Here is a 72,089-nt window from a genome sequence, read left to right as displayed (position 1 = left end):
CCTATGAACTCATGTTCGGCTTGGTCAGTTGCCACCATTACATGCTTTCTTAATACCCAAATACTTCAGAGTGCACACGCACTATCTCGACGAAACGAGCGGCCGAACGCGAGCCACTCGATCAGCCTAGATCGTGCGGTCCTCGGCGTCAGCTTGTACCTGGTCGGGAGGCGACCGAACGCGCATGTGGCTGGGGCCGCCCGCAAGCGCCGGTCTGTGTAGACAGAATGAAGGGTGAGCCACACCTCTTTCTCCTTCCCTGATCCACTTCCCTCTCTTCTCGCCATGTTCGTTCCCCAAATCCGGCAGCGAGAGGCAGTCGTTGCCAGGCCGTTGCTGCGATGCAGCCGAAGACGGGGAGGGGGGGGGGGCAGGGAAGGGGAAGGGCTGGAGGGCGGCGGGGATCCGCTTCTCGTCGCCGGTGTAGGTACGGTCGCCCGCCAATTTTGCCTCGCATCTCCTGCTTCCCCATTTTTCCATCGGTCGTGGTCGGGGTCCCCGTCATGGGCTCGCCGGAGAGGGGTTCTAGGGTTTTCGGTGGATATCCGGCGAGTATGAGGTAGCTTTTGCGGAAGGTCGTGCCCACGACTAACTAGTCACATCCGGCCTTGTTGTGTAGTAGAAGGGCGTGGCGGTCGGATCCATGGTGGCTGGGGCCGGAGTACAGGGATGCAGCGTGCAGGCTTCGCTATGGTGGCGGATTGGTCGTGAAGGAGTCGGTTGGATAGATATGTCCTTCCATGGATTAACATCCATGGATCTGTAGTTGATCTGCTAGGGGAAGGTAGAGCACTAGCCCCAGCGGCTTTTCACATGATTTTTGCTGATTTTGAGAGGGGGAATTGCTATGTGTAGTCAGTCTGTTTTTTCTATGCAACTAGGGCCCCGTTTCTGAGGAGCGACTTTCTGGTGGACGCCGGCTCGTGTGGTCTGTATCCTAGCCATAGAACGATTCCTCGAGATGCTCAAACATCACTTCCCTGTCCCCCGTACTAGTTTCCTAGGAGCAGGGTGTAGGTGGCATAGGCGTATAAGCTTGGCACAAGTGTATCCTCGTGTGGATCTGTACATGCACATGCGCAGGGAAGGAGTTGGTGACCTACCGATGTACTGCTAGCTTGATGGGTGGTGTGGGCCACAATGCAGAAACTTTTTGCCTAACGTGACAAAAGGGGACCCTGCTAATGTTTCATCATGCACAGTGCGCATCTCTTGCGTCTAGTGGATCTAAAAAGAAATTGGTCAGGGTCACTAATCAAATCTACTTGATTAGTTTAATGTGCTGGATAAAAAAGAGATTGATAAAATCTAAAAACAGTATGGTGGACGGTGCGTTTGATCCTTTTTTTTCAAATGATTCAAAAATCATATTTGTCCAGTTTGGAAAAAAACTTTGAAAACTTATACATATTCACGATGGAACCTGTGAAAATTTGTTCAAGAAATATTATGACTTGCAAGCTGTACAAAAAAGAAAATCTTGGTCCAACAATAAAAAAATTGACCCACTTTTATTGACATATTTGTTTACGTCCCATATGAAACCACATTGTTATTAAATTCTGTTGAATGTGTTCTATATGCATTTGTGTATGTACAAGATATTTTTGATTTTTTTTGCACTGTGGAAATATTGTTTTTCTCAAAAGTCCATCAAAAGACATTTTAACCTTCTCACAGACTAGGCTCAAAGATGGTTTGTTGCAAAAGAACAAAGTTTGGTAATACAAAAAATTATACAACAGGTGGCACAATAATACATTAATTTTTTTCCCGGGAGAGTAATACATTAACCTAACAAACTGTGCGAGACCAATTCTTGTTCAGAGCCCCAATTGTGCAGAAACTTCTAACGGTCATATAAAAACAGTTTAATCCTAGTTTAGGTAAATGGCCCTGACAAGCAGATGGTGCTAACAGACAATATACTAGTATTATTTTATGGATAAAATCTAAGAACACATATAAGTCTACCTAATGAAATTATAAGGTGACAGTATAGAGTTTAAGATAATTGGTGACCAGAAAAACATTTGATAATATTGAGAGTTATAAAAATATCTGGACGAGGGTCACAATAATAAATTACTCTAAAGCAGTTTGTACGAGATTAATAGGTGTTTAGTGGACTTAATAGACTGTTAATAGTATCATACTCTCTGTGCATTATACTGACTAACAAATTGGTCTTAATGGCGGATTATTATTCTATGTGCTCTCGTGAGGGGTCAATTGGGCACAAGGTCACGTCACATCAAACTGTTCTGGGTGGCAGAGGGTAAATTGAAATGGTGCACGATGTGTTCCAGCAGCTAGATTCTTTGTCAATAAAGTTAGCTACCTATAGCTGCCGGGATACAGGCTTTGACGAGGCTCTTGGGGGGACAGAACGCGTAAATACCGGGAGGGATCTGATCAGTTAGGATAACGGACGGGCAGGATATGGTCCGCAGAGTGTTCGTCCACCGTAAGGCATTTTCGCCCGTTTCTGTACAATTTATCATAGCCACTAGCCAAATTTGTAAGTCAGTTTTTGGTGTTAGTTCTGTGCAACTAGGGGCGCCTCCATGTGCAATCTATTACATTTGGTAGCCAAATTTTGTAAGCAAACTAGGCAAAATAAATCGTGTTCTCTGTATATCAATTTTTTGGTGTTAGTTATGTGCAACTAGGGGTTCCTTAGCAATCTATCATATCTTTGTAGCCCAATTTGTAAGCAAACTAGGCAAATAATTTTCGTTCTCTGTATATCAGTTTTTGGTGTCAGTTCTGTGCAAATTGGGGAGCCTTCCTGTGCAATCTATCATATCTTCTAGCCAAATTTGTAAGCAAACTAGGCAAATAATTTTATTTTAGTTCTGTGCAACTAGGGTCTGGGATCCTGCGCAACTAGGGATACATTACTGTGCAACCAGAGGAAATGTGCCTGGTAGTGAAACATAGGTTCATATTTTCCTTTTCTTTTATCCTATGGCCATTTATTTATGCTATTTTCTTTTACCATCTCCGTAGTTTAATATTTTTTGTTCATTGTAGGGTTTTCCAAATAGGACCTCTTGGCGGAACTCAAAACGGGCGGCTAAGCAGCAACCACGTGCTGCTGATAATGATGGGGATGGAGAGGATGATGATATGTCCTAAAGAGTATATAAATGAGCTGGCATCCTCAGGCTTTTCTAGTTGCACAAGAGTACCTGATTGTTGACATCCTTAGCATTTCTAGTTGCACAATACCATCCAACTAGTTGACATCCTCAGTCTTTTTGTAGCTGTGTTGAAACCCTCAGCATTTTCTTCTAGAATCCTAAAACCTGAACGTGCAATTATTTGATTGGTCATGCAAGTGTTGAATATTTCTTTTCCCAAGTGTATCTAATTAATTGTCATCCTCAAGATTTATAGTTGCACAAGAGTATACAATTAGTTGGTATCCGCAGCATTTCTACTTGCACAAACAGTATCCAACTAATTGAATTCCTCAGCCACGAGAGTAACTATTTTTTAGTCTCATCTTCACATTTTTGAGGGTTGCCCAAGAGTATCTGATGATTTGGCACCCTCAGCCTTTCTAGTTGCACAAGAGTATTTAATTAGTTGGCATCCTGAGCATTTCTAGTTACACAATAGCATCTAACTAGTTGACATCCTCATCCTTTCTAGTTGCACAAGAGTAACTATTTTAGTTGGCATCCTCTGCATTTTGTAGTTGCACAACTAACATAATATCAAGTTGGCATCGTCAACCTTTTTTATCCAGTTTTTCTGAAGAACAACAAATATTTTGTATGCAGTGTTAACTAATCATCTTTGTCACCTTTTGTTTGCAAAACCTCAGGTGATCACGTTGGAATGTGATCACCTTTGGCACCGTTTTCTGATGACAGGAAATAAAATTTCATCTTCTTTTCTGTTTCACTTTTAGTATATAGAACATCCTATAGAACATATTCCCCCTATTGCAATTTGTGTGAGACAAGACTATTTGTACACTCGTTTTTAATACTGTTCTTGTGCTTTTTCTAGTCTGGTTTCTTTGCTGCACACTTTTGCAGCAAAAGTTGGCTTTTCATATAAGTTTAGCTGCACAATTATATGTTTATATTTGCACAGACAACAAATTCAGTCTTTTTTAGTTTCATCTAGTCCGTGTGTTGGTTGCACACATTTTTTGCAGGAAAAGATAAACTGAATGTAGTGTTTGTGCAAATAAAAGTCCATATTTGTGCCAACTAAACATGGATCCAATACCATCTTTTCCTGCAATGTGTGCAACCAACAGCCAAAAGACTAGAATAGATGGACTCCAGTCTGGGCTGTTTTGTTGCACACATTTGCATAAAAAGGTTGGCTTGGACCCATGCTTAGTTGCACACATTTGTTCTTCTTTTTGCATAAACAATAAACCCAGTCCATCTTTCTAGTCTGGGATTTTTTTTTGCACACATGCTGTAGGAAAATTGGTTTTGAACCAATGTTTTTAGTTACATAAATATGTGCTTCTTTTTGCACAAACAGTACACCTAGTCCATCTTTCTAGTCTCGGCTGTTTCTTGCACACATTTTGCAGAAAGTTGTCCTTGGATTAGTGCTTAATGTGCACATATATTTACTTTTTTTATAGTTTTGGCTGTTGGTTGCACACATTGCAGGAAAAGATGGCTTGGATCCATGATTTAGTTGCACAAATATGTACTCCTTTTGCACAAAAAGTACATCCACTCCATGTTTCTAGTCTGGGCTGCTTGTTGCAAAAAAAATTGCAGAACTACTCCCTTGTGTCTATTTGCACACATCCAGACAAAAGTTGGTTTTGCTACTAGGTTTAGTTGCACAGAGTGGTGTTTAATTACACAGACATCAGATTACTGTTGCTACTCCCTCCAAGTGAAAACCACACGTCCATGAGTAGGAAGAAAGTTGCACATCGACTATCATTTAGTTGCATATCGACTACTAGACAGTTGCACAAAATGGGGCATAAGTTGCACACACAAAAATTCGTCAAAACATACTCATGCGGGATCTAGTTTCGAAGAGCACGCCGCGAGGATTCTGACGGTAAAAACCGATCTGAATTTTGATGTTTGGTTCAAAAGTTATGGCTTTTTAAAAATTCTAAAACCCAAATTAAATACGTTCACACTTGTTCACATGGCACATATTATCGACTGGGAGGGCATTGGACGTATCTTTTGCTGTGCACGTGATCGGGGCTCACACGCTGGAAGTGGGCGGGGATCGGCTGGGAATCGAGATGCCTTACGTGACGTGGGTGAGCTGGTGTTTCCTTTTCTGGAGTGGGGGACCAAAAGTTTCCTTTTCGGTCGACTACTCGGGAAGACTAACCAGCCAACAGCCGCTCCCTAGACACGTCCTTCTTAATACTATTAACAATGGATGCGTCTAGGGAGCGGCTGGCTGCTCCCTAGCGTTCCCGAGCGGCCGCCAGAAAAGGAAAAGATTCGGTCCTCACCGTTCCAGAAAAGGAAAGTGCTCCACGAGTAGCAACAGATGCGTTCTAACCCAATAAACCACGCGTCGTACGTGGTCTCCAAGCCATCACGTGCCCTCCCATGCACTCCTGGCCACCAACTTCTTCTTCCCATGCCCTACCTGCTCCCACCTTCTTCCCCATTAAGCTAAGGGTTTTCAGGTCTGGATCTCCATCGCCAGAGCTGCCATGGCAGATGAATTAATGTGCAATAACAATTGCTACAAAAAAGAAAGAAAGAGCGAGCACAAACATATCAGAAAGTATCCGGCAGAACCAAAATAGGGTGAAAAAAAGAAGTGATCACTTCTGCCTCCTGTTCAGATCCTCCCCCTCCTTAACTTTCCCTTTCCCCTCTCACCAAATTTCTCCTTGCAAAAATAACTTCTTCATAGTTGAAGAGTGCATAAACAGAGATAAAAAAATAGGGAGATCTGGTACATGTGCAACTGATTTTCATGCAACTTCATCATGGGACTAGCCAACTTTTACAACAATGTGTGCAACAAAACACAGAAAATGTGCCAACATATAGGAGAGAGGACATAGAGAGTCTTAGTTCACACATAATTCAGAAGAACCAATGTAAATGTAGCAAAAAAGAAAAGAAAAGTATATTGTAGGTACTATGAAAACATAGCCACCAACTAGACAAGAATCTGGTTTGCATGTGTTTTTTCCTTTGATCTTTCCACACACTAGTATACATGATTTTATAGCTTAGAATTGTGAGAAAAAATCTACAGCAGATCATCCACCCCCATACCCTGTAAAACCTGCATATGATACAAAAAAGAAGCCTGAGAAGAAATGAACCAACTCTCGCTTGTGTTTGTGCAACTTAAAGTACAAGTGTGCAAATTGACAACACTCCCATATACATCTACTTGTGGTGTTTGGATTTCAGTAGTTGGCATCTTCAACTCATATAGAAGTAGAAGATGCCAACTCATATAATTTCATATTCATTTTGGTTTTAGCTAAACTTCTGTATGCATAATTCCAAAAACACTTTATGCTGGTTATTGTACAACTTCATCATCTATTTTGCGCAATTGTAAGTACTCCTGGATGCAATTCATGTTGCAGGTTTCTACAACTATGCAATGAATTTTGAACTGATGAACATGAATTTTGAACTGATGAACATGAATTTTAAAAGATTATAATCTACCAAATAAGTAGTGCAACTACATTCAAGTGCATCTGGAAACCTAGAAAATCATATTCATGTGAACACATGAGGATGCCAACTACAAAATGGTTCTTGTGCAACTAAAGAAGTTGAAGATGCCAACTCATGTGTCATTGTCGTGCAACTATTAAAAAAGGTTGGGGATGCCAACTACCGATTGGTTCTAGTGCAACTAAAATTGTTGTGGATGCCAACTCATGTGATATTGTTGTGGGACTATTTAAAAAGTTGAGACTGCCAACTCCCAAATGGTTCCGGTGCATCTATGAAAGTCTAGGGTGCCAACTCGTACGATATTGTGGTGCAACTATTTGAAAAGTTGAGGATACCAACTCCTAATTCATTCTTGTGCAACTATAAAAGTTCAGGATGCCAACCCACACCTAGCGGGTTCTTGTGCAACTGTGTAAAATACCACATCCTAGGTTTCTTTGTGTAGAAAAAAATAAAAGAAAAAAGCCTAATGCCATTTCATGTTACCTCAGCAGCTACTTCGGGCAATGTGCCGGCTCCATCTACAACTCGAACCTGCGTGGTCGCCTTTCGTTTACACCATTTCACAAAGCGGAATTAGTAAGCAACCTAAAGGATGCATGGAAAAAGTTACTTATCTCTCTCTGTGTGTGTATGTGTGTGTGTGTGTGTGCGCGCGCACGCAAAAAAAAGTGACATGCACCCACACTGGTTGCTCGATACTTGCCTCATGATCCTCTGCCACCCCGTCGATATCAACACGACGCTTCTGCCGCTCTGTGGGTCGTTTCGAGTTCTACCTAGAAGAATGGTTTGCAGATCCCTGCATAGAACAAACAAAACCCAGAACATGCTCAGGAAAACCCTCCAAAATAGTTATTATAATTGCAAAACAAAACTTCTACAAGGATAAACGAAAAACGATGAAAAAGCAAACATACCTCTCCTTCACTAGGAGCCACATCTCCTTCTACAACCATTTTTGGTCTGTTAAAAAAAGCAAACGAACAAATTAGTCAAAGGAACCATATGTATAAAAGAGAAAAATGAGGGGAAAATTGATATCAAAGTAATGCCATAATTTAAACAAGTAATGTTGATTTTTCAAAGCACACCTACAAAACAAAACAAAATGTGTGCAACTTGATGCACTGTATGGCCAACAGGCACACATGAGTGTGCAACCAAAAAATCTGCATACACACTAACTAATCATGATTTAGGCATCTCAGCCATAACTAAACTAGCCTCCAGCCATGCAACTACATAGCCCTTTCATGTACAACTGCATAAGTATGACTAAGCCAACTAGGATATGTACTGCTTTGATTTTGCAAACTCCTATATGAACGCATACCCTTAACAATATAGCACCCATGAGTGTGCAACCAAAAAACACACATACTGTTTGAACATGGTTTACACAGTGTATCCATCTGAGGCAATTGGTTAGCCATCACTGTGCAACTCCATAAGTTGGCTAGACAACTGAGATATGTATATGTGTGATCCAACTACATTTGCGTTTCTGTGCAACTACGAGAACAAACTAGCCAACTGGTTACATATATGCATGCACTTATGAGAAAACAAAGAAACCACACGGATATATTTTGAGAGGGTTGAGCAAAAACATCAGAACTATCCTCTTAGTACTCTTATGTACTCCCTTTCTTCTATTCCAACTCAAATCGCCGCTAAAAAAACAAAAAATCGCCATGCCAGATCAAACGGTTTGGCCGGAGGCAACATGCCGGAATACCTCGCTGAATCTGCGTGATATGGAGGTGAATCGCCATGAAACCCGTATCCCCTAGAACACGCACCCTCGACTCCCCCTGACAAAACAGGAACTCCCCAAATCACCGGAGTTGACCAGGTAGTCACGGGCGACGCCTCTCGCGAAAGCTACCTCGTACTCACTGGACATCCACTGGAAATCTTAGAACCCCTCTTCGGCGAGCCAATTACGGAGGATCCCGACCACGGCAGGGGAAAAATGGGGAAGCAGGAGATGCGAGGCAAAAAAGGCGGGCGTATTGTACCTGCGCCGGTGACAAGATGCGGATCCCGCGCTCCCGCCCTTCGCCTTCGGCTGCAATCGCGGCAACGGTGGCCTATCCCTACTAGATTTGGGGAAGAAATGACACGAACATCGCTAGAAGAAAGCAAAATGGATAAGGGAAGGAGAAAGAGGCGTGGCTCACCCTTCATGCTATCCTGTGCGATGGGAACTGGCTGGACCTGGAAAGCGGTGCTTGCGGACGGGCCCAGCCACGTGCACGTTCGGTCACCTCCTAACCGGGTACCACCTGAGGCCGATGACCACACGATCTGGGCTGATCGAGCGGCTCGTGCTGGGCCGCTCGTTTCACCAAGATAGTGCGCGTGCGCTCTGAAGTATTTAGGATTAACAATTAGGTCCAATAAAAGCTTCCTTCTTTGAAAATTAAACATGTCCTTTAGTACATGAGTTGTCCTAAGTAAATTGTCACATTTACTTGTACAATCATACCTATGAACTCGTGTTTGTTTTACAAAGAATTAAGTTATGTTTTTTTGAAGAAAATGCCAGGCCACCACCATGTCATTCGCTTTCAGCTACCCATATAAGGAAGGGTCCATCTCAGTTTCGTTCTCCGGAGTTGTTTGTCTCGTCAACTTTGCACTTTGTTTGTCTGTTTTGTTTCGATTCTTTTCGAGGAACATGAACTATTTTAGATTTACTATGACGATCAACTATTGTTCATCACTTCAGAATGAGCGGCACCAACCGATGCCAAATGACAACTTGGTCCATTTATCCGCGAGGCCAACAGGCGATCATTGCGTTGGCTCAACAACCGGAACCTTCCATGAGCACGGTCGCCTCCATCCAGTTCAGGCGAGGGGTTTAGCTCGCCGCCTGTCTCCCCTTTTCCATTGTTAGATAGATAGTTGTTTAACTTTGCAATCTCAACTCTATCTCTATCTCTCTCTCCCTCTCGTTGTTGGAAATATGCCCTAGAGGCAATAATAAAAGTATTATTATATTTCCTTGTTCATGATAATTGTCTTTTATTCATGCTATAACTGTATTATCCGGAAATCGTAATACACGTGTGAATACATAGACCACAATATGTCCCTAGTAAGCCTCTAGTTGACTAGCTCGTTGATCAATAGATGGTCACGGTTTCCTGGCTATGGACATTGGATGTCGTTGATAACGGGATCACATCATTAGGAGAATGATGTGATGGACAAGACCCAATCCTAAGACTAGCACAAAGATCGTGTAGTTCGTTTGCTAGAACTTTGCCAATGTCAAGTATCTTTTCCTTTGACCATGAGATCGTGTAACTCCTGGATACCGTAGGAGTGCTTTGGGTGTATCAAACGTCACAACGTAACTGGGTGACTATAAAGGTGCACTACAGGTATCTCCGAAAGTATCTATTGTTTTATGCGGATCGAGACTGGGATTTGTCACTCCGTGAAAAACGGAGAGGTATCTCTAGGCCCACTCGGTAGGACATCATCATATCCGCAATGTGACCAAGGATTTGATCACGGGATGATGTGTTACGGAACGAGTAAAGTGACTTGCCGATAACGAGATTGAACAAGGTATTTGATACCGACGATCGAATCTCGGGCAAGTAAAATACCGCTAGACAAAGGGAATTGAATACGGGATCGATTGAGTCCTTGACATCGTGGTTCATCCGATGAGATCATCGTGGAACATGTGGGAGCCAACATGGGTATCCAGATCCCGCTGTTGGTTATTGACCGGAGAACGTCTCGGTCATGTCTGCATGTCTCCCGAACCCGTAGGGTCTACACACTTAAGGTTCGATGACGCTAGGGTTATAAAGGAAGCTTGTATGTGGTTACCGAATGTTGTTCGGAGTCCCGGATGAGATCCCGGACGTCACGAGGAGTTCCGGAATGGTCCGGAGGTAAAGATTTATATATAGGAAGTCCTGTTTCGGCCATCGGGACAAGTTTCGGGGTCATCGGTATTGTACCGGGACCACCGGAAGGGTCCCGGGGGCCCACCGGGTGGGGCCACCTGCCCCGGGGGGCCACATGGGCTGTAGGGGGTGCGCCTTGGCCTACATGGGCCAAGGGCACCAGCCCCAAGAGGCCCATGCGCAAGGAAACTTGGGGAGGGAAGAGTCCTCAAAGGGGAAGGCACCTCCGAGGTGCCTTGGGGAGGATGGACTCCTCCCCATCCTTAGCCGCACCCCTTCCTTGGAGGAGGGGGCAAGGCTGCGCCTCCCCACTCTCCCTTGGCCCTATATATAGTGGGGAAAAGGAGGAGCAATGATACCTAAGGCCTTTGGTTGCCTCCCTCTCCCTCCCGTGACACATCTCCTCTCCCGTAGGTGCTCGGCGAAGCCCTGCGGGATTGCCACGCTCCTCCACCACCACCACGCCGTTGTGCTGCTGTTGGATGGAGTCTTCCTCAACCTCTCCCTCTCTCCTTGCTGGATCAAGGCGTGGGAGACGTCACCGGGCTGTACGTGTGTTGAACGCGGAGGTGCCGTCCGTTCGGCACTTGATCATCGGTGATCTGAATCACGACGAGTACGACTCCATCAACCCCGTTCACTTGAACGCTTCCGCTTATCGATCTACAAGGGTATGTAGATGCAAACTCTCCTCTCCTTTCTACTCGTTGCTGGTCTCTCCATAGATAGATCTTGGTGATTCGTAGGAAAATTTTTGAATTTCCGCTACGTTCCCCAACAGTGACATCATGAGCTAGGTCTATTGCGTAGATTCTTTGTACGAGTAGAACACAAAGTAGTTGTGGGCGTTGATGTTGTTCAATATGCTTACCGTTACTAGTCCAATCTTGTTTCGACGGTATTGTGGGATGAAGCGGCCCGGACCGACCTTACACGTACTCTTACGTGAGACAGGTTCCACCGATTGACATGCACTTGGTGCATAAGGTGGCTAGCGGGTGCCAGTCTCTCCCACTTTAGTCGGAACGGATTCGATGAAAAGGGTCCTTATGAAGGGTAAATAGCAATTGGCATATCACGTTGTGGTCTTGCGTAGGTAAGAAACGTTCTTGCTAGAAACCCATAGCAGCCACGTAAAACATGCAACAACAATTAGATGACGTCTAACTTGTTTTTGCAGGGTATGCTATGTGATGTGATATGGCCAAAAGGATGTGATGAATGATATATGTAATGTATGAGATTGATCATGTTCTTGTAATAGGATTCACGACTTGCATGTCGATGAGTATGACAACCGGCAGGAGCCATAGGAGTTGTCTTTATTTTTTGTATGACCTGCGTGTCATTGAAGAACGCCATGTAAATTACTTTACTTTATTGCTAAACGCGTTAGCCATAGAAGTAGAAGTAGTCGTTGGTGTGACAACTTCATGAAGACACGATGATGGAGATCATGATGATGGAGATCATGGTGTCATGCCGGTGACAAGATGATCATGGAGCCCCGAAGATGAAGATCAAAGGAGCTATATGATATTGGCCATATCATGTCACTACTCTTATTTGATTGCATGTGATGTTTATCATGTTTATGCATCTTGTTTACTTAGAACGACGGTAGTAAATAAGATGATCCCTCATTAAAATTTCAAGAAGTGTTCTCCCCTAACTGTGCACCGTTGCTACAGTTCGTCGTTTCGAAGCACCACGTGATGATCGGGTGTGATAGATTCTTACGTTCACATACAACGGGTGTAAGACAGTTTTACACAGCAAAAACACTTAGGGTTAACTTGACGAGCCTAGCATGTACAGACATGGCCTCGGAACACGGAGACCGAAAGGTCGAGCATGAGTCGTATAGAAGATACGATCAACATGAAGATGTTCACCGATGATGACTAGTCCGTCTCACGTGATGATCGGACACGGTCTAGTTTGACTCGGATCATGTAATCACTTAGATGACCAGAGGGATGTCTATCTGAGTGGGAGTTCATAAGATGAACTTAATTATCTTGAACATAGTCAAAAGACCCTTTGCAAATTATGTCGTAGCTCGCGCTATAGTTCTACTGTTTAGATATGTTCCTAGAGAAAATTATAGTTGAAAGTTGAAAGTAGCGATTATGCGGACAGTAGAAAGCTTATGTCCTTAATGCGCTGCTCAATGTGCTGAACCCCAAACGTCGTTTGTGGATGTTTCGAACATCGAACATACACGTTTTGATAACTACGTGATAGTTCAGTTAAACGGTTTAGAATTGAGGCACCAAAGATGTTTTTGAAACATCGCGAAACATATGAGATGTTTTGAGGGCTGAAATTGGGATTTCAGGCTCGTGCCCACGTCAAGAGGTATAAGACCTCCGATGATTTTCTTAGCCTACAGACTAAGGGAGAAAAGCTCAATTTTTGAGCTTGTGCTCAGATTGTCTGAGTACAACAATCACTTAAATCGAGTGGGAGTTGATCTTCCAGATGAAATAGTGATGGTTCTCCGAAGTCATTACCACCAAGCTGCTAGAGCTTCGTGATGAACTATGATATATCAGGGACATATATGATGATCCTTGAGATATTCGCGATGTCTGACACCGCGAAAGTAGAAATCAAGAAGGAGCATCAATTGTTGATGGTTGGTGAAACCACTAGTTTCAGGAAGGGCAAGGGAACAAAGGGATACTTCATGAAACGGCAATTCAGCTGCTTCTCTAGTGAAGAAACCCAAGGTAGAACCCAAACCCGAGACTAAGTACTTCTGCAATAAGAGGAACAGCCACTGGAGCAGCATTACCCTAGATACTTGGTAGATGAGAAGGCTGGCAAGGTCGATAGAAGTATACTGGATATACATTATGTTAATGTGTACTTTACTAGTACTCCTAGTAGCACCAGGGTATTAGATACCGGTTCGGTTGCTAAGTGTTAGTAACTCGAAATAAAAGCTACGGAATAAACGGAGACTAGCTAAAGGTGAGCTGACGATATATGTTGGAAGTGTTTCCAAGTTTGATATGATCAAGCATCGCACGCTCCCTCTACCACCGAGATTGGTGTTTGCGTTGAGCATAGACATGATTGGATTACGTCTATCGAAATACGGTTATTCAGTTAAGGAGAATAATGGTTACTCTGTTTATTTGAATAATACCTTCAATGGTCTTACACCTGAAACGAATGGTTTATTGAATCTCGATCGTAGTGATACACATGTTCATGCCAAAAGATAGTAATGATAGTACCACCTACTTGTGGCACTGCTGTGTAAGTCATATTGGTATAAAACGCATGAAGAAGCTCCATGTTGATGGATCTTTGGACTCACTCGTTTTGAAAAGTTTGAGACATGCGAACCATGTCTATTGGTATATATGCATGAAGAAACTCCATGCAAATGGACCGTTTGAACTCACTTGATTTTGAATCACTTGAGATATGCAAATCATACCACATAGGCAAGATGACTGAAAAGCCTCGTTTTCAGTAAGACGGAACAAGATAGCAACTCGTTGGAAGTAACACATTTTGATGTGTGCAGTCCAATAAGTGCTGAGGCATGCAGTGAATATCGTTATGTTCTTACTTCACAGATGATTTGAGTAGATGTTGAGTATATTTACTTGATGAAACACCAGTCTGAATTATTGAATGGTTCAAGTAATTTCAGAGTGAAGTAGCAGATCATTGTGACAAGAGGATAAAATGTCTATGATATGATCATGGAGATGAATATCTGAGTTACGAGTTTTGGCACACAATTAAGACATTGTGGAAATTGTTTCGCAATTAATACCGCCTGGAACACCATAGTGTGATGGTGTGTCCGAACATCATAGTTGCACCCTATTGGATATGATGCGTACCATGATTTCTCTTATCGAATTACCACTATCGTTCATGGGTTAGGCATTAGAGACAACCACACTCATTTTAATAGGGCACCACATAATTCCGATGAGATGACACCGTATGAATTATGGTTTAGAGAAACCTAAGTTGTCGTTTCTTAAAAGTTTGGGGCTGCGACGCTTATATGAAAAAGTTTCAGGATTAAGCTCGAACCCAAAGCGGATAAAATGCATCTTCATAGGACACCCAAAACAGTTGGGTATACCTCCTAATTCAGATCCGAAAGCAATATGGATTGTTTCTTGAATCGGGTCCTTTCTCGAGGAAAAGTTTCTCTCGAAAGAATTGAGTGGGAGGATGGTGGAAACTTGATGAGGTTATTGAACCATCACTTCAACCAGTGTGTAGCACGGCACAGGAAGTTGTTCCCGTGGCACCTACACCAATTGAAGTGGAAGCTTATGATATTGATCATGAGACTTCGGATCAAGTCACTACTGAACCTTGTAGGACGACAAGGACGCGTACTACTTCAGAGTGGTACGGTGATCCTGTCTTAAAAGTCATGTTGCTAGACAACAATGAACCTACGAGCTATGGAGAAGCGATGGTGGGCCCAAATTCCGACAAATGGTTAGAAACCATGAAATCCGAGATAGTATCCATATATCAGAACAAAGCATGGACTTTGGTGGACTTGCCCGATGATCGGCAAGCCATTGAGATAAATGGATCTTTTAAGAAGACGGACGTGGATGGTAATGTCACCATCTATGAAGCTCGACTTGTGGGGAAGTGTTTTCCGACAAGTTCAAGGAGTTGACTACGATGAGATTTTCTCACTCGTAGTGATGCTTAAAGTTCGTCGGAATCATGTTAGCATTAGCTGCATTTATGAAATCTGGCAGATGGATGTCAAGACAAGTTTCCTTACTAGTTTTCGTAAGGAAAGGTTGTATGCAATACAATCAGAAAAGTTTTGTCGATCCTAAGGATGCTAAAAGGTATGCTAGCTCCAGCGATCCTTCTAAGGACTGGAGTGAGCATCTCGGAGTTGGAATGTATGCTTTGATGATGATCAAAGATTTTGGGTTTGTACAAAGTTTATGAGAAACTTGTATTTCCAAAGAAGTGAGTGGGAGCACTATAGAATTTCTGATGAGTATATGTTGTTGACATATTGTCGATCAGAAACGACGTAGAATTTCTGGAAAGCATATAGGGTTATTTTGAAAGTGTTTTTCAATGGAAAGCCTGGATTAAGCTACTTGAACATTGAGCATCAAGATCTATAAGGATAGATCAAAATGCTTAATAATACTTTCAAATGAGCACATACCTTGACATGATCTTGAAGGTGTTCAAGATGGACCAGTCAAAGAAAGAGTTCTTGCCTGAGTTGTAAGGTACGAAGTTAAGACTTAAAGCTCGACCACGGCAGAATAGAGAGAAAGGACGAAGGTCGTCCCCTATGCTTAAGACGTAGGCTCTTCAGTATGCTATGCTGTGTACCGCACCTGAAGTGTGCCTTGCCATGAGTCAGTCAAGGGGTACAAGAGTGATCCAAGAATGGCTCACAGGACAGCGGTCAAAGTTATCCTTAGTAACTAGTGGACTAAGGAATTTTCTCGATTATGGAGGTGGTAAAAGAGTTCGTCGTAAAGGTTACGTCGATGCAAGCTTAACACCTATCCGGATAGCTCTGAGTAGAGATACCGGATACGTACAATGGGGCAACAATTTAGAATAGCTCCAAGTAGAACAGTTATTTGGAACAGCTCCAAATAGAGCGTGGTAGCTGCATCTAGGAGATGACATAGAAATTTGTAAAGCACACACGGATCTGAAAGGTTCAGACCCGTTGACTAAAACCTCTCTCACAAGCAACATGATCAAACGTAAAACTCATTGAGTGTTAATCACATAGTGATGTGAACTAGACTACTGACTCTAGTAAACTCTTGGGTATTAGTCACATGGCGATGTGACCTGTGAGTGTTAATCACATGACAATGTGAACTAGATTATTGACTCTAGTGCAAGTGGGAGACTGTTGGAAATATGCCCTAGAGGCAATAATAAAAGTATTATTATATTTCCTTGTTCATGATAATTGTCTTTTATTCATGCTATAACTGTATTATCCGGAAATCGTAATACACGTGTGAATACATAGACCACAATATGTCCCTAGTAAGCCTCTAGTTGACTAGCTCGTTGATCAATAGATGGTCACGGTTTCCTGGCTATGGACATTGGATGTCGTTGATAACGGGATCACATCATTAGGAGAATGATGTGATGGACAAGACCCAATCCTAAGACTAGCACAAAGATCGTGTAGTTCGTTTGCTAGAACTTTGCCAATGTCAAGTATCTTTTCCTTTGACCATGAGATCGTGTAACTCCTGGATACCGTAGGAGTGCTTTGGGTGTATCAAACGTCACAACGTAACTGGGTGACTATAAAGGTGCACTACAGGTATCTCCGAAAGTATCTATTGTTTTATGCGGATCGAGACTGGGATTTGTCACTCCGTGAAAAACGGAGAGGTATCTCTGGGCCCACTCGGTAGGACATCATCATATGCGCAATGTGACCAAGGATTTGATCACGGGATGATGTGTTACGGAACGAGTAAAGTGACTTGCCGATAACGAGATTGAACAAGGTATTTGATACCGACGATCGAATCTCGGGCAAGTAAAATACCGCTAGACAAAGGGAATTGAATACGGGATCGATTGAGTCCTTGACATCGTGGTTCATCCGATGAGATCATCGTGGAACATGTGGGAGCCAACATGGGTATCCAGATCCCGCTGTTGGTTATTGACCGGAGAACGTCTCGGTCATGTCTGCATGTCTCCCGAACCCGTAGGGTCTACACACTTAAGGTTCGATGACGCTAGGGTTATAAAGGAAGCTTGTATGTGGTTACCGAATGTTGTTCGGAGTCCCGGATGAGATCCCGGACGTCACGAGGAGTTCCGGAATGGTCCGGAGGTAAAGATTTATATATAGGAAGTCCTGTTTCGGCCATCGGGACAAGTTTCGGGGTCATCGGTATTGTACCGGGACCACCGGAAGGGTCCCGGGGGCCCACCGGGTGGGGCCACCTGCCCCGGGGGGCCACATGGGCTGTAGGGGGTGCGCCTTGGCCTACATGGGCCAAGGGCACCAGCCCCAAGAGGCCCATGCGCAAGGAAACTTGGGGAGGGAAGAGTCCTCAAAGGGGAAGGCACCTCCGAGGTGCCTTGGGGAGGATGGACTCCTCCCCATCCTTAGCCGCACCCCTTCCTTGGAGGAGGGGGCAAGGCTGCGCCTCCCCCTCTCCCTTGGCCCTATATATAGTGGGGAAAAGGAGGAGCAATGATACCTAAGGCCTTTGGTTGCCTCCCTCTCCCTCCCGTGACACATCTCCTCTCCCGTAGGTGCTCGGCGAAGCCCTGCGGGATTGCCACGCTCCTCCACCACCACCACGCCGTTGTGCTGCTGTTGGATGGAGTCTTCCTCAACCTCTCCCTCTCTCCTTGCTGGATCAAGGCGTGGGAGACGTCACCGGGCTGTACGTGTGTTGAACGCGGAGGTGCCGTCCGTTCGGCACTTGATCATCGGTGATCTGAATCACGACGAGTACGACTCCATCAACCCCGTTCACTTGAACGCTTCCGCTTATTGATCTACAAGGGTATGTAGATGCAAACTCTCCTCTCCTTTCTACTCGTTGCTGGTCTCTCCATAGATAGATCTTGGTGATTCGTAGGAAAATTTTTGAATTTCTGCTACGTTCCCCAACACTCGTATCAATCTCGTACTCCTGTAACCAACGTATCCTAGCGATCATTGGATTCTTGTAAACCATGACAGGGTTTCTGTCTCAATCAATATAAACCCAACGCGGCTCCCTCACGAGGGAGTAGGAACGCTTCTTTTCTGATATGGTATACAGAGCCATCCTCTTCCCCATCGATAGCTAGAACTCCATCGATCGCCAGAAACAGATCGCCAGAAACAAATCGCCAGAAACAAGATCGCTATGTCGTCCTCGGCTCCTCTCTCCCTCAACCTCGGAGCCCCACCTGCTGAAAAGCTTACCAAGGGGAACTTCCTCCTCTGGAAGGCGCAGGTGATGCCAGGCCTGCGAGGAGCGCAGGTCACAGGCCTCGTGGACGGATCCGATGCAGCGCCCCCGAAGATGGTGGAGCAGCAGCAGACGGACAAAACGACGGCTATGGTGCCCAACCCCTTGTATGCGCCATGGTTGTCCAGGGACCAGCAGGTCCTTAGCCATCTTCTGAATTCTCTATCAAAAGAGATTCTCGCCCAAGTTTTGAGTAAAGAAAACACTTTTGATCTATGGACTGCCATTATCACCATGTTTGCTTCGCAGTCCCAATCCCGAATCACGAATTTGAGAATTGCTATCACCAACACCGAGAAGGGCTCCATGTCGAGCACCTCATACATCGCCCGGATGAAAAGTCTGGGGGATGAACTTGCTGCAGCAGGCCGGCCTGTCTCTGATCCAGAGATGGTGGACTATGTTCTTGCTGGCCTTGATCGAGATTATGATCCGGTCGTGGCGGCCATTGGCGCCGTCAAAACATCCATCACCGTCGACGAACTCTTCGCCCAGATCGATGCCTTTGATCAGCGGATGGAGATGCTAGGCGACAGCTCCGGCACTGGCTTCAACACCTCTGCAAACTTGGCATACACGGGGCGCGTCCAGTCCCGTGGCAGAGGTCACGGGCGTGGCAACAGAGGTTGCGGTCGAGGAAGGTACACGTCCTCATCTCCGAGCGGCGGCAACAGGAGAGGTGGTCGTCCCCAACAACAACAACAACAACAACAACGTCCGCAGCACCGGGACTATCTCGAGTGCCAAATCTGCCTCAAGCATCACCGCGGAGGTGCCCGTGAGTGTTGGGATCGCTATGAGGAAGATGAGTACGAGGAGAAGGAGGCCAATGCCATCACCGATTCCTACGGCGTCGGCACAAACTGTTATGCGGATACCGGTGCTACAAATCATATCACAGGAGAACTTGACAAGCTGACGATCAGAGACAAATATCGTGGACATGACCAAGTGCACACTGCAAGTGGCTCCGGTATGGAAATAACTCATGTTGGTAGTTCAATTGTCAAAACCTGCATGAAAGGTTTGCATCTTAAAAAAGTTCTATATGTGCCCACAACATCAAAGAATCTTCTTTCGGTTCATAGATTTACTCGTGATAATCGTGTTCTTATTGAGTTTTATCCTTATTTCTTTGTGGTAAAGGACTTGGAGACGAGGAGAGTGCTTCTTAGGGGCAAGTGCGTGGGAGGTCTCTATCCTCTCATATCTGCATCATCATCATCAAAAAAACTGGCTTTTGTTGCTGTCAAGCCTTCTTCAGCAAAGTGGCATAGTAGATTAGGTCATCCTTCATCAGTTATTGTTAGATTAGTTCTTAGCAAGAATAAACTTCCCCACTCTCATGAGTCTAGCATTGAGTCTATTTGTGATCCATGTCAACAAGCTAAAAGTCATCAGTTGCCATATCCTATTTCTATCAGTATTTCCACTGCACCCTTGCAACTTGTATTTTCGGATGTTTGGGGGCCATCTCCTACCTCTGTTGGTAGACACTCATACTATGTAAGATTCATTGATGATTATAGTAAATTTACTTGAATCTATCTTCTTAAGAAATGATCTGAAGTGTTTCAAGTTTTCAAGAATTTTCAAAATCTTGTTGAACGAAAACTGAACACTAAGATCATTGCTATGCAAACAGACTGGGCAGATGAATACAAGAAACTTAAACTTTTCTTTCAAGAACTTGGCATCTCACATCATGTATCATGTCCTCATGCACATCAACAGAACGGTTCTGCTGAAAGAAAACATCGCCATGTTGTTGAAGTAGGGCTAGCTCTACTCGCAAATGCATCCATGACACTAAAGTTCTGGGATGAAGCATTCCTGACTGCTTCCTATCTCATTAATTTGCTTCCCAGTAAAGTCCTCAAGTTTGAGACTCCCATCACACGTCTTTTTGGTACTACTCCTGACTATAACTCACTTCGTGTATTTGGTTGTGCTTGCTGGCCCAACCTTCGTCCATATAATACACGTAAGCTTGCATTCCGATCAAAGAAATGTGTATTCCTTGGATATAGTCCTATTCACAAAGGGGTTAACTGCATAACGTGTCCACTGGCAGGGTCTATATTTCTCGTGATGTAGTATTTGATGAATCAGTATATCCTTTTGAATCTCTTCACCCTAATGCCGGAGCACTTCTCAAGAGAGAAATTCTTCTCCTTCCACCACATTTGGAAAACTTTGATCATGGGGGCGATAATTGTACTAATCCAACTGATGATCCTACTGGCAGTATTGTGTCTTCTCCTGTGCAGGATCATGCAGCAGAAATCGGTGCAGAAATCGGTGCAGAAAATGATCACAATTTTGCAGCCAATGATCTGATATTGCATATACCAGAAGAAGACGAAGCAGGCGCAGAGCACGATGCAGATCCTATGTCACCTGGAACTCCTGTGTGTCAGGCTGCCTTGAATCAAGTGCGCAGATACGCACCGGATCGCGACCCGAGCAGGAGCCCACAGCGCCAACTACCGGGCGACGCGTCACTGCATGCGGACCGGACGCCGCGTCCCGCATCGCGTCCCACGCACAGGCCCGCGCCATCGACGGCGGTGGGAGATTTCGTGTCCGCCTCGGGATTTCCTTCCCATACGCATGTGCCGACCAACAGTGCCGGATCTTCTGCGGTCGCTGAGTCTGATGGATCGCCCACACTGCAGGCCACAGGGTCCACTTCGGGATCTTTTGTGCAAAGTGATTCTGCTGTCTCTTCACGATCCATTGCGGCTGAGTCTTCTGTGCCACGTTCTGTGTCGCGGTCTATACGAGCGCGTCAAACTCAACCTCCACCAACAACGGTTTCGCGTGTTACGACTCGGTTACAAAAAGGTATAAGAAATCCAAAGGTTTGGGCTGACGGCACTATACCATATGGCATGTTGTGTATTACAGGAGAACCAGCAAAACTGGAGGATGCATTAGGAGATTCAAGATGGAAAAATGCAATGGATGAAGAGTACTCGGCACTTATGAGGAACAAGACTTGACATCTTGTACCTGAGGAAAGAGGTAAAAACATTATTGACTGTAAATGGGTCTACCGAATCAAGAAAAAGGCAGATGGTTCGATTGACAGATATAAAGCACGTCTAGTTGCAAAAGGTTTTAAACAACGTTATGGCCTAGATTATGAAGATACTTTTAGTCCTGTTGTTAAAGCTACAACCATTAGCCTTGTGTTAGCTATTGCTGTGTCCAAGGGATGGAGTTTGAGACAGCTAGATGTTCAAAACGCGTTTTTACATGGTGTTTTGGAAGAGGAGGTTTACATGAGACAACCACCTGGGTATGAAAATAAGAAAACACCACATTATGTGTGTAAAATGGACAAGGCGTTGTATGGCTTGAAACAAGCACCAAGAGCATGGTATTCAAGGTTGAGCTCTCAGTTAAGGTACCTTGGTTTTGTTGCATCTAAAGCTGACACATCACTGTTTATTTATAACAAGGCCAACACAGCTATATTTGTGCTCATATATGTTGACGACATTATAGTTGCGAGCTCTTCACAAAGTGCTACTAATGCTCTTCTGCATGATCTAAGTTCAGAGTTTGCTTTGAAAGATCTCGGTGATCTACACTTCTTTCTAGGTATTGAAGTCAAGAAGATTCAAGATGGCATTGTACTGAATCAAGAGAAATATGCTACTGAACTTCTGACTCATATGGTGATGAAGGACTGTAAGCCTTCACCTACACCATTGTCTTCTTCAGAAAAACTGTCAGCCTTTGAAGGAGAGCCGCTTAAGGAGGAAGAGAGCACAAAATATAGGAGTGTTGTGGGAGCCTTGCAGTACTTGACACTGACAAGACCAAATATATCCTTTGCTGTTAACAAGGTTTGCCAGTATCTGCATGCACCCACTACTGTACATTGGACAGCCGTTAAGAGAATTATACGATATATTAAACACACTGTGAGTCTAGGTCTTCAGTTCAGACGATCTAACTCTACTCTTGTCAGTGCTTTCTCTGATGCCGACTGGGCAGGATGTTCTGATGACAGAAAGTCAACTGGTGGATTTGCAGTGTTCTTTGGCTCTAATCTTATTTCTTGGAGTGCCAGAAAGCAGGCCACAGTATCAAGGTCAAGTACTGAAGCTGAGTACAAATCACTAGCAAATGCCACTGCTGAAATTATTTGGTTGGAATCACTGCTTAATGAATTGGGAATCAAGCAACATCGTGTCTCATGTTTATGGTGTGATAATTTGGGAGCCACATATCTCTCTCCTAATCCTGTTTTCCATGGTAGAACCAAACATATATATTGAAATTGATTTTCATTTTGTACGGGAAAGAGTTGAAGAGAAGAAGTTGGACATCCGGTTTATTCCATCCAAGGATCAAGTAGCAGATGGAGCCTTATCAGTCAAGCCATTTGAGGAGTTTAAGAGAAATCTCAATGTAGGATAGTTGAGATAAAGGGAGGGTGTTAGATAGATAGTTGTTTAACTTTGTAATCTCAACTCTATCTCTATCTCTCTCTCCCTCTCGTATCAATCTCGTACTCCTGTAACCAACCTATCCGAGCGATCGTTGGATTCTTGTAAACCACGACAAGGTTTCTGTCTCAATCAATATAAACCCAACGCGGCTCCCTCACGAGGGAGTAGAAACGCTTCTTTTCTGATATCCATGTCACTCATGCTTGTGCTCACCGGTGACGTCCGCATCATGGGGCGCTTCTCTCGGGCACCATCAGTTTCTATGGAGAATCGCTTTTCCTTTGCTTGTAAATAATCGCTACAAATTGATACTGATCCAAAGATCCACGAACTAAATCCCGACGTACTTGAAAAACGAGTACGTGAATACGTACACTTTGGATAGATGAAAACTTTAGTCTGGAACTATTGTGTATAAACTGGGTGTATCCCGTGAAAAAAAGTATAAACTGGGTGCACCAATTAATGGACAGGTTAGTTTAATTAACCATCATTCCCTCCTAGATGAAGTCAGCCCTTAATTTAGGTATAAGGAGGTGTACCGAAGCGGACCTCGCTGAAATATGGTTAGATAACAATTGATAGAAAATACATTCAGTCTGAGCTAGCAACGATGCCGTCTCTGCCAGTAAGTTGAAGTTGAACATCAGAATTTATAACTATCTGTGATTTTCCTTAGTACCACTTCAATACTCTAGTGTACACGAGTCTGACACCTGGTGTTTCCACTTTCCTGCATTAAAATGGGCTGCCAATTGCCCGTCTTTTTACCTACCAACTCAAACGCATCTCTACATATTGATCTCTCTCTCGGCCCAAAAGTCATTGTCTTAGGGCCTGTTTGGTTTCAATAAGTCACCCGCCTTATAAGTCAGGTGACTTAAAACTAGTGACTTATAAATCACGCCTGTTTGGTTATCACCTGACTTATAAGTCACCTGGCACACCTTTTCACATCAATCAACATCATGCAGGTGGTGGGACCCACGCAAAAGGGGGTGACTTATAAGTTTTAAGTTGGGGTGGAGCAACTTATGACTTATAAGTTGGGGTGACTTATAAGTCAGGTCTATTTGGCAAAATAAGTCACTTTTTTCACTTTTCGACTTATAAGTTGGTGACTTTTTTCACTACGCCCTTGCTCCTTCTTTCCCGTGTCTTGCATTCTTAAGTTTGGTTGGGTTAACTTGTTCGCAACAAAATTAAGCTATTCATCTCACAACTCTCCACGTTTTGATTTGTGTGGATGAGAAAGCCAGGCAGGCGCCCACTGCCTCGAAATGAGCGGCATCAGGAAAATGCCAACACGCTGGTTTCTGATACCCCGGATGCCACCTTTCCAGAGTCCAGCGTTCAACATTCACTGGATTGGTTCTGGTCTCACTCACCGTAACACCATGCACCGATGTTCAGATGTGTGGCGCTCGCATTTGCTCATCTGCATATGTTTCGATAGCAACTTCATGTGCAGCCGTACACCAAAAGAAGCACCATATATATGTCAATATATATAGCGTCAGTAATAGTGTGGCGGCGCGGGACACCTCTATTACAATGGAACTGAAGTATCAGATGGGGAAAAATAACCACAAACAATGCTTTCTTTTGCTGCTCATGTGCAAACTTGTGTGTTGCCTGTATGTTTTCTGCACGCTATTTTGCTTTGCGGGGCTGGCTAAATCATGAAATCGTGTCTCATTCACCATGATCACCTACTTACCTCTTTTTTTGCGGGTAAATATCTGCTTTATACCTTTAAAATAGTGTTACAGTCCGTTAGTACAAAAGTAGAGACATTGTCTGGAACACGGTCCAGCCAACAGGCGGTGCTACCTTCAGAACGATCAAAAGACACTGAGCAACACTATTTTGATGACGATCTATTTTCTGCGGAATAAACCTATCCAGGATCCTCTTAATTTCCAGAATCAAATGTCCATGAGCAGATTTGTTCAATGACTCGTCAGTTAATGCAGCAACCACCCCGCAAAACAAAAAAAAGTTAATGCAGCAACCAGGACAGAACATTCGGATTGAATAATAACTGAAAGGTCCGTCAACTTAGGCGAACTTTCCTAAGTGTCTTTTCTCACATGGAATTTTCTTTTTTTGAAGTGGCCAGCATAGCTGGTTTTCATTTCATTTAGCAGAGAGAGAGGTTACAAAAATTGATCAAGCGATCGTGGAATGGAGAGACAATACATCTTACTTCGGGCCCCAAAGATCCGACCATCTGGAAAACTAAACTAACCACGCACAGGGAGATATCTCACGTCACGTCCCCAAAGGGCTGCTGGATGCATGTTGCACCGGCGAGCCGCCATTGCTCCATGTCGCTATGGCATGCTTTGATGATGTGCCTAGCATCTGCCTGTTTGCCCCTGAAGATGCAAGCATTTCTTTCCAGCCAGATGTGCCAGAAAATGAGGTAAAGAAAACTTTGTTATCAACTTATTTTTGCAACTATCACTCACTTAGAAGCTAACGGTGGTGGATTCTATGCCCAAATGGGGATTTGGTGTTGAACTATTGATGGATCGGAACATGACGAATGGAGGCCAAAATGCATGGTGACTGTTTCAATTTGCCTTTTTTTTGGTTAAGTCGGCAATGAGGTTGAGTGGTCAGGGACACCTGAGATCGTAGCGTATAATCTTATTTAAAGTATAGCAGTATGATAAAAAATTGGACTGTTGAGTAATATTGAGTTTGTTTTAGACCTATTAACATTTTTTAGGTGCAAGGCAGGTGCGCTGCCAAATTCATTAAGAGAGAAAAAACAAAACATAGTGACCCAATTTATATGAAAAAACAGGCCGAAAAACCATACACACATGATTGATTAACGGACAATCGTGCAAAAAAACCAACAATCCCGACGTCGGTCAAACTCAACTCCACCACCAACATGCCCATAACCCAAAGATGTGTGGGCGAACTCTTTGAAGACGCCTTCAAGCAGCATCGTCGCCTGTATCCTTTAATATTTTACCGAACCAAGGCTTTCGCCCAGAGCCAGCACACCAGCTCCGCCATACCTAAGGAAAAGGCTGTCCACATCAACAACACCCATGGCAACAATCGAACCAACAAGCAGCAGCCTAATGGAGAGAGGCAATCTTCCGCGATAAACTCCAAGAAACATCGTCGCCGGTACCCTTCGATCCCTAATGCCGCCATCAATACCACATTTTCCAGAATGACGACGTCAGTGCAGGATGGGTTGTTGGAAATATGCCCTAGAGGCAATAATAAAAACATTATTATTATATTTCCTTGTTCATGATAATTGTCTTTATTCATGCTATAATTGTGTTATCCGGAAATCGTAATACATGTGTGAATAATAGACACCAACATGTCCCTAGTAAGCCTCTAGTTGACTAGCTCGTTGATCAACAGATAGTCATGGTTTCCTGACTATGGACATTGGATGTCATTGATAACGAGATCACATCATTAGGAGAATGATGTGATGGACAAGACCCAATCCTAAACATAGCACAAGATCGTATAGTTCGTTTGCTAGAGTTTTCCAATGTCAAGTATCTTTTCCTTAGACCATGAGATCGTGTAACTCCCGGATACCGTAGGAGTGCTTTGGGTATACCAAACGTCACAACGTAACTGGGTGACTATAAAGGTAGACTACGGGTATCTCCGAAAGTGTCTGTTGGGTGACATGGATCAAGACTAGGATTTGTCACTCCGTATGACAGAGAGGTATCACCGGGCCCACTCGGTAATGCATCATCATAATGAGCTCAAAGTGACCAAGTGTCTGGTCACGGGATCATGCATTACGGTACGAGTAAAGTGACTTGCCGGTAACGAGATTGAACGAGGTATTGGGATACCGACGATCGAATCTCGGGCAAGTGACATATCGATTGACAAAGGGAATTGCATACGGGGTTGATTGAATCCTCGACATCGTGGTTCATCCGATAAGATCATCATGGATCATGTGGGAGCCAACATGGGTATCCAGATCCCGCTGTTGGTTATTGATCGGAGAGTCGTCTCGGTCATGTCTGCTTGTCTCCCAAACCCGTAGGGTCTACACACTTAAGGTTCGGTGACGCTAGGGTTGTGAAGATATGTATATGCAGTAACCCGAATGTTGTTCGGAGTCCCGGATGAGATCCCGGACGTCACGAGGAGTTCCGGAATGGTCCGGAGGTAAAGAATTATATATAGGAAGTGCTGTTTCGGCCATCGGGACAAGTTTCGGGGTTATCGGTATTGTACCGGGACCACCGGAGGGGTCCCGGGGGCCCACCGGGTGGGGCCACCTGTCCCGGGGGGCCACATGGGCTGTAGGGGGTGCGCCTTGGCCTAGATGGGCCAAGGGCACCAGCCCCACTAGGCCCATGCGCCTAGGGTTTCCATGGGGGAGGAGTCCCACTAGTGGAAGGCACCCCTAGGTGCCTTGGGGGGAAGGAAAACCCACCCTTGGCCGCCACCCCCCTAGTAGATTCCATCTACTAGGGCCGGCGCCCCCCTGGCACCCCTATATATAGTGGGGGAGAGGAGGGACTTGACACACCAGCCCCTGGCGCCTCCCTCTCTCCCCGTTACGTCTCTCTCTCGTAGTATAGGCGAAGCCCTGCTACTGTGACGCCCTGCATCCACCACCACGCCGTCGTGCTGCTGGATCTTCTTCAACCTCTCCTTCCCCCTTGCTGGATCAAGAAGGAGGAGACGTCTCCCGTCCCGTACGTGTGTTGAACGCGGAGGTGCCGTCCGTTCGGCGCTTGGTCATCGGTGATTTGGATCACGTCGTGTTCGACTACATCATTACCGTTCTTTGAACGCTTCCGCACGCGATCTACTAAGGTATGTAGATGCATCCGATGACTCGTTGCTAGATGAACTCCTAGATGGATCTTGGTGAAACGAGTAGGAAAATTTTTGTTTTCTGCAACGTTCCCCAACAGTGGCATCATGAGCTAGGTCTATGCGTAGTTCTTCTTGCGCGAGTAGAACACAATTTGTTGTGGGCGTAGATTTGTCAACTTTCTTGCCGCTACTAGTCTTATCTTGCTTCAGCGGTATTGTGGGATGAAGCGGCCCGGACCAACCTTACACGTACGCTTACGTGAGACCGGTTCCACCGACTAACATGCACTAGTTGCATAAGGTGGCTGGCGGGTGTCTGTCTCTCCCACTTTAGTTGGAGCGGATTCGATGAATAGGGTCCTTATGAAGGGTAAATAGAAGTTGACAAATCACGTTGTGGCTTTAACGTAGGTAAGAAGACGTTCTTGCTAGAACCCTAATTCAGCCACGTAAAACTTGCAACAACAATTAGAGGACGTCTAACTTGTTTTTGCAGCAAGTGGTTTGTGATATGATATGGCCAAAGTTGTGATGAATGATGAATGATCTATATGTGATGTATGAGATGTTCATGCTATTGTAATAGGATTCACGACTTGCATGTCGATGAGTATGACAACCGGCAGGAGCCATAGGAGTTGTCTTTATTCTTTTATATGACCTGCGTGTCATTGAGAAACGCCATGTAAATTACTTTACTTTATTGCTAAACGCGTTAGCCATGGTAGTAGAAGTAATAGTTGGCGAGCAACTTCATGGAGACACGATGATGGAGATCATGATGATGGAGATCATGGTGTCAAGCCGGTGACAAGATGATCATGGAGCCCCAAGATGGAGATCAAAGGAGCTGTGTGATATTGGCCATATCATGTCACTATTATTATTTGATTGCATGTGATGTTTATCATGTTTTTGCATCTTGTTTACTTAGAATGACGGTAGTAAATAAGATGATCCCTCATAACAATTTCAAGAAGTGTTCTCCCCTAACTGTGCACCGTTGCTAAAGTTCGTCGTTTCGAAGCACGCCGTGATGATCGGGTGTGATAGATCCTTATGTTCACATACAACGGGTGTAAGACAGTTTTACACATGCAAAATACTTAGGGTTAACTTGACGAGCCTAGCATGTACAGACATGGCCTCGGAACACAGAAGACCGAAAGGTCGAGCATGAGTCGTATAGAAGATACGATCAACATGAAGATGTTCACCGACGTTGACTAGTCCGTCTCACGTGATGATCGGACACGGTCTAGTTAACTCGGATCATGTAGTACTTAGATGACTAGAGGGATGTCTAATCTAAGTGGGAGTTCATTAATAATTTGATTAGATGAACTTAATTATCATGAACTTAGTCTAAAATCTTTACAATATGTCTTGTAGATCAAATGGCCAACGTAGTCCTCCACTTCAACGCGTTCCTAGAGAAAACCAAGCTGAAAGATGATGGCAGCAACTATACGGACTGGGTCCGGAACCTGAGGATCATCCTCATAGCTGCGAAGAAAGATTATGTCCTACAAGCACCGCTTGGTGACGCACCCTTTCTCCCTGCAGAACAAGATGTTATGAACGCTTGGCAGGCACGTACCGATGACTACTCCCTTGTTCAGTGCGGCATGCTTTACAGTTTAGAGCTGGGGCTCCAAAAGCGTTTTGAGAGACACGGAGCATATGAGATGTTCGAAGAGCTGAAAATGGTTTTCCAAGCTCATGCCCGGGTCGAGAGATATCAAGTCTCCGACAAGTTCTTCAGCTGTAAGATGGAGGAAAACAGTTCTGTCAGTGAGCACATACTCACTATGTCTGGGTTGCATAACCGCTTGACTCAGCTGGGAGTTAATCTCCCGGATGATGCGGTCATTGACAGAATCCTCCAGCCGCTTCCACCAAGCTACAAGAGCTTTGTGATGAACTTCAATATGCAGGGGATGGAAAAGACCATTCCTGAAGTATTTGCTATGCTGAAATCAGCAGAGGTAGAAGTCAAGAAGGAACATCAAGTGTTGATGGTCAATAAGACCACTAAGTTCAAGAAGGGCAAGGGTAAAAAGAACTTCAAGAAAGACGGCAAGGAAGTTGCCGCGCCCGGCAAGCAAGTTGCCGGGAAGAAGTCAAAGAATGGACCCAAGCCTGAGACAGAGTGCTTTTATTGCAAAGGGAAGGGTCACTGGAAGCGGAACTGCCCCAAATACTTAGCGGATAAGAAGGCCGGCAACACCAAAGGTATATTTGATATATACGTAATTGATGTGTACCTTACAGTACTCGTAGTAACTCCTGGGTATTTGATACCGGTGCCGTTGCTCATATTTGTAACACACAGCAGGAGCTGCGGAATAAACGGAGACTGGCGAAGGACGAGGTGACGATCCGCGTCGGGAATGGTTCCAAGGTCGATGTGATCGCCGTCGGCACGCTACCACTGCATTTACCTACGGGATTAGTTATAAACCTCAATAATTGTTATTTAGTGCCAAGTTTGAGCATGAACATTGTATCAGGATCTCGTTTAATTCGAGATGGCTACTCATTTAAATCTGAGAATAATGGTTGTTCTATTTACATGAGAGATATGTTTTATGGTCATGCTCCGATGGTGAATGGTTTATTCTTTATGGATCTCGAACGTAAAGCTACACATATTCATAGTGTAAGTACCAAAAGATGTAAGATTGATAACGATAGTCCCACATACTTGTGGCACTGCCGCCTTGGTCACATAGGTGTCAAACGCATGAAGAAGCTCCATGCTGATGGACTTTTAGAGTCTCTTGATTATGGATCATTTGACACGTGCGAACCATGCCTCATGGGTAAAATGACCAAGACTCCGTTCTCAGGAACAATGGAGCGAGCAACCAACTTATTGGAAATCATACATACTGATGTGTGCGGTCCAATGAGTGTTGAGGCTCGCGGTGGCTATCGTTATGTTCTCACCCTCACTGATGACTTGAGTAGATATGGGTATGTCTATTTAATGAAACACAAGACTGAAACCTTTGAAAAGTTTAAGGAATTTCAGAGTGAGGTTGAAAATCAACGTGACAGGAAAATCAAGTTTCTGCGATCAGATCGTGGAGGAGAATACTTGAGTCACGAATTTGGCACACACTTAAGAAAATGTGGAATCGTTTCACAACTCACGCCGCCTGGAACACCTCAGCGTAATGGTGTGTTCGAACATCGTAATCGCACTCTATTAGATATGGTGCGATCTATGATGTCTCTTACCGATTTACCGCTATCTTTTTGGGGCTATGCTTTAGAGACTGCCGCGTTCACTTTAAATAGGGCTCCGTCGAAATCTGTTGAGACGACACCGTATGAATTATGATTTGGGAAGAAACCTAAGCTGTCATTTCTAAAAGTTTGGGGATGCGATGCTTATGTCAAGAAACTTCAACCTGAAAAGCTCGAACCCAAGTCGGAAAAATGCGTCTTCATAGGATACCCAAAAGAAACTATTGGGTATACCTTCTACCTCAGATCCGAAGGCAAGATCTTTGTTGCCAAGAATGGGTCCTTTCTAGAGAAAGAGTTTCTCTCGAAAGAAGTAAGTGGGAGGAAAGTAGATCTTGATGAAGTATTACCTCTTGAACCGGAAAATGGCGCAACTCAAGAAAATGTTCCTGAGGTGCCAGCACCGACTAGAGAGGAAGTTAATGATAATGATCAAGATACTTCTGATCAAGCTCCTACTGAAATTCGAAGGTCCACAAGGACACGTTCCGCACCAGAGTGGTACGGCAACCCTGTCTTGGAAATCATGTTGTTAGACAACAGTGAACCTTCGAACTATGAAGAAGCGATGGCGGGCCCGGATTCCGACAAATGGCTAGAAGCCATGAAATCCGAGATAGGATCCATGTATGAAAATGAAGTATGGACTTTGACTGACTTGCCCGTTGAGCGGCGAGCCATAGAAAATAAATGGATCTTTAAGAAGAAGACAGACGCGGATGGTAATGTGACCATCTATAAAGCTCGGCTTGTCGCTAAGGGTTATCGACAAGTTCAAGGGGTTGACTACGATGAGACTTTCTCACCGGTAGCGAAGCTAAAGTCCGTCCGAATCATGTTAGCAATTGCCGCGTTTTACGATTATGGGATATGGCAAATGGACGTCAAAACAGCATTCCTTAATGGTTTCCTTAAGGAAGAATTGTATATGATGCAGCCGGAAGGTTTTGTCGATCCTAAGAATGCTGACGAGGTGTGCAAGCTCCAACGCTCGATTTATGGGCTGGTGCAAGCATCTCGGAGTTGGAACATTCGCTTTGATGAGATGATCAAAGCGTTTGGGTTTACGTAGACTTATGGAGAAGCCTGCGTTTACAAGAAAGTGAGTGGGAGCTCTGTAGCATTTCTCATATTATATGTAGATGACATACTTTTGATGGGAAATGATATATAACTCTTGGACAGCATCAAGGCCTACTTGAATAAGAGTTTTTCAATGAAGGACCTTGGAGAAGCTGCTTATATATTAGTCATCAAAATCTATAGGGATAGATCGAGACGCCTCATAGGTCTTTCACAAAGCACATACCTTGATAAGATATTGAAGAAGTTCAATATGGATCAATCCAAGAAAGGGTTCTTGCCTGTTTTGCAAGGTGTGAGATTGAGCTCGGCTCAATGCCCGACCACGGCAGAAGATATAGAAGAGATGAGCGTCATCCCCTATGCATCAGCCATAGGTTCTATTATGTATGCCATGCTGTGTACCAGACCTGATGTAAACCTTGCCGTAAGTTTGGTAGGTAGGTACCAAAGTAATCCCGGCAAGGAACACTGGACAGCGGTCAAGAATATCCTGAAGTACCTGAAAAGGACTAAGGAAATGTTTCTCGTTTATGGAGGTGACGAAGAGCTCGTCGTAAAGGGTTACGTCGACGCTAGCTTCGACACAGATCTGGATGACTCTAAGTCACAAACCGGATACGTGTATATTTTTAATGGTGGGGCAGTAAGCTGGTGCAGTTGCAAGCAAAGCGTCGTGGCAGGATCTACATGTGAAGCGGAGTATATGGCAGCCTCGGAGGCAGCACATGAAGCAATTTGGGTGAAGGAGTTCATCACCGACCTAGGAGTCATACCCAATGCGTCGGGGCCGATCAAGCTCTTCTGTGACAACACTGGAGCTATTGCTCTTGCCAAGGAGCCCAGGTTTCACAAGAAGACAAGGCACATCAAGCGTCGCTTAACCTCCATTCGTGAAAATGTTCAAGATGGAGACATAGAGATTTGTAAAGTACATACGGACCTGAATGTAGCGGATCCGTTGACTAAACCTCTCCCTAGAGCAAAACATGATCAACACCAGAATTCCATGGGTGTTCGATTCATCACAATGTAACTAGATTATTGACTCTAGTGCAAGTGGGAGACTGTTGGAAATATGCCCTAGAGGCAATAATAAAAGCATTATTATTATATTTCCTTGTTCATGATAATTGTCTTTATTCATGCTATAATTGTGTTATCCGGAAATTGTAATACATGTGTGAATAATAGACACCAACATGTCCCTAGTAAGCCTCTAGTTGACTAGCTCGTTGATCAACAGATAGTCATGGTTTCCTGACTATGGACATTGGATGTCATTGATAACGAGATCACATCATTAGGAGAATGATGTGATGGACAAGACCCAATCCTAAACATAGCACAAGATCGTATAGTTCGTTTGCTAGAGTTTTCCAATGTCAAGTATCTTTTCCTTAGACCATGAGATCGTGTAACTCCCGGATACCGTAGGAGTGCTTTGGGTATACCAAACGTCACAACGTAACTGGGTGACTATAAAGGTAGACTACGGGTATCTCCGAAAGTGTCTGTTGGGTGACATGGATCAAGACTGGGATTTGTCACTCCGTATGACGGAGAGGTATCACCGGGCCCACTCGGTAATGCATCATCATAATGAGCTCAAAGTGACCAAGTGTCTGGTCACGGGATCATGCATTACGGTACGAGTAAAGTGACTTGCCGGTAACGAGATTGAACGAGGTATTGGGATACCGACGATCGAATCTCGGGCAAGTGACATATCGATTGACAAAGGGAATTGCATACGGGGTTGATTGAATCCTCGACATCGTGGTTCATCCGATGAGATCATCGTGGAGCATGTGGGAGCCAACATGGGTATCCAGATCCCGCTGTTGGTTATTGACCGGAGAGTCGTCTCGGTCATGTCTGCTTGTCTCCCGAACCCGTAGGGTCTACACACTTAAGGTTCGGTGACGCTAGGGTTGTGAAGATATGTATATGCAGTAACCCGAATGTTGTTCGGAGTCCCGGATGAGATCCCGGACGTCACGAGGAGTTCCGGAATGGTCCGGAGGTAAAGAATTATATATAGGAAGTGCTGTTTCGGCCATCGGGACAAGTTTCGGGGTTATCGGTATTGTACCGGGACCACTGGAGGGGTCCCGGGGGCCCACCGGGTGGGGCCACCTGTCCCGGGGGGCCACATGGGCTGTAGGGGGTGCGCCTTGGCCTAGATGGGCCAAGGGCACCAGCCCCACTAGGCCCATGCGCCTAGGGTTTCCATGGGGGAGGAGTCCCACTAGTGGAAGGCACCCCTAGGTGCCTTGGGGGGGAGGGAAACCCACCCTTGGCCGCCGCCCCCCCTAGTAGATTCCATCTACTAGGGCCGGCGCCCCCCCTGGCACCCCTATATATAGTGGGGGAGAGGAGGGACTTGACACACCAGCCCCTGGCGCCTCCCTCTCTCCCCGTTACGTCTCTCTTTCGTAGTATAGGCGAAGCCCTGCTACTGTGACGCCCTGCATCCACCACCACGCCGTCGTGCTGCTGGATCTTCTTCAACCTCTCCTTCCCCCTTGCTGGATCAAGAAGGAGGAGACGTCTCCCGTCCCGTACGTGTGTTGAACGCGGAGGTGCCGTCCGTTCGGCGCTTGGTCAGCGGTGATTTGGACCACGTCGTGTTCGACTACATCATCACCGTTCTTTGAACGCTTCTGCACGCGATCTACTAAGGTATGTAGATGCATCCGATGACTCGTTGCTAGATGAACTCCTAGATGGATCTTGGTGAAACGAGTAGGAAAATTTTTGTTTTCTGCAACGTTCCCCAACATGGGCCATCACCCAAACTAAACACATGTGTAGCAGGGTTCAAATTGCCCATGCCACGACCTAGGGAGGGAACAAATGTCTACCCTACATTTTAGAGCATCTCTAGCAGAGCCGCTAAATGGCCAACTCGCAAAATCGATTTACTATTTGCCCTAAATCGTTTTTGCGGGCAGATTTTGCGCGACGTAGAAAAGATACCGTAAATGGACTTGCAAATTTAAAAGACTTAGGGTAAAACATGTTCCCACTACATAGATAGTTCGAACCTCGCTGGAATTCATCACTAGACGATGGAGTGTGGCGGCGGCTCATGGCTTCACAACGGAGGGTGGCGGCGGCTCACGGCTTCACGCCGAGGTAATACTTGCACGTCGACTGGTAGAAAGTGTAGGCCAGGTCATACTCCACCTTCATCGCATCGTAGTGTTTGGCGGCTCCCTCTTTGCCGGCCTCCAGCGCCTCCTTCGCGGCGAGCGCTCATCCTCCGCCTCGCGAAGCTTCTTCGTGGAAGGCTAGAGAGCCTCATAGAGCTAGTTGAAGCGCCGCCACTCACAGCTCTTGCCGCTGCGGGAGAGGGCATCACGGTTGCGTACCTGTGCTGAGCGCCACCGCTCGACGGCGGGACGACTGAGCTGCCGGCCGCGCTTGCACGGCGGGACCCCTAGGTCTGCGGCCTTCTCCCGACATGGTTGCGCTCGATTTGGCCGGATGAGCTCGTCGGAACTGTGGCAGAGGGGAAGAGGAACACGGCGGATCCATTGGCAGAGGCAGGGGGCTGGCAGGGACCTTAGCCCCTCCTATGCTCTGACAAATACAACTATATGTGCTCCTAATCCTCCATTTGTCAAACAAAATTAGCAAGATTTAGATGATTTGGCTCCTTCTAACATTATATAACATGTTTGCCCCTTGCTATATTGAGTTTTTACCTCCGCCACTGGGCGGATCTGATGCGAGACAGGAACCCTAAATTGCCCTATCCACGTACATATAGCGGTTGGAGAGGTGGTTTGCGGGCCGCCCGTATAATTTTTACGGGCCGGTGAAAGTTTGACGGACCAGTTCTGGCCCGAAAAAGGCCGGAAATGCTATCCCGACCACAAATATATGGGCCAGCGGTGAGGTAGCGCACCTGCTAGAGATGCACTTAATGGGTATCACATTTGGTACTGGGCGCAACCCATTACATTAGCCCTTTGCTAGGCCTCAAGCAATCGCGTAAAATGCAGCGAGCCACTAACAACCGCTATCAAGAATTTGTTTTGAAGAGATTTCATTATATTTTTTAGGCATAGAAGTTACTTTGTATTTTTTTAATCTTAAGTTCAAATCAGTGTATCTGTTATAACTGTGATTGTTATGAGTATCAATAAAGTTATAGGTGTTTAAAAAAACTGCTACCTCCCCTTAAAAAAAATCAGTTAACCTACATTGCTCTATATCATGCATGTATTTATCCAATCATAGTTATGCGTTGAAGAACAGTGATGACTCAATGGCGCTACGTGCAGTGTTGGACCACCATATTGCGGCCTGCCATCATCCCTGTGGCAACCACCCCCGTGTGCGCATCCCAGCAGTTGCGCCCGCGAATCGTTTTTCGGCTATTGCAAGTAGTGAGGCATGTGACTGCGTGATGTGAGTTCTTTCCAATCATGCAGTCGCGTGTGGCGGCGGCCGGCTGCCCGTTGCGTCGGGTGCGCATAGGCGACACAGGCCGGGGTTAGGCCAACTCCACCGCGCGACCCCAAACGGATGTCCGTTCCTATTCGTTTGGGGTGCGATTTAGCGGACGTCCAGGGGCGGACAGATGGACAAAAGTATCTGCGCCCAGCACGTAGGAGGCATCCTGACCGCAAATGGACGTGGCCCGCCCGCACCGAGCTCCTCCGCCTTGCCACCGCACCCTGCCTCGCCGGAGGGCGCCCGCCCCGAGCTCCTGGGCCATCCCGCGCTTGTCGGAGTGCACCCACCGTGCAGCCCCGCTCCGAGCTTCCCGGCAGCACCACGCCGCGTGCCGCCCCGAGCTCCCCAGCTGCCCGAAGCCCCACGCTCGCCGGAGCGCGCCCACCCCGAGCACCCGGGCCGCCCCGTGCTCGCCGGAGCGCGCCCACCCTGAGCTCCAAGGCCGCCCCGCGCTCGCTGGAGCGCGCCTGCCCCGCCTCGAGCTCCCCACACGCCGCAACGCCGCCAGAGCGCGCAACCCCGTCTCGGAAGCGCGCGCTCGCTCGCGCCCGGCCCCGACTTGGTGCGGCATGGGTGCGGCTAGCTAGCACACACGGGCTAGCTGGCTAGCTAGCTAGCAGCGATGCATGCACGGGCACGCTTACTAGCTTGCTAGAGCCCAGTTGTTGCTGCTACACCCCCGCACGATGGAGCCGCGTCGGCATAGCGAGGCGATGGACGCATGGAACAGGCCGGAGAAGCGAATCCCGGCAACCTGCGCAGCGAGGGGGAGGCGGAGGAACGGCGCGGCGAGCGGGGAGGCGAAGGGACGGTGGCGGCCTGCGCGGGGAACATGGAGGCGGAGGGACGGCGGCGTGCGGCGGCGGCTAGTGGGGCGAGCGGGATGTGCGGTCACTGATTTGTGGGCTATAGAGAGGACGGAGCGGACGAGAGCAACCAGCGACAACGTCCATTTCGTGTCCGTCCAACCGCATTTGTCGCGCAAATTTGGTCTGGGTTTGGGGTCAAAACGGACACTAGCGGGCAACTCTGTCCGCTTGGATATTACCGATGAGTCGTATTTTATCTCAAACGGACAAATTCGGACCGGATGGGTTACGCGGTGGAGTTGGCCTTAGCGGCGGCGCGGCTGGATCTCCCAGAGGGCGGCGATTGAGAGTGGCACGACGGCTGCGTGCATGGAGCTACTACTGCTGTTGTATGCACCACGTTCATGATGTATTTTCTGCTATTGTATTTTTGTCCACCGATGAAACAGAACGTGTGTGATGCTCTATTTCTTGCTGTTGTATGCACGAGTGTGTGCGTGCTGTTGAGTTGAGGCGTGCTTGATGTGTGTTGCATGATGTGGATGGGTGCTTAGGTGTGTTCACTCATGTGTTGCTGAGCTATGTTCATGAATATTTTTTCTCATGTGTGTTCACAACTTGCAGCACATCACTCAAATCAAACCAAACATTACGATAGCTATCCTCAATTCATCCTTCGAACCAAACAAAAGGACTAACCTCACCCACCCAACCAAACAAAAATAAGGGCTATCCCTAGCCATGTGGTTGAGGATACCCACAAGTGGCCACAACCACACTAGCCGTTGAGTACAAATGTACAATGAACAATGCTCGGTCGACATGATTCCTCCTTCCTGCCCTATCGAGCACCACTACAGAGCTCGCGTGACTCTTCTCTTGTCCAGACTTCTTCCTGTTCGTCCCTTTACCCCGACCCCTCACTCTGACCTAGTAGCGAGTGTCGAGGAGTGGAGATGGCCCCCATCCGCCACTCCAGGGCACGAAAGCAGGAGGCCGCCGCTCCAGGGCACGAAAGCAGGAGGCCGCCGCCCAGGCCTATACGTGCCTGGACGCGCTGCGTCTGCTCACGCTCTCCAGAGTTGCGCCGGCGGACGAGCTTACCCTCGACGGGACCGGGCCAGCTGACGACGCCACCATGCCGCCTCCGCCTCCGTCTCCATCTCCACCACCATTGCTGCCACAGCCCCAAACGAGGCAGGAGCGGGAACATGAATCGCAGCTGCAAGAAGCTGAGGCGGAGGCGGAGCCGGGCACCTCCAAGCTATTAAATTCATGCACCAGCCAACTCATCCAAAAGTCCGAACTGATGGAGGGAGGTGGGCAATATATTTTAACACCCCCCTCACGTCTAGACTATTTTAGTCCTTAGACGTGGGATCGATGTAGGCCGCAGAATCGTTTTATTTAATACTGGGTTGGCAGGGTCTTGAACTCAAGACCTTTTGGTTCGGATACCATATTAAATTCATGCACCAGCCAACTCATCCAAAAGTCCGAACTGATGGAGGAAGGTGGGCAATATATTTTAATACTGATGGAGGGAGGTGGGCAAAATGTGTTAGAATAGTTGTATAGGGATTGGACTTGTTGTTTAAACTTGTACTTCATCTCTATCTCTTCTTCTCTCTCCCGCAGCTTTCCTCTCACGTCTTCTGTAACGATCGTCCCGATCAATCTCAACTTCTTGTACGCCAAGGCTTATGCCACACACACACACACACACACACACACACACACACACACACACACATATATATATATATATATATATATATATATATATATATATATATATATATATATATATATGCGGCCTGACACAAAGGGTTCAACGCTTTCCAGCCTATTTTACATGGTAGTCAGAGCCTCTTCCTCATAGATCAAAGATCGCATCTAGCTACCTCCCGAAAAGCGCATCAAGCCTCCTCTCTCGATCGAGAACATGGCCACCACCACCGCCGCATCGTTGTCCGACACCTCGGGCGCGCTCACCACCACCTCGCCTTCCGCCTTCGCATCATCCTCATCCAGCACCACCGCGGGGTCTCTCGGATCGCCACCACAGGAGAAGCTCATGAGGGGAAACTTCCTCTTATGGAAGGCCATTGTGCTGCCCCAGATCAAAGACGCTCAAATGGAACACCACCTCGACGGGATGAGCCCGCCACCGCCGGCCACCCTCACCGTTACCAAGGACGGCAAGGAGGAACAGATCTTCAACTATGCCCGACCCCTCTGGTACGCACAACAGCAGCAGCTACAAGGGTATCTGATGGGATCTCTCTCCCGCGTTATCCTCGCACAGGTCGCGACGTTGCAGACGCGGGCCGAAGTCTAGAGCGCCATCCGCGCGTCGAGCCACCCGCCAGCCCATGTGCGGGAAGGGGTGAATCCCCTGTCGCCACGTCACTGCGGGCCTCTTCACCAGCAGACCACGGGCGCGTGCCTGGCCCCACAGTGGCCAGCCGCGGCTGCGCGCCTGGGTCCCCGACCGGCAGGGCGTCAGATTCCACCTCGGATCAAGAGCCGACGGATTTGCTCTCTGTCTTGGATAGAGAACCGGCCGGATCTTCTGTGGCCAATACAGCTACACCAGGATCGCATGTACCACAGTCCACAGCGGCTGTTCCTGTGTCTTCTACAACTTCCCTTCGGCAAACAAGGTCCCGGTCAGGTATTGTCAAAGAAAAACAGTACAATGATGGTACTATAAGGTATGATAAAGTTAAACGAGCTTTTCTTACCATTACCGGTGAACCAATTCATTTGCATGATGCTCTTGCTAATAAGGATTGGAAGGAAGCTATGGATAAAGAATATGATGCTCTTATGAAAAATAAAACCTGGCACTTGGTACCACCAAAACATGGAGACAATATTATTGATTGCAAGTGGGTATACAAGATAAAAAGAAAATCTGATGGAAGCATAGACAGGTATAAAGCTTGATTAATTGCCAAAGGTTTTAAACAAAGGTTTGGAATTGATTATGAAGATACCTTTAGCCCTGTTGTTAAGTCTGCCACTATTCGACTTGTTCTGTCTATTGCTATTTCCAGAGGTTGGAGCTTAAGACAGCTAGATGTTCAGAACGCGTTTCTTCATGGTGTTCTTGAGGAAGAAGTGTTCATGAGGCAACCACTAGGCTATGAGGATCACAGCACACCACAGTATGTCTGTAAGTTGGATAAGGCATTATATGGCTTGAAACAAGCACGAAGAGCCTGGTATTCCAGATTGAGCATGCAGTTGCAACACCTTGGGTTCATATCATCCAAGGCAGATACTTCATTGTTCTTCTTTAGAAAAGGCAATGTTACTATCTTTGCGCTTGTTTATGTTGATGATATAATTGTTGCTAGTTCAAGTGCAGAAGCTACATCTTGCTTGCTTAAGGATTTGAAATTGGAGTTTTCCCTCAAAGACTTGGGCGATCTTCATTATTTTCTTGGAATAGAAGTGAAGAAAATTAAAGATGGCATACTTCTCTCACAGGAAAAATATACCACTGATATTCTCAGAAGAGTGGGTTTGGAAAATTGCAAGCCGGTTAGTACGCCAATTTCTACCTCAGAGATGCTTACAACAGAAAGTGGAGAAGCTCTTGCACCAGTTGATGCAACAAATTATAGGAGTGTTGTAGGTGCTTTGCAATATTTAACCCTTACTCGTCCTGATATTTCCTACTCAGTAAACAAGGTATCTCAATATTTGCATGCACCTAGAACCACTCATTGGATTGCAGTTAAGAGGATTCTAAGGTATCTTAAGTACTCAGAAGGTCTTGGACTTCAGATTACCAAGTCTTCCTCTCTTCTTGTAACTGCTTATTCAGATGCAGACTGGGCAGGATGTGCTGATGATAGAAGATCTACAGGTGGTTTTGCTGTTTTTCTAGGAACAAATCTTGTGTCATGGAGCGCAAGAAAACATGCCACTGTCTCAAGATCAAGTACAGAGGCTGAGTATAAAGCCTTGGCTAATGCTACAGCTGAAGTAATGTGGATTCAGACACTACTTTGTGAGCTTGGCATTAAAGCACCTCAGGCTGCGAGACTATGGTGTGATAACATTGGTGCAACCTATCTCTCAGCCAATCCAGTTTTTCATGCAAGAACAAAACACATTGAGGTTGACTTTCATTTTGTCAGAGAAAGAGTGGCTCGGAAGTTGCTTGAGATCAAGTTCATTCCTACAGGAGATCAGCTTGCAGATGGGTTTACAAAACCACTTACTTTGAGAGGACTGGAAAAGTTTACATACAATCTCAACCTTGGCAAAGCTCATTGAGGTTCAGATTGAGGGGGAGTGTTAGAATAGTTGTATAGGGATAGGACTTGTTGTTTAAACTTGTACTTCATCTCTATCTCTTCTTCTCTCTCCCGCAGCTTTCCTCTCACGTCTTCTGTAACAATCGTCCCGATCGATCTCAACTTCTTGTACGCCAAGGCTTATGCCATATATATATATATATATATATATATATATATATATATATATATATATATATATATATAGATGCGGCCCGAGACAAAGGGTTCAAGGCTTTCCAACCTATTTTACACAAGCAGCACCCCACGCCGCCGCAGCCGGAGGAGCCTTCGTGCGTGGAGCACAACATCAGGGGCGTCCTGAAGGCCATGCTGGACATGGGGGCGTTCGCTAACGAGCGCTACGCCCTCTACCTCGGGGACTTCTTCAAGGCGTACCTCCAGGCGCCCAGGCCCATCGACCCGCCGCCGATGCCGGACGCCGCGGGGACGGCGGGGCTGGGGCCGATCCAGAAACGCTATCCATACCTCGCCGACGAGGTGGCCAGGATGGAGAAGGCGGCGGAGCAGCGTGAGGTGCTGAGCCGAGGTCTGATGCAGGCGGATGCTGCCACGCTGACCGTCCTGGAAGCAGAGTTCAGTGAGGCGACGTTGGCCGGCAAGGAGGCGATGCAGGCCAAGCTTGAGGCGGAGGTGCAGTACGCAAAGGCCAGGGTCGACACGGAGGCCATGATTGAGATGGTCAGTGGTGGCAAAGTTGATTGATCTTTCTGTCATGTGCAGATGCAATGCAAATGGCAGCCATTTGCTATAGTGGCTGCTAGTATCAGGCTTGGATGGAACTATGGAAGAAATGTTGATCAGGAGGTGACCTTCACTTTGTTTCGTGGACATGTGTAATGTATCTAGCAATATTTAGGGCTATTTGCATCAATATAGACTTGAATCTACTCTGACCTGAATGGCCGATTTCTCAATCTACTCTGTTCATAAGTCTTACATATCCTATGTTCTGTTCTCAGTGAACCTACAAGTTTCTGCATGTAAAGAGGGCTCAAAGATCTGTCAAGAATCAGCAAAATGGATCACACACGGTCTTTACCATGCCTCTTAATTACTCAGCATTCCATCTTGGCCTGACCAATACTACGTACTAAGCTTAAATCATGAACGCCGATAACTGCCACACGTGTGGTATATTCGACATGCGCCCACACACCGTGTGTAGTGTAAGCAGGAGGCAGCCCACATGGATTGTGTGTGGGCAGTCATTAGAATTGCCTACACGTGTGGGCGCGGCTACTTCATGCCACACGCCAATAAGTACTACTCATCTCCACCTCGCATGTATGGCACGAAGTAAAAATGCCCACACGTTCTGGCGCGGCTACGTTAGGTACCTCGTGGGATGACAATTTAGTTGCCATCCTGGTTGGCAGATTTAATTATTCGGGATGGAAAGTGTAGTTGTAAAAGCATGACAACTCTATCTGTTTTGGTTAACTATAGTTGCCATGTCTAATTTCGGGTAGTTGCCGCGTGTAATCAAACCGTAGTTGTCGTGTGTAATTAACTACTTGCCACATATAGTCAAACAGTAGTTGTCATGTGTGTTTACCTAGTTACCACGTGTGATTCAACCATAGTTATCATGTATCGTTAATCACAGTTGCATGTGTGTTTATCTGGTTGCCACGTGTGCGCAACTGCAGTTGCCGTCTCAGTGGGCGTTAGTGTTTCCGTAAATCATTTCTGGTTGGGAGCGGGAGCGGCAGCCTTATGGTCTCAACCATGGCCTCCGCCTGAACCCTGGCCCTGGCGTAGCGCAGCTCCGACTGCAGCTTGGCCACCATGGCCTCCTTCCTGGCCCACGTGGCTTCCGTGAGCCGATCTTCCAGCGAGCCCAGCGCGGCAGCGTCCATCTATAGCAACCTCCTGCCCAGCGCCTCACGCCGCTCCGCCGTCTTGGACCTCGCCAGCCTCGCCACCTCGTCCATGAGGTAAGGGTAGCGGGCCTCGATCGCCGCGCCCAGCTGCGCCACGTGGAGAGGCACCGCGCTTGTCGCCGACGGCGGGTCGATGGGCCTGGGCGACCGGAGGTAGGCTTGTAGAACTCCCAGGAGTAGAGTTCGTACAGCACGTCGGGGAACGCGCTCATCTCGTGGATCGCCTTCGAGAGGGTCATGGTGTGGAGCTCCATGCGCGACGGCGGGGAGGGATGGCGGTTGGTGGTGCGCCGCTCTGGCTCCGGCTCGCGGAGGCCTAGCTGGGCGAGCATCTCCTGGATCGCGTCTTCGAGGCCCCTGGCACGCGACGGCGGTGGCCTGCGGAGCTGGAGCTGGGCGAGCTGCTTGTCTTCGATCGCCTGCATGGCTACGAGTTTCTCCTCGTGGAACGGGGTGTGCCCCTCTCCCTCGCCGTGCGCATCATGCGCCGGCGAGGACGGCCCGGCCCTGGCGAGCTCCAAAACCACCATCCCGTCTTCCAGCCGGATGTCGAACCCAGCTCCATCGGGGTTTTCTTCCCCCCGGCGATCGCCATCAGATGCAGCGCGTCGGCGCGCATCTGGGCCTGGGCGGCCTCCTCCCCCTCGCCGCGTGCCCTGGCGCGGGTGACGGGGGCCATCTCGGAGCAGAGCTGAAGTGGAGGGTCTCCTCTGCTCCTCTGTGTGAGCTTTCGCGTACGTGTGAGCGCTCGAGATGGAGGCGTGAGTCACTCCTCCTCACTGAACGCGTCTGCACCACTCCACTCCTTTGCTGACACGATAGAGCTACAGTAGTTTTAAAGAAAATGGGTGCGTTGCATCTTTTGAGGTCTATAGTTTGATCACTCCAATAAAGAATATAACTGTGTAGGTAGGTAGGTGCGTCCGCAGGTGGTCATTGCACACTGTACAGTAGGCGGTAAACTTGAAGAGGAGCCATTACCAGATCCGTGCCCAACCATCACCATCCTAGCCAGCCAAGCCAGAAACCACAAGGACAAGGCCAAACCTACAGCTAAATCTGGAGAGTGGCGTTTCGGTACATGGAACACGTGCTCCTAGTTTTTAAAATGTGTTTTAAATATATTTTGATGTCAAATAAAAACTTGGCGCGTATATCTTGAAATTGTACATGCTCAGAAAATCATTTGGCGAATAACCAACAACTTATGTGTCGCGTGTGAAAAAGACAAAATTTGATGTTAAAAAATACTTTTCACAAGACATCCTTTTGTCTATTTTACCCAAGACATAAAAAATGCCGGTTTTCTCCGGAACTTGACGTTCACACATATAGGGGTTGTTTGAATCGTCACTATGTTTGTCATATATTGCCATATTATTTTTTACCACACTTGCCTAACTTGAATTGCTGAAATTGTGGGGTTGCTTGGTTCTCAGCCACACCTCGCCACACTTTGCCACACCTAACCTTAGGCAAATTTGACCGAGTTAAGTAAGTGTTTGGTTCTAACCACACCTAAGGCAATGATTTTTTTATGAGCAGTGAACCCCACATGTTATAGACACAAAAAGTGTGGCAAGATTTTTTTAGGCAAGCCAAAGCGTGGTTAACAATTTGAACAACTCAACTAAGACAAGTGTGGTAAGTTTGGCAAAAATCATGTGACAATATATGACAAAGATAGTCACAATCCAAACAGCCCTTGTTAGTCATACTTTAGCTTGCCTAAGTGAATCTTACCACACTTTTTGTGTCTATAACATGTGAGGTTCACTTCTCATAAAAAACATTTTTGCCTTAGGTGTGGCTAGAACCAAAATCCATTAACTTGGTCAAACTTGCCTAAGGTGAGATATGGCAAAGTTGGCAAGATGTGGCTAAAAACCAAACAGCCCTATAATGTCGAGATGTATGCACTAAATTTTTATTTGAAAATTTTCCACACTTTGAAATATATTTTTTACGTACAGGAGCGCGCGCTTCGAGCACCAACAGATTTTCGCTAAATGGGCCACTACTATGTACAGAGAGGAGCCTACCACCAAATCCCTCTTCCCGCCGGGCAGCAGAGCCCACCGAAGAGAAGGAAAGGGGCGGAGTCGGAGTGGTGGAGACGACTCTCTACAGGGGCAAGAGGATAGGCCGTTCTCTCAATTACCGGTAATGGTTTACTGTTTAAATTAACAGGAACAAGCACCTTCAACACGAACCCATAAAATGGATACACTGTCAACCGTGGACTGGTCCTGACCAGTCCGGGGAAATTGATGGTGGAGCCGGCCATCTAAGGGTTTTTAAAACTCGCGGATATTTTTTTTAGAATTTTTGAACTTTTTTAGAAAAATGCATGACATCTTTTGAATTAGCAAACAATTGTTCAAATTCACGAATATTTTTTAAATATGCGAATATTTTTTCAAATCTGGAATGTTTTTTTATTTCCTGAACATTTTGTACAAAATCATGAACATTTTTTGAATATGCAAACATTTGTTTTTCAAAATCATGCAATTTTGTTGAATTCACGAACATTTTATGATTTCTCAATTTTTTTAAAAAAAATCTCAATTTGTTTGGAATCCAGAATTATTTTAAAGAAGAAAAAAATAGAAAAGGAAAGAAAAACAAAAAATGAAATGAAAAACGGAGCTTTCCGCCCTGCACATGTATCGGCCGAAAAGGGGAGTGGTGGGTACCCGTTGGCTTGTTTCCCTGCGCGCACCGTGCCAAATAGGAGCTCCCCCTGCCAAGCACTCGTCGTGAACCTGGCCAGATATGCCGATGCATTGGGCTGGGCTGCCACGGCCTCACCGTTGGATAGTTGCAGCACCCTACAATGCTTTGTTGTGTCCACAACACCGCCCGCTTAAGAAAGGAGAAGCTCCGGCATAGGAACTGTGGCGCCATCTTTGCTAGTTACCTCGGTATGGAAGGTGAAGAATGGAGGAGGAAGGGCGAGTGGGGTGAGGGAGAGGTGCCACTCCGAGTCATTTAACTGGTAATGGAGATGACATAGTGGCGATCCATTTCTTTGCCCGACTTAGCTTTTCGGTTAGCATTACCTGATTCTTAACTGGCAAGCACACTCTAAAATGCTTGCAATGCAGTAGATATAATAGTTGCAGTTGCGACGCACAATGTGCTGGAGATACAGAATGCATTAGAGACACACAATAATGCTTCTCCCTTTCGGGTTCCAAATATACACCAAGTTGTAGGTATTGTGGCGTATAGAGATGCTGCTTACAATCCGGTGATTGCAAAAGAAGAAGCGGGTCTTGGAGTTTATCTCAAAGATAAAGCTAATAACCATACTATATTTGTTCAAGCAGCTGCGAGAAATGTTTCTTCTGTTTTGCAGACTGAAGCTCTTGGATTAACTCTATCAGCTTTGGTGGTTAAAAGCTTTAGGATGGGACTGTTCTGTCTTCTTTTCGGATTGCAGGAATCTTGTTCAAGTGGCAACAACAAGGAATCTTTTGGAAAGTCCAGGAGATTGGCGGATTTTTTTTTTTGAAAAGGAGATTGGCAGATAAGAACAATAGTTGCTAAATTTCTCAATCAATCTTCTCATTTTACTACTTGTGAAATTAGGTCTATCCCAAGGACTTGCAATGTCATTGACTCATTGCCCATTCTCTAGCTAAGAAAGCTTTTATGCAAAGATCTTCTTCTAGTCCTTCAATCTTATGCAGTAAATCTTCTAAATGTAAAACCAAGCAGGCTTTAGACTCTATATCTTTTCCTTTTGGAAAGTTAATCTCTGTACACTGTTTGGGATGCAAATAAACATAATTTAAAACCCTCTTTGAGGGCTTGTGTTGTAAAAAAAACAGGATTAAAAAATGTTGCAGAAAAATGTAGAGAAAACCATTTTCAAGGGAACAATATGATATGCACTGTTTTTAAATGCTTCAGTAATAAAAAAAAACACTCACACCTTCATACTAAGAAAAAAAATGAATCTTGGACCGAAGAAAAATTCAAGGGCTCAAATTCACAACGGTATAATAACACGACGGTCTCGCTGGGTCAGATATGTAGTAGAAACCTTGTCGATGGAGTAGGAGCCTAGAGCACGAGCATGGCCACGGCGAGCGCGGTGACCACGGCAGCTGCCTCCCCCAAGCACGCCCCCAGCTTGCCTGCGGGGCTGGACGGCGGTGGAGCAACCAACGGGGGCTTGGGTTGGGGAGCCGGTGGGGCGGTCTCGAGGACGGTGATCTTGAGCTTCATCCCCCTCTCGCAGTGCTGGTCCGTGCTGCAGAAGAACCACCGCGGTCCGGCCTTGTGGAGCGCGACCCGGTCCTCACCGGAGGACCAGACGACGGCGTTCTCCGGCTGGTTGCAAGCGAGGAAATCCGGCCCGCCCACCTCCACCACGTCGTGGCCGGCGATCCCGTACTCGAACACTGCGCTCGACATAATTAGCATGAGGGATAGGCAGGCAATTTAATTCGTTTCTCGTCGCAGAGAAGAAGGAGCGATCCAGCGTACGCGCGGACGGAATGGTTCAGTGGTTATGCAGTTACCTAGCGTGTCGCCGATCACAAACTGATTGGCCTCAGCCCAGGCCGTGTAGTTGAAATCGAGGGCCCAGCCCTTGTCGTCGCCGACCACGTGTTCCATGGCGACGGCGAGCCCCGGAAGGAAGGCGATGGTGAGGGCGGCCACGGCGATCGCGACGACGAGCGTCTGCTTGGAAGTCATCACCGAGTAAGCAGCTAAACCTAGCGAAATGATTACAATAGCTTTCCTGACTTGTGTACTATGCTTTTAGCTCTGGCTTTGCATGTAATATTCGGAGGGACAGAGCTCGACAATCACTATGCATGGCACGTAAGTATACGTAGTTATCACCGTTGCCATTCGACGATTCTTATCTCTGGCCTGAGGTAGAGACAGCAGCTGGCGAGTGGTGGCAATTGTATGGGAGTTGAATGCGTCCGTGTGGCGCCAAATGTGATGTATTTAGTATGCATATTGGTGTCATCGGTGCAGATGAATGGGCAGAACAATATGCGAGAGCATCTACCGCCGGATTTGACAAGTCCGACCCCTCAAACATCCGTGGACACGTCCGGACGCGTCCGCTAACATTGACCGGTCACGTCTTAAATAATGCATTCCACATCTGAATACCTGCAAATCTCAAATCCATATTATTACATACAGTGGTGTAGCGAAGCCGGGCAACAAGGGCCTTGGCCCAGGGCGTGGCAACAACTTTCTTCGTTCATTGTACATATAATATGACGGTTTGGTACTGTTTGGCCCTGTAGCACTGAAGCTGGCCCTGGGCGTGGCGTTGTGTTGGCTACGCCATTGATTACATGCAACGTACAATGATCTTTAAGCGGAGCTTGTCCGGCAGTTGGCTGCGCTACCCGGAGTGTTAGTCTGGTCGCCGGCAAAGTAGAGTAGGGCATGGGTTATGAGCCGGCTCATGAGACTTAAGGCGCCGCCTTCTCACATGCCCTACTCAAAGCGCAGATGATGATCTCTTTGTTCTGAGGTGACAGCCTTGGGCTTCCTCAGCGTTCAGCAGCGAGAACCCTTTCATGCCGGGGCTGTAGCCCTGGGCAATTTTACGTTATTGGCTTTGTTCACCGAAGAAAAATTGCATGATATGAGGTGGCACATCACATCATTAGCAGTATGCATATGTTTTGTAATATCGGAAATAAATATACACTCCATGGGAAATGGGATTCCTTAGTTTGGTCTCAAATGAGCCCGAATGAATACTAAAATCGAAAAAATGAAAATGTTCAATTTTTTTTACCTTTTTTGTGGCAAACATTAAGAAATGTTTTGTCTGCTTGCAAATTTTCATCTTGGAATCACTTTCAAGGAAGCCGTGGTAAAAAAGACAAAATTGATGCTCCAAAGGTGCTACTTTCGAAAGCATTTTGGAGCGCTGATTTTATCTTTTTTCCACAACTTCCAAAAATGTGATATGATGATGAAAACAAGCAATGGAAAAATTTCTTGATGTTTCTACAAATAAAATTCAGATTTTTTTGAATTTTATAAAATTTTCTTTGATTTTACTGTTCATGCCAAGAGCATTTGAGCTCAAGCTCCGGTTAGGACTTCCACACGCCATTCACCAATTTCTATAGTACTATTGTTTCTTCTTTTATCACACTACTACTCTGCCCACCACACGTCGCAACTACTGAAGTGAGACAGAGTACAATAAGGTGATGTAAGCAAGTTGTAAGGATTAAAGTATTATATTTTCACTGAGTTGAATGAGAGAAGGGAGAAAGAAGATAAGCAGACTATGCTTTAACATCCAGCTGCACATACATACTCCAAGAAATATTATGAGAGTGTAAAGTGGACCATATATTAATAAAGTAGTACTTTTGATTAATAAGCAACTATACATGCTGACTATTAGGTTGGCTGTAAATGATGTGGTAACTGGTTGTTGGCTATACTATTAACCATGCTATTGTAGGAGATATAGGAGCATTAATGCGGCAATAGGCAGTAGCTAGCTCTAGACTCCAACACCAATCTACTCTCTCCTCTACCAACATATATACGTAGTTTCATTGCATTGTATGGTTTGAAGTTGTGTAAACACAAAACTCCTAGTGATGATTAGGAATGTGAGGCTTCAGAAATACCAAGGGAGGCACCTTACTCAAAGTTCGGTCATAGGACACTGAAATGCAATTATTTCTTTTCCATGTCACTCTGCATAGCTACGACCAGGCCAGCAGAGGGCGTGCCCCCCAACCTTATTAGAAACTTGAGGATTTTTTTTGGCGGTGTTTAGATTAGAAACAAAAACTTGAGGACTCACTACTAACCTACTAAAACTACAAGGCTTGAATGAAATTATGGAAGAAATGCTGATCAAGGTTCTTCATTTCCTTTCATGGATAGGTCTAAGGACATTTCCAACGCTGACCCGCAAATTTTCTCCGGCATCCGTCTACGGACAGAGGACCAGTCAGCGAACACCGATACCGAAAGCTGCCATCCAACACTACCAGCATACATTTAACAACAATTGGAACCAACCAGACAAAATTTATGCAAACATGTTGGAATTCATTCAAGTCTGGTTATAATTTACATAAAAAGGTAGATAATTTCACCGTTTAACAAAAAAAATACTAGAAAAAACCTAAGCCCTATACTGGACGACCACCTCATACGTGTAGCCGCCTGCCCTGCCGCACCGCCATATTGATGTATTAATTTGTAAGATCTTGATGAATAATTAATAAAATGGTTGCATGCTTCACCATCATGCAAAGGTCGAGGGTCATCTTTTTTTAAATAATAATAATAAGTTCATTAACTCTTATATCCTATGTTCTCATCCTCGGCTAACCTACCCGTTTTGGCATGTTAGGAGGGTTCAAAGTTTTGTCAGGAATCAACACAACTAGCACATACATTTAGATTCAAAGTTTCACATTAACTTGAGTTCAATCCATAAATTTTGGCTTCACGCACGATGATCAGCGGGGTTCGATGAAAACACTGCGAACGGCGTTCGTGAAATGTGCAGTATTGACCGTTTCGTCCTAACAACTGGCATGCCACATAGGTGCCAAACGGCGCATTATGATTGGCCAGCGATTTTTTTCACCACATCGTGCCAAGTTTGCTCACCCGAGCATGATATTTTGCAAGTTTGTGACCAACCGGTCACATGCCAGGAGAAGCAGGCGGTGAGGCAATAGGCGCATTTAAAGATAAGGATTCATTTTGAACGAGCTCTACAAACTCAAGGTTTAAATTAGACTTCACTCGAGGCCGGCCAAATTGGCCAAATTGAAAATGGAGGAAGTTAACCACATGGAAGGCTAGTTATATGCATGCATGCATGCATAAATCACATGCAGGGACAGGCACTCGTTTGCATGACGCTGGTCTCCATCCATTCTCCTGTCCTCGTCCAGTGCACGGGCCGGCACACCGTAGCAGGAACAGAGGCTGCCGCTTGAGGGCGTGCGTCGCGGCTTGGGCGCGGCCGACGAATCCGGTAATGCGTAGCTTGCGGCAAATTTGAAAATTTTGACATATGGACAAAATCAAATTATAAAATAAACTGTCTGTAAAATTATTTTACGCGGCTGACCTTTTTGTGTGGCGCCTGACATGCAGGCGCCATACCCTACAGTTTAGGGCCTAGCTCTGGGGCGTTGCACCTCTGTCCATCGTGGCAGACTCTGAACCCGCACCCAGCAATGTAGCGCCTCAGAGCTAGGCGTCACACATATAATATGCAGCGCCTAGCCCTTAGGCACTGCATTGTCTGTTACTAGTTGGCTGCCCCCACTCTCCCCACCACACACACCCCTACCCCCATAGCATCCGACTCGAGATTTGCCCCCTCTTCCTCTCTCTCCCCCTCTCAAATCCTCTCCCAAATCTTGCAAATTTGAAGATTTTGTCCGTGAATTTCGTACTCAAACCCTCCCTCAAGGTAATCTTGTCCGATCTCCTTGTTTTGATCCAAGTAATGTTAACAAATTGCTCATTTGTTGCTAGTTTGGGGAAACCCTAGTCTTGTATGGATCTAGAGATTTGCATGGAGATGTGAGGTGTTTGTTTGCCAATTTTCTATGATTAGGCTTGTTAGTATGTTAGAGTTATTCTTATGGGTGTTCTTTTGTTGGTGCTAGGGTTAGGGTTGTTGTTTCATATGTATTTTAGGGTTTGTATTCCGTGTTAATCATTGGATTATAACTCATGGAAGCAATGTTACATTCTGTTGTTTGAATGCTTATAGGGATGGGAAGAACATGTGTCTTTGTTCATCATGGGGACAAAGACGCCTTCTTAAAAGGAAATATTGAACCGGACCCGGATGAGTTCGACATGGTGTTTGATAGTAGTCATAGCTATGCGGAGCTCTTGGAACAAGTGAGGAAAGAGTTGAATTGGATGGACCCTAGTGATATCATTGAGTTGGAGGGAAGGCAAAGTGTTGGTTTTGGAATGCACATCCGTTGGAAGACAATGTGTGTCAACTCGGAGCAACGTTGGGTTGCATACAAGGAGACGGTAGCCGAATCACTAGACAAGGCTCTTGAGTTATTTGCAACAAAGAAGGTTGATTCAAGTTTGCATTTGGACTTGAAACGGAACCCCTCCCCTTTGGTTGCTAGTAGCCCCCCACCCTTGAAGCGAGATGAAATTGTTGAACCTCTTTTGACCCAAGAAGTGAGGCCAACATTGAGCATGTTTCCAAACAACCAAAATGAAGCTTTGCAAGAGGAGAATGATGAGTATGCGGACGATGACAATAAAGTTGATCTCCATGACAACAATGTGGGTGATCTCGACAAATATCATTTGCAAAAGACAATGGACCATTCCATCCCTTATTCCCGTGGCTATGCATCAGATTCGGATGACGAAGGTCCCGATGAACAAGTTGATGAGGAGGGGTTCACGGTGAAGGAGGCCGAAGCTTTTGAGAAGGTATTCGGTCGTGATCATCGCACTACATTGTTCAAGGATGTTAGTCTCGCGGATGAAGCCGTGGTAGATGGTGGCCAAGGTATATCTCTTGGGGTTAGGCCAAGATCTCACCGTGATTTGGATGACGGCAAGAACGGGATTGCTAAAGGGTCTAAGTTCGATACCTTCTTGGAATTGAAGATGTGGCTCGACAACTACTCGGTTACGCATTATCGTCCACACAAGGTGGTGAACTCGGATGTCAATGTGCGCTACACGGTTGCATGTGCATGTGAAGATGAAATATGTCCATGGATTGTGCGTGCAAGACCATGGAAAGGAGGTCCCACTTGGCACGTAGTGAGTTGTGTGCCAACTCACATGTGCCGAGGCAAAAGGGTGGATGGCAAGATTGTGTCCCAAGACCACAAACAACTCACGCCTGAGTTCATCGCTTACAGGCTCTCCAACTCAATATCCACACTTCCAACAATGAGCGTCCAACATGTCATTGACCTTGTGAAAGCCATCTTTCTTTACAAGGTGAAGTACGGCAAGGCATGGAAGACGAAGCAAGCCGGATTTAAAATGTTGTATGGTACTTGGGAGGAAGCATTCAACCGAATCCCTAGGTTGTTGTTAGCCATGGCCGCCACAAGCCCGGGCATGGTTCATGTGGTCGAGCCTCATGGGGAAAAAACAATGGTTCATGAAGGAAGGGAAGTCCGAGTATTTGGCCGTGCTTTTTGGGCGTTCGAGCAATGCGTGAGGGCTTTCGAACACTGTAGGCCGGTCATCGCCATTGATGGCACTTCTTGACTGGACAATACAAGGGCACCTTGTTGGTTGCGATAGCAAGTGATGCCAATAACCGGGTGTTGCCATTGACATTTGCTTTGGTTGAGGTGGAGAACAATGACAACTAGGAGTGGTTTTTGCGTCTTTTGAGGACGAATGTGTTACCTGCTCAGAGGGAAATTTGTGTCATATCAGATCGACATCAATGAATTCTTAACGCGGTGGAGATTGACATTCCCGGACATGCTCCGTTGCACTATCGATGGTGCATGAGGCACTTTTGTTCCAACTTCTATAGGACATGTGGCCTTAATGAGTTGGCGCTGACTGCTTCGTGTGATGCTTGGCGCAATCCTTGACCTTCCGCTGCCTTCTCCTATCCAACTTGCAAGTTAGAAATAGAATATTAGCACCATCGAAACCGTTGAGAAGCTGCTAAGTGCTCAAGGTTAATTATATCTTATGCGTGTAGCAACTTGTCCGTGTCCTCCCACTGGTGGTACACCCGATGTGGAAGGTGAAGCTCAACTGTCCAGTTGCGTATGAGTGGGCACCGCATATGCCAAAGATCCCTATCCCTAGTGCACATTGGATTCAACATGAACTCTATAGGGTTGCCAAAACTATCCCCTCTTCCATACGACTCCCATTCCACCTACAAAATATCATAGAATGAAAAATTGATTTCGAGTTATGATAGAAGCATGAGAATCACTTATGAAATGTCGAGGCACCTGCTCAGCCGTGATCGTATCCAGCTCGCTCTTGTACAACTTGTACATGACTGAGGGATCATCCGTCGTCTCATTTAACACATCCCACTTGTAAGCCCAAGTGGGAGCCGTAGTGGGTTGTCTTTGTCGTCCCAATCCTCATACTTTACGGTCTTCGGTCGCCCAACCGGCAAACGCTTCCAGCTCCATATGGAAAGTGCGAGCATACAACCACCAATACCTCCAGATGGCCTACAACAGGCGTCGTCCAACTGCACATAAAAGAGAACATGGTTGAATTAATAGGAATATCGCATTGATAATGTAGCAATGAAGTGAAAAAAACTTTATACATGTCTATACAACTAAGCCAGTGTCGCCGAACCCCAACTCCATTCGCTATCGAAGACGGTCAACGCCTTCAGCCACATCCATGGAGCATTCTTGCCTGTGCCATCAGCAAACATAATCCTGGATATAACGTACCACATGTAGACACGAGCATATGTCTTGACCTCATCCTCATTAGCTTCCTCAGGGCAAGTACCAAAGTTCCATGCAATCCACATGAAAGGAGCATCGGCTGTGACTCTTTCCTTCTTCTTGTCTTCTGCTTCTGGTTCCCGAGGCTCCAGAGGAACCATACCAATAAGGGCATGCATCTGCGCGCACCACCTATCAGAATCGGTGTTCATACACAGAGGATTCCCCTTGATAGGAAGACCAGCGATCATAGCAATATTCTAGAGCGTCACGGTCATCTCCCCGGTCCGAAGATGGAAACTGTGTGTCTCCGGCCTCCAACAATCAATAAGCATGGTGATTGCTGCAGCATTGTGGGGTGGCTTCGACCGACTGACCAACTGAATGAAAGCGAGAAGTCCTATCTCCCTTACATATGGTGTGTATCACTCATCATAGCGCTTCCCCCCAAGGTTGATCCCGTGAGACCGAAGCTTCAGAGGTGCAAGCTCCTACAAACAAACAAATCATAAAATTACATATGGGGCATTTGTGTTTGAAATAAACACGAAATTCATAAGACCAGCCACTTTCATTATTACCCGCCGCTCCACCGACATAGCGTACGACCGGTGTTGATGGTCCCAGTGATCATCGAGAAGCCAAACCATCCTAACAATTTCAAACAAAGCTATCTTGTCAACACTATTATCTTTTGATTACAAACAAACTAAAGTACGCCTACTACATGCAAAATTCAAAGCATATGTATCCAAAGCATTCTTGTCAATACGAATATAATTTCAACACAAATAAACTAAACTAGGCCTACTTCATGCAAGATTCAATACAAATATCTTTTCCATAGAAATAACATGTCAACTTATGTATCCAAACCATATATTCTCAATAAAATCAACTAAACTAGGGTTGCAAAATTAGGTATCTAATACATGCAAGATTCTAATACATGCAACATTCTAATCTAATCTAATCAAACAAGGGTTCCCCAAAATCTTCAAAATAGCATACATCACATGGATAGAAAGAAGGCGATCGGAGGAGAGTACCTTCTAGGATGGATTGGTGAAGGAATCCACGGACCAAATCGTCATATCTGAAGGGTTTGGGAGAGGGGATTGAGAGGGGGAGAGGAGAGGGCCGTCGCCGCGGCTTCTTCTGTTTCTGTAACTGGTGCAATGGGGTGGGTGGGGGAGGAGAGGGCCGCCGCGGCTAGATCTAAGTCAGAGTGCAGCGCCTAAGGGCTAGGCGCTGCACATTACATGTGTGGTGCCTAGCTCTAAGGCGCTGCACTGCTGGGTGCGGGCTCAGGGGCCGTCACGGTGGACAGAGGTGCAATGCCCTAGAGCTAGGCGCTGCACCGTAGGAAGTGACGCCCGCGTGTCGGGCGCCACACAAAAAGGTCGGCCGCGTGAAATAGTTTTACGGGCAGTTCATTCTGTGATTTGATTCGTCCCGAGGTCAAAATTGTCAAATTTGCCATAGCTTGTTGCTTGACACCGTGGCCGCAGGCGCTGCCGCCTCCGAGCGAGGTGGCAGGTGCCACGTGTTAGCTGGCGCACCTACCTCCACAGCCCAGCCGATCTCTTCTGTCAATTCTTTTCAGAGGTGGTCTTTTTCGTCAATTCGACTCGGCGGGTGGTTCTTTTGGACAAAAAAGTGCAATCATTGAGATGCTGCATTCAGGGATGAGGTTGTTATTCTTGTCCCTTAGGTGACAGAAGAGGTAGAAATCCTTTCTCACCACCATAGGTAACTGGGCGCTTGAGATTTTTCTATGGAGTTGTTCGAGAAATAGACTTAAGAGTCGGTAGGGCCATAAACATGACCTTTTTCCATTTAAAATTGATGGCCCGCTCAGACACTTCCATACTAACAAAGAACTTGCCCGGGTCCATATTCCCAACCTCGAAAGTGGTATCCTTTTGCTTTTGAGTGGCCAACGCTCCCACTAGAAGGGAGTCAACAAAACATAAATAAGCAAATGTTCTAGAAAAATATAGAGAAAAAACATTTTCAACGCGAGAATATGATATGCCTTGTTTCTTGTGACTTCACTAATTACAAAATAAAAACACTAACACTTCTACTAAGCAAAAAATTAATAATCTTTGACCAAAGAAAAAGTAAGATTCCCCTAGTGGCATGCTAGGGTTCCCGACCTCCCCTGGCGGCATGCTAGGGTTCCCGATCTACATCAAGTTTTACCCAATTTCTCACGTTGGATTGACCCCCGGGCCGATTGACGCGTGATCATACACACCAAAACATCCTAGCAGAGGCGGTGCATGGCTGGAACGACGGCTAACATGCCCTCGACGGAGGATGCATCTGGCAGCGGCGGAGCGGGGGGTTCCTGTAATGATGGATGCAATCTGGAGGACCGGTTCGTCGGACTCAACCTCTATGGGTAGGAAGAGGAGGATCTGGATCTCTCTGAGGAGATCGAAGGACTGATCGAAGAAACATGGTGACTAGCGATCTTTAGGGTTCATACTCTACGACCCTTCAGTCATGGTGATGTTCAAGTCGCTGCACAATGGATGGGCACCAGCCCAAGGAGTGATTTTTAAGGCGAAGGGGACATCCTTTTCTTGGCACAGTTCATGTGTTTGGGGGACTGGAACAGGGTGATGAACAACGGCCCTTGGTTCTTCCAAAACTCTGCGGTGGTCATGGAAGAGTACGATGGCATAACTAACGTCCATGAATATAAGCTGGACAGAATCCCTGTATGGGTTAGAATCATTGAACTGCTAGATGGACTAATGAAGAAGGAAATTGCTGAGAAGATAGCAGCAAAGGTGGGGATACCGCCCTTCAATGTGATAGTGAACGAAGGAAGGATCAACCCGAGGAAGTATCTTCGGGCTCGGGTGTTTGTGAAGCTAGATACTCCGCTGGTGCGTTTTGTGCCGTTAACCCTGAAGGAGAGTAAGAGGTACCCGGTGGAGTACGAAAAACTTCCCGATTTTTGCTACTACTGCAGACGCATGGGTCACATAGTGCTAGAATGCGATGATGGTATATGATACATCTCCGTCGTATCTACTTTTCCAAACACTTTTGCCCTTGTTTTGGACTCTAACTTGTATGATTTGAATGGAACTAACCCAGACTGACACTGTTTTCAGCAGAATTGCCATGATGTTGTTTTATGTGCAGAAAACAAATATTCTCGGAATGACCTGAAACTCCACGGAACAACTTAGAAAAAATAATAAAAAATCCTCGCCAAAGATGAAGATCAGGGGGCCCACACCCTTCTCACGAGGGTGGGGGGCGCGCCCCCCTAGGGCGTGCCCCCTACCTCATGGGCCCCCTGGATGCCCTCCGACGCCAACTCCAACTCTATATATTTGCTTTCGGAGAGAAAAAAAACCAGAGAGAAGAAATCATCATGTTTTACGATACGGAGCTGCCGCCAAGCCCTAAAACCTCTCGGGAGGGCTGATCTGGAGTCCGTTCGGGGCTCCGGAGAGGGGGATTCGTCGCTGTCGTCATCATCAACCATCCTCCATCACCAATTTCATGATGCTCACCGTCGTGCGTGAGTAATTCCATTGTAGGCTTGCTGGACGGTGATGGGTTGGATGAGATTTATCATGTAATCGAGTTAGTTTTGTTAGGGTTTGATCCCTAGTATCCGTTATGTTCTGAGATTGATGTTGCTATGACTTTGCTATGCTTAATGCTTGTCACTAGAGCCCGAGTGCCATGATTTCAGATCTGAACCTATTATGTTTTCATGAATATATGTGAGTTCTTGATCCTATCTTGCAAGTCTATAGTCACCTACTATGTGTTATGATCCGGCAACCCCAAAGTGACAATAATCGGGACCACTCCCGGTGATGACCCTAGTTTGAGGAGTTCATGTATTCACTATGTGCTAATGCTTTGTTCCGGTTCTCTATTAAAAGGAGGCCTTAATATCCCTTAGTTTCCAATAGGACCCCACTACCATGGGAGTATAGGACAAAAGATGTCATGCAAGTTCTTTTCCATAAGCACGTATGACTATATACGGAATACATGCCTACATTACATTGATGAATTGGAGCTAGTTCTATGTCACCCTATGTTATGACTGTTACATGATGAACTGCATCCGGCATAATTATCCATCACTGATCCGGTGCCTACGAGTTTTCCATATACTGGTTCTCGCTTGTTTACTTTCCCGCTGCTACTGTTATAATCACTACAAAATACCAAAAACATTATTTTTGCTGTATTTAGTTTTGTTGCCGCTACCGCCACTATCATATTACTTTGCTACTAAACACTTTATTGCAGATACTAAGTTTCCAGGTGTGGTTGAATTGACAACTCATCTGCTAATACTTGAGAATATTCTTTGGCTCCCCTTGTGTCAAATCAATAAATTCGGGTTGAATACTCTACCCTCGAAAGCTGTTGTGATCCCCTACACTTGTGGGTTATCAAGACTAATTTCTGGCGCCGTTGCCGGGGAGCATAGCTCTATTCTTTGAGTCACTTGGGATTTATATCTGCTTATCACTATGAAGAACTTGAGAGATCCAAAAACCAAGATCTATCCCTCAACTACGAGGGGAGGTAAGGAACTGCCATCTAGCTCTGCACTTGATTCACCTACACCTACACCTGCTTCTGCTATTCGTTCTGATATGTCGCATGTTATTGATGATGCCACTTCTGCTATGCATGATACTTATGATGAAACTGCTTCTATGCCTGATACTACTGTTCCCCTTGGTGAATTTCTTGATGAACAAATTGCTAGGGCTAGAGAAAAAGAAATTATTGAATCTGAATACGATGATGATAGTGATGATGAAAATATGCCTGTTATTCCTGAGGGTTATCTTTTTGATATGGAATCTTCTGCTGGTATTTTAGCTTGTAGGGATAGATATGAGCTTAAGGGGTTATTAGTTAAATGGAACAAAGAATTACTTAGAGATAAAATGAGACCCGGCACTGCTTTTGCTACTTCACCTATTTGTGTTCCTGATAAGGATTATGAATTCTCTGTTGATCCTGATATAATTACTTTGGTTGAATCTGATCCGTTTTATGGCTATGAATCTGAAACTGTTGTGGCACATCTTACTAAGTTAAATGATATAGCTGCCCTGTTTACTAATGATGAGAGATCGCGTTACTTTTATATACTCAAAATATTTACGTTCTCATTAAAGGGTGATGCTAAGATATGGTTTAATTCTCTTGATCCTGGTTGTGTGCGTAGTCCCCAGGATATGATTTATTACTTCTCTGCTAAATATTTTCCTGCTCATAAGAAACAAGCTGCTTTGAGGGAAATATACAACTTCCTGCAAATTAAAGAAGAGAGTCTCCCACAAGCTTGGGGGAGGCTTCTCAAGTTACTTAATGCTTTGCCTGATCATCCTCTTAAGAAACCCGAAATACTTGATATCTTTTATAATGGACTAACTGATGCTTCTAGAGATTACCTGGATAGTTGTGTTGGTTCTCTTTTCAGGGAAAGAACACCGGATGAAGCTGAAATTCTACCGAATAATATGTTGACAAACGAAAATAATTGGGAACCTCCTAAGCCAGCTCCTGCTCCAATTACTGAGCCTATTCTTAAACCAACTCCGAAGAAGAGAGGTGTTCTATTCCTCAGTCCCGAAGATATGCAAGAGGCAAAGAAATCTATGAAAGAAAAAGGTATTAAAGCTGAAGACATTAAGAATTTACCTCCTATTGAAGAAATACATGGTCTTAATATACCGCCTATTGAAGAAACATATGATCTTAATTCTTTATTTATTGAAGAACCTCCTGATCCCGATATCCCGACACAGGTAGTAAAGGTAAATTCTCTCTATAGATATGATAAAGCTGAAGTCCCTCCAACTAAAATTGCTAGTCAGTGTTTGGATGAGTTTGATAACTTTATGTTTAAGCAAGACGACTTCAATGCTTATTTTGGTAGACAATTAAAAGAAAATGCTTATATGATTAGACGCTTGGGTGATTATATGGCTAATATTAAAGGTGAACTTAAACTTGTTAGCAAACATGCTTCTATGGTTACCACTCAAGTAGAACAAGTACTTAAGGCTCAAAAAGAAGTGCTTAATGAAATGAATAGTAAGAAAAATGATTATGCTGTTAGAGTGGCTACTAGAACTGGTAGAATGACTCAGGAACCTTTGTATCCTGAAGGCCACCCTAAGAGAATCGAGCAAGATTCTCAAAGAAATAATATTGATGTTCCTAGTTCTTCTAAAAAGAAGAAGAAAAATGATAGAACTGTGCAAACTTCTGGTGAACCTATTGCTGAACCACCTGATAATCCAAATGATATATCTATGTCTGATGCTGAAACACAATATGGTAATGAACATGAACCTAATGAAAATATTAATAATGATGTTCATGATGATGCTCAACCTAGTAATGACAATGATGTAGAAATTGAACCTGCTGTTGATCTTGATAACCCACAATTAAAGAATCAACCTTATGATAAAAGAGACTTTGTTGCTAGGAAACATGGTAAAGAAAGGGAACCTTGGGTTCAGAAACCCATGCCTTTTCCTCCAAAACCATCCAAGAAAAAGGATGATGAGGATTTTCAGCGCTTTGCTGAAATGATTAGGCCTATCTTTTTGCGTATGCGATTAACTGATGTGCTCAAAACAAATCCTTATGCTAAATAGATGAAGGATATCATTACTAATAAAAGAAAGATACCAGAAGCTGAAATTTCCACCATGCTTGCTAATTATACTTTTAAGGTGGAATACCAAAGAAACATGGAGACCCCGGAGTACCTACTATACCTTGCTCCATTAAAAGAAATTATATTAAAACTGCTTTATGTGATCTTGGAGCCGGTGTTAGTGTTATGCCTCTCTCTTTATATCGTAGACTTGACTTGAATAAACTGACACCTACTGAAATATCTTTGCAAATGGCTGATAAATCAACTGCTATACCTGTCGGTATTTGTGAGGATGTGCCTGTTGTGGTTGCAAACATTACTATTTTAACGGACTTTGTTATACTTGATATTCTCGAGGATGATAGTATGTCTATTATTCTTGGAAGACCTTATCTTAATACTGCAGGGGCTGTTATTGATTGCAACAAAGGCAATGTCACTTTTCATGTTAATGGTAATGAGCATACGATACAGTTTCCGAGGAAACAACCTCAAGTTCATAGTATCAATTCTATTGGAAAAATTCCATCGATTATAATTGGAGGTTTTGAATTTCCTCTTCCTACTATCATGAAGAAATATGATATTCTTATTATTGGGGATGTGCATATCCCCGTTGAGCTAACTTAGTGTTATTCGAAATTTCTCCAGTTTCATGATTATCGGAATGAGTTTGTTAACAAGACTTGATCAACCTTGTTAGTGGATTCTTTTTGATGAGCATGAGATGGATGAAACTAGAAGCACAACCTTCTGAACCCCACTTTTATTTTCTGTCAATTAGTAGAAATAAAGTAAAAATAGTATTTTTCTGTCTGTTTCCTGACTTATCCGTGCAACATAAAAATATCCCGAAAATAAAAGTCCTCAGAATGCCATGCCAATTTAATATGATTTTTTCGGGAATATTTGAGGATTTACTGTGCAAAAATTACCGCGGGAGGAGCTGCCACCTGGCCACGAGGGTGGTGGGCACGCCCCACCCCTGCCTCGTGGGCCCACGGTGGCCCTCCTCCACTTATCTCAGCACCCATCTTCTTCCTTTGTCTCACACAAACCCGAAAAACCAACTCAAGCACGAGTTTCAGCCACTTTTGCTATGATTTTCGATCTCCTTGCTCAAAGCACCTCTCGCAAAAGTGCTTGGGGAGATTGTTCCTTGGTATGTGACTCCTCCATTGGTCCAATTAGTTTTTGTTCTAGTGCTTTATTCCTTGCAAATTTGTGCTGCATAGGTGACCATGTTCTTGAGCTTGCATGTCAAATTTATATGGTTCTAAGTAGTTCTAATGCTTGATATAGGCTCTAGGCACTTGTAAGAGTAGTTGCTATCAATATTATTGAAGTTGGTTCATTTTTGTTTGAAGTTACTAAGAATTTTAGATTATTTCAGAAAAATAATGAGGAGATTTTTGAGGGGCTCATCGAGCCAAAGCTCGAAGGAAAAGGCACCGAAGCCTAAGTATAATTTGTCGCGCACCGCGGAGATTCGGGCGTGTGAATGGCCTTCTGAAGATTTCTTGAGAGCAGCCGGTATCTATGAAGATTTTCATGAATTGCCTCACAATGCAGGCCCCACCGCTTTCCTCCATGACCAATGCGATCAGTATCTCTTACTCATAAATACTTTTGTGCAAAACTTTCATTTTCATTCTAGGAACTCACCACCTACGATGGAGTTTCATTTATATGATGAGCATAAAGAGATGTCACTTTATGATTTCTGTCGGATTTGTTTAGTCCCTTTTGAGGGCAAGACAGAAGAGCCACATCATGATGATGTGGCTGGTTTTATTGATACTATCACTGTAGGAGAAACTAGAAAGGTTTCCGATGCACGAATCACTAGCATACATTTTCCTGTTTTATGTTACTTTGCATTATTTGCTAGTCGTTGTTTAATTGGATGCGGAAATAGTGGAAACCTTAGTATCCCTGATATAATTATTCTGCACCACGGTTTATACAGTGATAACACTTTTAGTATGGGCGGTATTATTGCTAGACGGTTAAGTATGAACCGTACTAAGGGTCCCATCTTTGGAGGCGTCTATGCCACACGCCTAGCTGCACATTTTAACATACCTATTAGGCATGCTGAGAAGGAAGAAAAGGTGCTGCTCCGTGTTTATCTAGATCATAAAAGTATGGTGGCACATGATTTTATTGTTAAGAATAGGGAAGGAGAGCTTAAATATCAATTATTCTTTAACAAACATCATCCTGAGACTATTATCCTGCCTGCTCCTTCTTTGTTTAATTTTGTAGGACCCTACCTCGTTACGTGGGCTGCCGTCCAAGCTTACAAGAATCCTGCACCAGCCCCGGAATAGGAACCACAAGATGAGCCTCCACGACAATCTGTTTATTCTTGGGATCCAGAGATGACTGTCAGCCAGTGGCAGTCAGAGTCTTCTTCTTCATCACAGTATGATCCCAACTATTCCTCCTCATCACAGTACAACCCCAACAACTATTATTATGGATATCCGCCAGGCCAGCCGTGGCCATAGACCAACTTAGGCCAAAAGCCTAAGCTTGGGGGAGTACGTATTTCTCACTAACATTGCATTTATGTTCACACACACTCATTGCTAGATGTCGGTGCTCATACTTTTTCACTGTAATATCCATGCTAGTTTATTTTCTTTTTCCTGCTTTCTTCTTGTGTGTTTGTTAAACCTTAAGAAAAACCAAAAAAATTAGTAGTAGTTTATTTTTCTGCTGTAGTAGTAATAATTAAAAAGAAAACCCAAAAATATTTCCTATTCTTCTTTTGCTTGTTGGGAGCTTTCCTGTGTAAATAGTTTTATTTCTTTTCTTTGGGGGTCAGTAGGAGAAGACCATAATTAAATTATTGAAGTGGCTCTTATATGCATTATTGTTGATTTAACCAAGAGCCCATATTGCCTTGTCTTCTCCTGTTTATTGAATGCTCGCAGATTCCAGCTTAGTCCAATGCACGTACCATCTTATTATTATTCACACCGTTCGGTCGTGCAAGTGAAAGGCAATTATGATGATATATGATGAACTGACTGAGATGAGAAAAGCATGTATGAACTCGACTCTTTTGTTTTTGTAAATATGATGAGTCCCTCGTTCTTGATTCAGCTTATTATGAATAAACATGTTTGCAATGACAATTAGAGATCATAGTTGCTTGTGCCATGCTTGATTAGCTAAGAGTTATAATGGTTTACCTTGTGGGCCAACATGCTATTGAGATGATTATGATGTGGTATGATGGGGTGGTATCCTCCTTTGAATGATTTAAGTGACTTGACTTGGCACATGTTCACACATGTAGTTGAAACAAAATCAACATAGCCTTCACGATATTTATGTTCATGGTGGATTATACCCTACTCATGCTTGTAGCCAATGTTTATTAATTTTAATGCATGTACATGGCTGTTGTCGCTCTCTAGTTGGTCGCTTCCCAGCCTTTTGATAGCCTTCACCTGTACTAAGAGGGAATACTGCTTTTTTTGATTTTGCTAACCACGTGTCCCACGCGGTTAAGAGGGAATACTGCTTGTGCATCCAATCCCTTAAACCCCAAAGTTATTCCAGATGAGTCCACCATACCTTCCTATATGCGGTATCTACCTACCGTTCCAAGTAAATATGTATGTGCCAAACTCTAAACCTTCAAATAATCATTCTGTTTTGTATGCTCGAATAGCTCATGTATCAACCAAGGCTGTCCTTATCTTTCGTGTTAGGCGGGTTATTCTCAAGAGGAGTGGACTCCGCTCCTCACTCACGAGAAAATGGCTGGTCACCGGGATGCCCAGTCCCATGCTTTATGCAAACTAAATCAAAATTAATTGCAAACAAAACTCCCCCTGGGACCTGATGTATGTTGGAGGCACTCGTTATTTCGAGCAAGCCATGGATTGATGCTTGTTGGTGGAGGGGGAGTATAAAATTTACCATTCTGTTTGGGAACCACCTATAATGTGTTTAGCATGGAAGATATCGCCACCTCTTAGTTGTTACATTGACAATGAAAGTATACCGCTCAAAATACAATTTATCTCTACTTCAAAGCCGAGCTCTGGCACCTCTACAAATCCCCGCTTCCCTCTGCGAAGGGCCTATCCATTTACTTTTATGTTGAGTCATCACCCTCTTATTAAAAAGCACTAGCTGGAGAGCACAGCTGTCATTTGCATTCATCACTGTTAATTTATATTGGGTATGACTATGATTGGATCTCCTTTACCATGAATTACAATGTCTAGTCAGTCCTTAATCTTTAAAGGTGCTCTGCATTTATGTTTTGCGGTCTCAGAAAGGGCTTGCGAGATACCATCTTGTTATATCATATTATGATTGTTTTGAGAAAATGTTGTCATCCGAGATTTATTATTATGACTTGCTAGTTGATTATGCTATTGATATGAGTAATCATGAGACCTGAGAATTATTGCAAATGTAGTTAGTTATGATCTATGCTGAAAACTTGAATGCTGGCTTGACATAGTTACAACAACAAGAGCAAACAGAGTTTGTAAAAGTTTTTCTTTCTTTCTTTCAGTTTGTCAACTGAATTGCTTGAGGACAAGCAAGGGTTTAAGCTTGGGGGAGTTGATACGTCTCCGTCGTATCTACTTTTCCAAACACTTTTGCCCTTGTTTTGGACTCTAACTTGTATGATTTGAATGGAACTAACCCGGACTGACGATGTTTTCATCAGAATTGCCATGATGTTGTTTTATGTGCAGAAAACAAATATTCTCGGAATGACCTGAAACTCCACGGAACATCTTAGAAAATATAATAAAAAATCCTTGCCAAAGATGAAGACCAGGGGGCCCACACCCTTCTCACGAGGGTGGGGGGCGCGCCCCCCCTAGGGCACGCCCCCTACCTCGTGGGCCCCCTGGATGCCCTCCGACGCCAACTCCAACTCTAAACATTTGCTTTCGGAGAGAAAAAAATCAGAGAGAAGAAATCATCGCATTTTACGATACGGAGCCGCCGCCAAGCCCTAAAACCTCTCGGGAGGGCTGATCCGGAGTCCGTTCGGGGCTCCGGAGAGGGGGATTCGTCGCCGTCATCATCATCAACCATCCTCCATCACCAATTTCATGATGCTCACCGCCGTGCGTGAGTAATTCCATCGTAGGCTTGCTGGACGGTGATGGGTTGGATGAGATTTATCATGTAATCGAGTTAGTTTTGTTAGGGTTTGATCCCTAGTATCCATTATGTTCTGAGATTGATGTTGCTATGACTTTGCTACGCTCAATGCTTGTCACTAGGGCCCGAGTGCCATGATTTCAGATCTGAACCTATTATGTTTTCATGAATATATGTGAGTTCTTGATCCTATCTTGCATGTCTATAGTCACCTACTATGTGTTATGATCCGGCAACCCCGAAGTGACAATAATCGGGACCACTCCCGGTGATGACCATAGTTTGAGGAGTTGATGTATTCACTATGTGCTAATGCTTTGTTCCGGTTCTCTATTTAAAGGAGGCCTTAATATCCCTTAGTTTCTAATAGGACCCCACTGCCACGGGAGGGTAGGACAAAAGATGGCATGCAAGTTCTTTTCCATAAGCATGTATGACTATATACGGAATACATGCCTACATTACATTGATGAATTGGAGCTACTTTTGTGTCACCCTATGTTATGACTGTTACATGATGAACCACATCCATCATAATTATCCATCACTGATCCAGTGCCTACGAGTTTTCCATATACTGGTTCTCGCCTATTTATTTTCCCGCTGTTACTGTTACAATCACTACAAAATACCAAAAACATTACTTTTGCTGTCTTTACTTTTGTTGGCGCTACCACCACTATCATATTACTTCGCTACAAAACACTTTGCTACAGATACTAAGTTTTCAGGTGTGGTTGAATTGACAACTCAGCTGCTAATACTTGAGAATATTCTTTGGCTCCCCTTGTGTCGAATCAATTAATTTGGGTTGAATACTCTATCCTCGAAAGCTATTGCGATCCCCTACACTAGTGGGTTATTAGTATACACGGAGAAGATGAGTGTGAATGGGGGGAATAGCTGTCGGTGAACTATGATACTCAGGCAAATCATAGAAATGGACGTGGAGGAGGACGAGCGGGCAGGGGTGGAGGCTCTGAGGGGCGAAGAGGCAAGGAGGTACATCCTAATGTCGAGGAGAATAATGACATGATGGTGGATAGGAGGTTTGATAACCCTGGTGCAATAGTTCCGCTGGCACGCAAACGCCTAATTGGCCAAGATGGAAATGTCTTTGTGAAAACCACAAGTACTGCAACTCCCTCCCCTAGGTTTGTAACTGACAAGGTGAATATGATTGAGAATAAATCAGCTGATCCTGTGGATAAAAGTCAGTAAAGCACCCCGCAGAAAATTCATGATCCTAAAAGGCAGAGGTTTGACCCGAGTGGGTCGGATGATGTTTCAGCTCAGCAATCAGCGACCTCCTTCGAGGAGGATCACCGAGCACAATGAAAACCTTAAGCTAGAACTGCCGTGGTATGGCCAGTGCCGACAAAAAGGGCTCTTCTGGATATCCAGAAGCAGTGGGGACCAGATGTTGTGTTTTTGTCCGAGACACATCTGAATACAGCTAGGGCAAACAAGTTGATGAGGAAAATGAAAATGGACCGAGTAGAGGTTGTGGAAAGTGTGGGTGGTAGTGGTGGATTACTCCTCTTTTGGCGCCACCCTGTTGTGATTAGCATAAAGGATAAGACCAAGAATTTTATTGATGTAGTGGTGGGAGGACCAGTGGAAGAGCAATGGAGGCTTACAGGGTTCTTTGGTGAGCCCAAATGGGAGGACAAACACTTGTCTTGGAGCTGCTTGCGTGGTCTATCTCAACAGAACCAACTCCCGTGGGTAGTTGTTGGTGATTTTAACGAGATCTTGTACTCGCATGAGAAGGAGGGGGAGCACCGTGGCTAGTTAATATGATGCAGAATTTCAGAGATGCACTGGTCGACTGTGAACTTGAGGATATGCGTGTTGTTGGTGAGCAGTTTACATGGCGAAGGCGCAGATTGAGGGAGCGTTTGGACATAGCAGTTTGCAATGGAGCTTTCCTTGGTATGTTTCCCACAGCTGTAGTCACAAATGCACCGCATACAAAATCAGATCACAGGCCGGTGGTGATTGACTTGGAAGGTGTGGTGGGCATGGACCAGCAGCCTAATTTGAGGCCAAAACAATTTGAAGCTCGCTGGTTACAAGAGGAGGAGATGATGCAAAGGGTCACAGAGGCCTGGGAAAGGACATGCATGTCTAAGTGTTTGGCAAAGCGCACGGCGGATGTCAATCAGTATATGCATAAATGGGACCGGGAAGTCCTGAATGCACTGCACCGGCGCTTAAAGCATCTCAAGGAGGAGTTAGAACAGCTGCGATCGGGGCCACTCACTGACGAGTCGGCAGACAGGCAGCATGGTCTACTGATTGAAATTGAAGAGACTATGGAGAAGGAGGAAATTTACTGGGTACAACACAGTAGGGCCAATTGGTTGAAATTTGGAGACAGAAACACGAACTACTTCAACAATTTCGCCTCAGCTCAGAAGAAGAGAAACTACATTCATAGATTGATGGATGAAAATGGTGGATGGCAGGAAGATAATGAGGCGATGAGAAACCTCATAGAGAACTATTTTCAGCACCTTTTCACTTCAGAGGTCGATGTAGTGAATATGGATGTAATAAATAAGGTGATACCGCGGATTACTCCTTACATGAATGAAGCATTATTGGCTCCTTACACTAAGGAAGAAGTAAAACGTGCTCTATTCAGCATAGGCGACCTAAAGGTGCCAGGTCCCGACGGGTTACACGTGATTTTTTATAAAAAAAATTGGCACCTTTTGGGAGATGATCTGGTGAAGGAAGTGTTGGGAGCGGTGAATACTGGGATCATCCCAGAGGGATGGAATACCACTACTATTGTCTTAATACCAAAAGTTGATGTTCCTGAGAATGTTTCTCAATTCAGGCCTATAAGTCTTTGCAACGTTGTTTATAAGGTGATATCTAAGATGCTCGCTGCTCGCCTAAAGGTTTTCTTGCCTGACATTATTAGCGAGACACAAAGTGCTTTTGTCCCTGGCCGGATCATAACGGACAATGTGATTGTTGCTTATGAAAGCTTCCATACGATGAAGAAGAAGAAGAAGGGGAAAGTAGGTAATTGTGTGGTAAAACTTGATATGCACAAGGCCTATGACATGGTCGAATGGATTTTCCTAAAAGCAATTCTTAGCAAGCTGGGCTTTGAAGAGAGATGGATTGATCTCATTATGGCATGCGTTACCTCTGTAGAGTACAAAGTACGGTTTAATTCAAATGAAACTGCACTGTTTCATCCTACGAGAGGTTTGAGACAAGGGGATCCCTTGTCCCCCTATCTCTTTCTTTTATGTGCAGAAGGGCTCTCAAATTTAATAGCCTTTAAGGAGGCATCGGGTAATCTCAAAGGGGTCCAGGTGTCTCGTGATTCTCCTACGATTTCCCACTTACTCTTTGCTGACGACTCGTTGATCCTTATGAGAGCAGATATGGAGAATGCAAACACATTGAAGAGGATATTGGACGACTACTGTTTTGCCTCTGGACAGAGGGTGAGTGTTGCAAAGTCATCGATTTATTTCAGCCCCAATACAGATGTTGATACGAAAGCAGAGGTGTGCCAGATACTGGACATTATGACTCAATCACTATCTGATAAGTATCTGGGTCTCCCATCTATGATTGGGGTAGATAGGGTTGACTACTTTAAGCATATTATCGAGAGGATTCAGAAGATGATTAATGGGTGGAAGGAGCGAACACTATCTTATGGGGGTAAGGAAGCATTGATCAAAGCGGTGGCCCAAGCCATCCCGACATATGCGATGAGTGTGTTTAAATTCCCAAAGAAAATTTGTAAGGGAATCACTGACGCCATTTCGCACTATTGGTGGGGTGACGGGGAAAACCAATGGAAGATGCATTGGTTTGCTTGGTGGAAAATGTGCATTCCAAAGGAGAAAGGAGCAGATGGGTTTCCGTGATATACACAATTTTAACTTGGCGCTTCTAGCAAAAAAATGTTGGAGACTCATTGAGTACCATGAATCACTATGTGCAAGGGTCTTGCGTGCTAAATATTACCCTAGTGGCGAATTACTAAACTGCAGTCTGAAGAAAGGCTCTTCATTTGTGTGGCAGAGTATATGGGCATGATTTCAGACTTTTAAGAAAGGGAGTATTTGGAGAGTGGGGAACGGTCTGAAGATTAGCATATGGGAGGACTGTTGGGTGCCGAACAGCTACTCTGGGAAGATCATTACCCCACGCGGGAACAGAATGTTGGACAGGGTTTATGAGCTCATTGACCCAGCATCCGGAGAGTGGGATGAAGATCTCATTAGAGCAAATTTCTGGCCTATTGATGCTGACCGTATTTTGCAAATCCCACTGCATCATGATGATACGGAAGATTATGCGGCATGGCACTTGACGAAGACGGGAGTTTTTAGTGTGCGTTCTGCGTACTACAAGCAATGGGAAGATTTATATGGCAATACTGAACCTAGCTCTCTGTCGAGTGGATCTGCACCGCATCCAATATGGAAGAAGTTGTGGAGCCTCAAAGTGCCAAGTAAAGTGAAAATTTTTATATGACGATCGTTGCATAATGCTATTCCTTGTTTTGGTGTGCTCGCTGATCGGCACATATCTACATCGGCGCAATGCCCGGTCTGCAAAATGCACCATGAGGACGTGGCACATGCACTCTTCGGGGTTGTGCGGACTAGAGGAATCTGGTCTAAGCTTGCTCTACTTGAAAGAGTAACAGAGGCCGGACCATCAGGAAGATCGGGAGCCGAGATTCTTGCGACCCTGTTGTGTGATGAATCGAGCACGATAAACTACATGGATGTGGTGGAAATACCGGGATTGATCGCAGTTAGTAGCTGGCATATATGGTGGCAACGAAGGCAAATAGAAAAGGGAGAGGATGTGCAGAATCTGGAGAGATCAAGTCAAGCCATACTGGCTACGGCACTCAATTTTGTTCGAGCAGCAACACTGAAGGTCTCCTTGCCAAAAATCAACACATGGCTGAGACCACTAAACGGCCAACTGGTCTTGAATACGGATGCTTCTTTTCTGGATGATCATACTGGCTCATGTGGTGCTGTGATCAGAGACCACCTG

General features: G+C 45.2%; 1 protein-coding gene across 1 annotated transcript; it reads right to left on the bottom strand.

The window, feature by feature from the left end:
* Positions 1-47,799: 47,799 nt before the first annotated feature.
* LOC123107917 (blue copper protein 1a-like) lies at positions 47,800-48,476 on the bottom strand. Its single transcript, XM_044529806.1, has 2 exons — positions 48,299-48,476; positions 47,800-48,178 (listed from the first exon to the last, which is right to left on the bottom strand). The coding sequence occupies exons 1-2, from the start codon at positions 48,474-48,476 to the stop codon at positions 47,838-47,840; spliced, it is 519 nt and encodes a 172-aa protein (XP_044385741.1). The 3' UTR covers positions 47,800-47,837.
* Between the last annotated feature and the right edge of the window lie 23,613 nt (positions 48,477-72,089).

This window comes from Triticum aestivum, chromosome 5A (genome assembly GCF_018294505.1).
Source record: "Triticum aestivum cultivar Chinese Spring chromosome 5A, IWGSC CS RefSeq v2.1, whole genome shotgun sequence".
NCBI classification, from domain to species: Eukaryota; Viridiplantae; Streptophyta; class Magnoliopsida; order Poales; family Poaceae; genus Triticum; species Triticum aestivum.
The sequence above is the reverse complement of the archived record's forward strand: the minus strand, read 5'-3'. Positions and strand labels throughout refer to the sequence as shown.

Bases quoted from the DNA above. Each gene is read 5' to 3' on its own strand.
- LOC123107917 (XM_044529806.1), bottom strand. From the start codon at position 48,476: ATGACTTCCAAGCAGACGCTCGTCGTCGCGATCGCCGTGGCCGCCCTC. The intron at 48,179-48,298 runs GTAACTGCATAA...TGTCGAGCGCAG, and splicing joins TGTGATCGGCGACACGCTAG to TGTTCGAGTACGGGATCGCC.